Genomic DNA, 71416 nt, shown 5'->3' with positions numbered 1-71416 from the left:
TCTCACCCCCATTTGGTTCCCCACCTCTCATTCAACCCTTGCAAGCCATCCTGCTTCCTTCTCTTGCAGATTTCACCCATAGGACCTCTCTGCACATCACCAGCAGTGAGTACTCAACTGATTTCCCAGTTTCTCCAAGCAGAGAAATCACTGTCCACTCCCTATTCCCCTCTGGCCATCATCAGGAGGGAAGGAGCTGGGAGGGAGGAGACACGTTATCCCTTTTCCCCTATGCCCCATCTCTAGAGAGACTCCAAATTCAAACCCCATATGCAGTAAGCCTATTAATAGTCCCTCCTGCTGACATTTCTCCCATGCGAGTGCTTGTAGATGTCACTGACGTGGACTTCTCCTCAGCTCCTAGGGCCTCCACAGTGAACCTGGGACCATCTGGGAGTCCATCCTCCTTACCCAGTCCCTCAGGTGAGAACCAGAGAATGGCACCCTGATAGAGCATGTCTGATGAAGGCAAACATCTCTCCCATTTTCACTCTAATAAAGATGAAACATCACAGTATATCTTGTGATGAGTATTCGCCCAACAATGTATTGAGCACCTACCTTGTGGCAGTACTGGGCATAGAGCAGAGAACACAAAAGTGATAAAAAAAAAAAAAAAGACCTCTGACCTCAGAGAACTTATATTGTCATGGTGATGATGATGGCAGTGATAGTGATGATGGTGATGATGATGATGATGGTGGTGATGGGATTATGATGGTGCCTGTGTTGGAGCTGATGATGGTGTGGTGACAATAATCATAGTGATGATGACATTGAGATGACACTATTTATTACAAACCTCACAGATAATCTCTGACATTATTGAGTACTGATATTTACCCAATGCTATGCTCAGCATCAAACTAGTACTCCTAAATATGCTTTTTCTAGAAGAAGAAATACTACAATTATAGTCAATGAAGGCCTGGAAAAGTTTGATTATATCAATCATTTTAAATCCTGTTACATAAGATAAAAAATAAGTCAATTGTCAATTTATATATTTTGTAAACTTTTTAACAGTGTTTATTTTCCACCCCAACGATAGCGACTGAACCTCTTCTGATGCCATTCACCCTCAACTTCACCATCCTGAACCTGCAGTATGAGGAGGCCATGCATCACCCTGGCTCCTGGAAGTTCAACACCACGGAGAGGGTCCTGCAGGGACTGGTGAGGACCCTGCTCACCTAACTGTGTCCCTCCCAACTCATACATTCCTGCACCCCTCACTTAACTCAGAGCCACCAGAAAGAAGATCTCAGCCACCTTGTCTGCCCCGCCCATGGATCTAAGCCCTGCCCACCTCACATCTGCCCTGTCCCTATCTCCTCACTTCTCACCTCCCTCTACCTTCTCCACAGCTCGGGCCCTTGTTCAACAACACCAGTGTCAGCCCTCTGTACTCTGGATGCAGACTGACCTCGCTCAGGTGAGACCTTAGAAAAGCCACCCACGGCTACCCCAAGAGTTTCCAGGTCCAAGGACTTTGGTAGCTCTCCTTCATGCCCTCCCTGTGCATGGCCTCAGTAGAGGTGGAGTTCAGGAGGCACTGACTCCAGGACCAAGGTGTCTCCTGATCCTACCTCCTACCTCCTCAGCTGAGAGATTCTGCAGACACCATTAGCATGATTGACCTACCCTGGTCATCCTTCTGAATTCCCTTCTTCCCATCTCACTTTGAACAAGAAGAGCCTTTTTTTTTTTTTTTTTTTGAGACAGCTCTTCCTGTCCTACCCCCAGGAATCTCAGGACCCTTCCCTAAGCAATCTATTTATTGTCCTTCCTCTCATCTGCCCTCCCCAGGCCTGAGAAGGAAGGGGAAGCCACTGGAGTAGACGCCACCTGTACCCTCCGCCCTGACCCCACAGGCCATGGGCTGGACAGAGAGCAGCTGTACTGGGAGCTGAGCCAGCTGACCCATGGCATCACTGAGTTGGGTCCCTACACCCTGGACAAGGACAGTCTGTATGTCAATGGTGAGGAGCTATGGTGTGGTTCGAGACTCTTTCTCCTTGCTGGGCAGCCTCTGCTCTCTGGTCTGAGGTCACATTCCCTGACTGAGTTCATCTGCAGGATCTCTGCTCTGATCTGTGGGTGCTGAATGAGAGATCCCATCAGTTCCTGCTCCATGAAACTCCTTGCATTGTATCAGGATAGCCCTCACCCCTATTTTTCCCTCCAGGTCTCCCTTAATCCTTGCCCACTGTCCCCCCTCCCTCTTGCTGCAGGTTTCACCCATAGATCCTCTCTGCACATCACCAGCCGTGAGTACTCAACTGATTTCCCAGTGTTCCAAGCAGGGCAGTAGCTGACCACTCCCCTTTCCCCCTAATGTCCTTATTAGGAGGGAAGGAACTGGCACGGGGCAAAAGTTATTCCCTTGCCTTCTTCCCCTGCTTCAGGGAGAGTCCGAATTCAAACCCCATGTGCAAACCCTATTAATAGTCTCTCTTGCTGACACCTTTGCCCTTAGAGTGCTTGCTGATTTCACTGATGTGTGCTTCTCCTCAGCTCCTGGGACTTCCACAGTGAACCTGGGAACCTCCGGCACTCCAGCCTCCTTACCTGGTTCCTCAGGTGAGTACTGGTCAATGGCACCTCTGCTAGAGCATGCCTGATGAAGGCAAACATCTCTGCCATATGCACTCTAATAAAAATGAAATGTCATCATAAATTTAATGATGAGTAGTCAACCAACAATCTATTGAGCATCTACCCTGTGCCAGTACTTGGCATACGGCAGAGAACAGAAACCAGATAAAAACTGCTACCCTCGGAGAGCTTATATCATCATCGTGATGATGGTGGTGGTGGTGATGATGATGGTGATGATGATAATGACAGTCCTGGTTATGATGGTTATGACGATGTGAGGATGATGGTGATGGTTCTGGGGATTATGATGGTGATGATGGAGATTATGATCATGGTTTTGTTGGAACCGATGATGGTATTATGACAATAATCATAGTGATGGTGACGTTAATGTTGATCATGGCTTTTACAAACATGACAGATAATCTCTGACATTATTGACTACTGAAATGCACCAAGTGCTGTGCTCAGCTTCCAACTAGTATGATTTAATATGCTTTGAAAAAAATCTTCTATCACATGGGCAAGGGAGACATAGTAACCTTTTATTATCACACGCTTTAAATCTGTTGCATTTTTTTTTACAAGTGTCCGTTGCAAACTCTTCTATTTTCTCTGGTTTGAACATTGTGTTTATTTTTGCTGAGCCCAATATCGAGTGGATCTGCTGGATGGAGCAACTCTGTCTTACTCACTGTTACTTCTGCAGTGTCTAGCTTATGAATGGTAGATCTACAAGAAATACACAAAATCCTCCATTGAAGAAAGGAAGGAAAGGAAAGGCTTTCTTGGAATGTATGGAAACACCACTTTTCCTTCCCTGGTTGAAATCTACAATGATTCTGTCAGATTCTACCCAGGACAACCATATGTCACCTATGCCATTCCACCATCCATGACAGACATCACCCATTGATAATGGCATCTATTCTTTCTGATTCCAAAACAGCTCCAGAATCCTTCAACGTTACACCCTGTGTAGTCATGCACAATTCAGTTGAAGTTGTCACAGGATTATGGAACATAATGCGAGGGAATTAGGTCCCTGTTTCTTACTGGTTTTCCGAGGAAGGCATCTGCATGTTGGAAGGCTCAACTCAGCCTCTGCTGGGTCATGGCTGATACCACCAGTTTGATCTGAGCCTGCCCACACCTCCCCAGATGAATGACCAGAAAAATTCAACAGCTAGTCCCAGCTACAACACCCCACATTCATTTCCATCTGTTGACGTTCCATTTACTTTCCTTGTGCTACAGTTGCTCCTTGGTCAAAATCTCATCATGAAATGGAAAAGGCACTGGGTCTAGGACCCCTACGTCTTTCTATTCAGCCAGTGTCCCTGGTAATTTTCCTGTATTTGGACTGTGGGTGCCTCAGGGCCTGCAGGGGACTAGCCCCCATGGGTCTCTGGAAAAGGCCATGTGATATCAGGATTAAGAGCACAGGTGCTGGAATTCGATGACCTAGGAGATGGGTTTCAGCCAGAACCTGGCATGTGGTCAGCTCTCGACACGTAGAAACTGTCCATTGTTGAGAAAGAGTGGGATTCCAGAGACAGAACTGATGGAATTTGATACCAGTGGATGTTCACAGCCCAGAGGGACAGAAGGAAGCCTGGTTGGGTCCCTGCAACCCAGCAGTTGCAGGGGTTGCAGTGACCAATCCCCATCAGAAAGTAATTGGGTGATAATCTGAGCGAGGGGGTTAGTTACATTACTTCCATTCCTGCCCCTATGATCTGGTCTCCATGTAGCACCCAGAGGAATATTTTGAAAGAAAAAAAAAAAAAAACAACATCAGAGTACATGTCTCCCTTGGGTAAAATCTTTCTGCTGCTTCCCACCGTTGTCACAATAAAATCCATGTTCTTATCCATGAGCCACAAGTCCCCAAAGACTATCATTCCTTTCGGACCTCATCCTCTTCTACACATGGCACATTGCAACATGGACATTGTGCAGGCACAGCTCGCTGTTGCCAATCTCACGGGCTTTGCACTTTCTGCTTCTTTCCTTGGAGGTGCTTCCTCTGGCTGCGTGTATAGGCGGAGCCTCTTCCTCCTTCAAGTTTCAAGCAAATCCCAGGTTTTCACAGGGAACTTGTCTGAATCCTCTATCTAAGTCAGACCCTGTTTTCTTTCTTTTAAACAATCCTTCCATGGACTTACCACGCTTTTATTGTGCTTGTTTGTTTACATGCCTGTTGTCTGTTTCCACCCTGTCGGTGTGTAATTTCTTGTGGGCTTTATCAGCCATGTTCTATGTTATACTCCTTTCTGGGCCAGTCGTTTTTGTTTTTGTTTTTTTTTGTCCTCTGATACATTCTCCGCCCTTCCCGTATGCTGCTCTGTGGGCTGGACGTCTGACCCCTGAAAACTACATTTCCCAGGCTCCCTTGCTAACTGCCCCCCCCATTCCTGTTAGGTTCAGCCAATAGGAAGCATCTATGGGAGAGTGGTGGGCGGGGCTGGGGAAGAGCCAAGGTGCCTCTTCACCTCTTTCTGCTTCAGGTAGCATCTCCAGAAGGTGATGTGTCCCCTTTGTCCCTTCAGCCCAATGTGACGAGAGACTTTTTGATTTTGCCGATTTCTCTGTTACCCTTCCAGGTTTTGGAGTATTTGTTGGAATTTTTTTTTTTTTTTTTTTGGCATGAAAGTCCCTGTATTGAAAAAGTTGGCATGAAGTCTATTTTCCTACCTAAAATTATAGGTGGCAATGTCAGGAGGATGCCTCATGCACAGCTGGTGCTTGACAAATATTTGTTGAAGGAAGGAAGGAAATGAAATTGCAACCAGGGACCTGAGACATGAGTCTAGTCACATAATTAGGCCAGTACAGGGGAAGTCTTGGAGCCCCTGTAAGTGACTCCAAATCAGGGCTCCTGGGAGAAGAACCAATTCCAGAGCCAGGTGCAGTGGCTTGCACCTGTAATCCTAGCCACTCTGGAGGCTGAAGCAAGAGGATCGCTTAAGCCCAGGAATTTGAGACCAGCCTGGGCATCACAGCAAGACCTTATCTCAAAAAACAAAATCAGAAACAAAAAGTATAAAATGAACCAATTCTGGATATCGAGTAGAGTATGATTCTAATGGTGGTCCCTGCCTGTGTCGGATCAAGAACCAAATCAGGTGGAAACTTCTGGTGGACAGAATCAGAGCCCATATGTGGGGGGGAGGGGTGCTGGAGGGAGGGCTGGACAGGGCACTCTAGCAGGCTCAAGAAAGATGCCCTTTGTCTGCCTCTCCTGTTGCAGCCTCAAGCCCTACCTTGGTACCCTTCACCCTTAACTTCACCATCACAAACCTGCGGTACATGCCAGACATGAAGCACGCAGGGTCTGCAATATTCAACATGACCGAGCGGATCCTGCAGCGCACGGTGAGGGACCCGAGATGCCCCCCGCCCTCTCCTCCTCACTCCTGCAGAGCTCCTCAGCTCTCCAACTCACCTCCCTCTCCTTCCTCCCTAGCTCGGGCCTTTGTTCAAGAACACCAGTATCAGCCCACTGTATGCTGCCTGCAGACTGATTTCCCTCAGGTGAGACGCTGTAGGGGCCAAGGGCACTGGAAAGTCAACTTGCAAATAGCAGATTAATCCCAGAAAGGGCATGCAAATTTATTTAGCATGTATAAGGGGGAAGGAGCTTCAGGATGAAAAGCCACAGATACAGGGGAAATTGTCCATTTTTACGCTTAGGTTCAACAAAATGTGGACAGCCATGTAGAAACACGATTAGACAAAAAGTGTATGATCTAATGCTAATAGATAATACAGAAACCCAGCAAGGCCTGTCTGTCTAGATTCTTCTTGGCCTCTCTGAGCAATGTTCCTACCTTCTGGGTATGGGGCAGGTCACTTTCTGGAATCAGGAGGGGGTGGGTCTTATGGCCTACAGTCAAAGAAGGTAGGTTAGATAGTTTCTGAATGACCAGTTTTTACATAGGAAGGCAAAGGGGGAAGTTTGAGTCATATTTTTAAGGTTTATAGCTGGCTTTACAGAAAATGGGCTCTGGTTTCTATGACTTGCTTTGGAGAAGAGGGATTCTCGTTTCTGTGGCTAGCCTGGCGGGCGGGAGGGGGGACGGGATGGGACGGAGAGATAGGTGGATAGGAGGAAATTAGGGAAAATAGTTTGCATCTGAGGGCTTCGTTTTAGGGTATTTTGTGTTCTGAGCCCCAAACAATGCCCAGGAGTGAACGCACACACTCCCACCCCTCCCAGATTTGGTTCGTGAATCGCCCCTTCTCCCCACCTGCCTAGTAGTGTAGCAAGGTGGGCCCTCTTCCTTGTTCCTACCCTCAGACATTCCTCCCTGTTCCCCTTCTGGTCCTAACCCACATGGAAAACATCCCCCCAGGAGTGACTGACCTTACAATTTCCAACATCATTCTGTTGTAAGGAAACTTCAAAGCACAATACCAAGCAGCCTTTGCAGCATGTACATTTCTTCCCCTACACTTAAAGTGCTCAAAGGTGACATACCTAAGAGAGTTGCAAGCTGTGGTGGCTGCCCCCATTTTATTTTACTTCCCCTTGGGTCAACTTCAGTGCCATGTCACCTTGCTCATAATGGTCATTTATAAAGTCTTGGGTTTTTTGTTATTGTTGCTGTTGTTGTTTTTGTTTTTGTTTTTGTTTTTGTTTTTTTGGTCTCCTTTATTTTTTCCGCCCACCTTCCACAAAAACTGACTTCAGCTTTGTGGCTTTTCCAAACATTATCATTCTTGCAAGTCACTTTCATCATTAGTCCTATATATGTTCCCGTCTCTCCGTCTCCCTCCCCGACCCAGGCCGGAGAAGGATGGAGCAGCCACCAGAGTGGACACCATCTGCACGCACAGCTCTGAGCCCACAGGCCCTGGGCTGGGCAGAGAGCAGCTGTACTGGGAGCTGAGCCAGGGGACCCACGGCGTCACTCAGCTGGGCTCCTTCACCCTGGACAGGGACAGCCTCTATGTCAACGGTGAGGGGCAGCACCTCTCGAGAGATCAATCACAGGAGGGGATGCATGAATAGCAGAGGGGCAAACTGCAGATAACCTGATGTAGAAATTCTTCCCTGTGCTCCAGAAATATCGTCTTTGGGTCTTGTCTTCAGGGTCTGCACTTGGAGGGCACTCTTTAAATCTGACTTCAACAAATGGATCCATAGAAACCCAGTGGGTCCGAGATCCTTCCCACTCCCCATCCTTACAACCCCTCACCTTCTCTTTCTTCAGGTTACACTCACCAGGCCCTGACCTCTACCCCCGGTGGTGAGTAATTTGTCGCCTCGTACCACTTGCCTTAGGGGCCCATCACTGCTCTGCTCTTTCGCCACCTTCATTCCCCAGCTCAGAAAAGACAGGCCAGCACAGGCTCGAGGCCAACAGAAATAAGGGTCCTGGCCTTGAGGGCCCGAGATGGGCAGTCCTTGGCTGGGGAGACTCTACCTCTGCCCAGGTTTGCCTCACTTCATTTTCTTCTGCATCGCAGCAGCCTCAACCATGTCTTCCGGGACCTCCGTGTCACTCTCCGCAGGTAAGAGCTCCCTCTCTGTGGCTCCTCTCTAAAAAGTCCAGTGCCCTCAGCCAGTGGGGAGCTATTAACCCCGGGGAGCCATGGCTCCCCACTCATTCCGCCAACAAGCATTTATTAAGCACTTACTGTAGAAAAGGCCTGAACGAGAAAGGAGCTCTAGTCTTGGATGGGGTCCCAGCAGGAAAGACAGAGAAGTGTGGCTGTAGTGATAAGTACTGAATAATAATCAGGATTTTCCTGGGGTGAGTTTTGCAGGTGCATGGAGGGGTTCATGTCGCAGAGACTTAGGAAGGAAGGACAGGAACAGCATGGTCTGTGGTCATGCTCGGTGACTTGGGCAAGCTTTGGGTGGGACAAAGGCCACCTTCCCATTCCCGGCTTCTCGCTAGCCCAGGGAGGATTCCATACCACCCACCGGCCATGCTGGGGGGCCCCGATGAGCCGGTGTCTTGAGTCTCTGCTTTCTCCCCCGCTGGGGCCTCCTGAGGGCGTTCTGACCACTGGCCACTCAGTCCACCACAGGTGGTCACTGCTCGTGGGCCCAGGCAGACCACAGACTCTGGGACCACAATGCCTGGATTCAAGTTAGACTCTGCCATTTAGAGATTCGGTGACTGGGGAAAATGATTTGACTTCCCTTTGGCTACGATTTTACATCTTTAAAATGGGGATGACAAGATTACCTCCCTGTAAAGGTTTTGCCTCAGACATAAATGAGTTAAAATGTAAGTAAAGCACTCGCAACGAGGCCTGACATCTAAAAATGCAATATAGGTGTTTCTTCAAACAAATTATTTTAAAGATCAATAAGTGCATGGATCTCAAAGAAACAGTTGGGGGCGGGGAGACCTTACAGAAGAAGGATGTCTGGAATTTTAGCCACATGAAGGGTCAGATAAGTTTGCTTTCTGCTTCAGGATGTATTTACTTGGAGAGGGCAATGTCTCACACTAGCCTTAGTGCATCAGTTAGTGCTGAAGTCTGGGGTGTCCTCCCTGAGGAAGTTGCCCATCTGCAGGGAAACCTTCCCCAACGCCTGAAGACGCACAAGCAAGACGCCCCAGACTCGCGTTCACAGAGCGACAGGCTCACAGAACGTATCTTTTCCACTCCCCCTGCAGCCTCCAGCTCTCTCCTAATGACGTTCACCGTCAACTTCACCATCCTGAACCTGCAGTACGTGGAGGACATGCAGAACATGGGTTCCTGGAGGTTCAACACCACAGAGAGGGTCCTCCAGAACTTGGTGAGAGCCCCGCCCCACTCACCATGCCCAGCCCCATTTGCTGATGTAAACCCCGCCCACCTCACCTTTGCCACGCCCATGGGAGAAGACCCCCATCCACATGACCTCAGTCCCCAGAAATGCAAGCCTTGCCCACTGGTGCCAGCCACGCCCACCTTGCCCTGCCCCGCCCCATCTTCTGCGATAAGCCCCGCCCACCTCACCTTTACCACGCCCATGGAAGAAGACTCCATCCACATGACCTCAGTCCCCAGAGCCCTGCCCACTGGTGACAGCCACGCCCACCTTGCCCTGCTCCGCCCACTGGTATAAGCCCTGCCCACCTCACCTTTGCCACACCCATGGAAGAAGACCCCACCCACCCACCTCACCTCCATCCCCAAATGCAAGCCCCGCCCACTGATGCCAGCCACGCCCACCTGGCTTCTGTTCACTTCTACTTACCTTCCTCTCCCTCTGCCACAGCTCACGCCCTTGTTCAAGAACACCAGCATCAACCCTCTGTACTCTGGCTGCAGACTGACCTCACTCAGGTGAGACCTTAGAATATCTAATCAGGGCTGCCCCAGGTGCTCCAAGGCCCTGAGAATTTGGTTGGCTTCCTTCCTGCCCTCCCTGCATGTGTCCTCAGCAGGGGTGGAATTCAAGAGGCAGTGGCTCCAGGACCAAGGTGTCTCTTGAGTCCAACACCCTCCCCACCTCAAATGAGAGTTTCTGCAGAGCCTGTACGCAGGACTGGACCCCTGCCCTGGTGGTCCCTCAGATCTGAAATTCCTCCTTCTGTCCCGCCCTTTGCATAAGAAGGGCATTTCCTTTAGGTTTTATATTCTGTCCCCAGGTTTCTTCCAAGGCAAACTTGCCTCCTCCACTTGCTTTAATCCCCAGGCAAGCTCTTCCATCTGTCTCACCTGTGAAGATGCAGCTTTCACCCTTGCCATTTTTTAAAATTCTCATATCTTTGACTCTGCTCACAGTCCAAGGCTGGCTGGGAGTTGGCGCACTCAGAGAATCTAAGGGTTGCTTCTCACCTTTGTACCAGGCTTCTCATTTTCTATGGCCCCTTCCTGCTCTACCCCAGCCCTCCCGCCCCCGGGAACCTCAGGACCTGTCCCTAAGCAATGCATTTATCATCCTTCCTTTCACCTGCCTTCTCCTGGTGCCAGGAGAAATGGAGTGTCCCTTGTTCCTCAGCTGGGATGGAAGTGACCTTAAGCTAAGCTGCTCCTAGCTCTGGTTTCCTAGCAACTTGATAAAGGTGCAATGTCAGTTGTGTTGCCTGGAGATATTGTGTAGTGAAAATGACTCACATCTTTTCTGGGAGGACCATAATTAGACACCAATACCTAGCAAGAAGCTGTCACTTTGGGCTGCCTTAGGTGTGGTCATTTTGTTCACGGAGTGGCATTGTTAAAGAAATACTGTTTCCCCTATGGGACGTGGCACTCCTGAGCCAGGGGAAAGCTTAGACTTGTCTCTGGAGGTCTTATTTCCTTGTACACAGGCTGTCACTTGAGATGCCAAAGAGAAAGGCCTTGGACTGCCAAGGGGGCTCTTGCAAAAACAAAGAAATGCCCAGTGCTGTCCTGCTCCTATCCTTCTAAGTGAACCTGAAGCCCCACACAGCCTATTCAGGTCTTGCAAGTGCGAAAATTCTCAAATCAAAATGGAGTCACTCATGTTAAGAAAACCCCGGCAAATAGAGCCAAGGAAGACCATTGGGGGGCGGGGGATTCTCACGCTTGTATGCCCGCTAACAAAACTATCAGAAAAGACTGCAAAACCCACAACCTTGCCCAAAGCCTGTCACAACCTTATACAAAAAAAAAAAAAATACTTCCGAGAGGATATCTGCCCAGCAACTGCCTGTCCAACCTCAGACGGGCATCACCCTCGTTACTCATCTTTGTAGCCAAGGATGATTATGTCAAAACAATTACATAATCTTCTTCATTTCTTGTTCCATTAAAAACCTTTGTCTTCCTTTACCTCTCTGAATAGGTTCGTATCTCACTGTGGCACATGCGTTCCCCTTGCAATGTGCTCTCCCCATATAAACAGCTTTTCTTTTAGAGAGCCTCTCTCTGTTTGTTATTTAGGTTGACAAAAGTCTCACCATCTGATTTGGTCTAGGATGATCTAAAGAGAGCCGGCGCAGCCAGCTTATACTTTACTACACCCTAAGGCAAAACAAAAGGGAGATCTCACCTCATTGCAATTAGTCTGCAACCAGTAGGCAGTGATCCAATGCTGCGGTTGGTGAACAAGTTCTTGAGCCGGGGAAGGAGTGAGTGAAGGAAGTGGCGGGTCAAGGAGGAATGCAGAATGAAGCTCATACCTGCAGAGGGGTAGCTGATGGCCAGGATGCCTGTTGCAGGGAGGGGGAACATCAGGGGAAGAAAACAGAGCCATAGGTAGAGAGGGTGTGCAGAAAAGAAATAATCACCTGCAAGGGAGAGAGGGGAGAAGTGCACAGAGCAAGCTCCGGGGGCCTTAAGATTCGTGCTGGGACCCTGTGGCTTCATCCACAGCCAGCACGGAGCCCTGGAGTATAGCAAATGGCTAACTGGGGGAGAGTTCCATCGAGAGTGAGAAATGGCTACCATGGTGAGAATGAATTGCAAGGGACAAGAGACCCATGATGGGGACCTGGAATGAGGAGGCAGAAATGTAGCCAATTCCCTCCATGGCGAAAACGAGGTAGCTTCCCCATAATCATTGCGAAGCACCTTCTTTCTCTCTGTCTCCATCCCTCTGTCCCTCCCTCCGTAAGCATGAAAAACAGAGCAGCCCCCAGAGAATCTGAGTGTGGCTTCTCACCTCTCTACCAAGCCTCTCATTTCCTCTGGCACCTTCCTGTCCTGCACCCAGGAATCTCAGGACCCCTCCCTCGGGCAATCCATTTATTGTCATTCCCTTCACTCACTCTCCCCAGCTCAAAGGAGAATGGGACCGCCACTGAAGTGAATGCCATCTGCAGCCACCGCCCTGACTGGATAGGCCCTGGGCCAAACAGAGAGCGGCTGTACTGGGAGTTGCACCAGCTGACTGACGGTGTCACCAAGCTGGGCCCCTACACCCTGCACAGGGACAGTCTCTATGTCAATGGTGAGCGCGGCCACCTGTGCTTTGCTATGTCTTAGAGACTGCATCCTCCCCTTCCAAGCTTCCTTTATTACTTCTCTGCAAACATCACCTCCTCTCTCTTTCCCTCTCTATACAGGCTACACGCACCAGACTTCAGTAACCACTACGAACAGTGAGTATTCAATACCCTGCCCCGGAACCCCCCAGCCTCAATCCAGGGAAGGAAGCGACAGGCCCCTGCCCACATGTCCAACTGTCAGGGAGGGAAGGAGTCTGGCTCACAGGCTGGGAAGTCATTGCAGCGAGACCCAGCTGGGAAGCACCTCTGCCTGGTTGCCTAGACGCAGAGAAATACAACTAAATGTTGGTTAGGTGGCTGGATGAAAGAACATCAGTGAGCAACTCATAAACATAAGTTACAATAGTAGGCTGTCACCTTGAAGTTGTGCAGCTTCCAACGACTTCCCGCCTTCATCTAAAGCATGTGCAGATGAACATTGTTCACAGTTGGTGATGCTGGCATTAGACCCCGAGGTCCTGTAGGATTGCTATGGATGCCAGAGAGATGATGGCTGGTCTCAGGCGTGGGTCCCCAGATCTTATCTCCTCCTCTGTCCCTCCAAGGCCTGACTGAACATGGCCTCTCCTCTCCCTCGCCTGTTGCAGCCACAAATACACCTCTGATGAACATCACCCTCAACTTCACCATCACCAGCATGCGCTACAGGAAGGACATGCAGCCTCCGGGCTCTTCGGAATTCCAGAGCTTGGACAGGTCTCTGCAGTTTCTGGTGAGAGCCCCACCCATCTCGCTTTGCCCCGCCCACTAGCACCCACTCTGACTCTGCCTTCCCTACACTGATATGGCCCCGCCCCCTCATCCAGCCCCACCCACTGGTGGAGATCTGGCCCCTCCCTCTGACTATTTTCCATCTTACTTCTCCCTCTTCCACAGCTGGATGAGCTGTTCTGGAACACCAGTGTCCGCACACTGTACACTGGATGCAGACTCACCTTGCTCAGGTGCGACCTTACAACAGCCAGCCAGGGCGGCCCCAGGTGCTCCCAGGCCCAAAGGGTTCAGTGGACACCCACCCTGCCCTCCCTAAGGATGTCCTCAGCAGACGTGGAATTCAGGAGCCAGGTGTCTTCTCATCCCACTACCTTCCCACCAACAGTCCCCAGGCTCTGCAGAGCCCGTCAGCAGGACTGGGCCACTACCCTCCTCATCCCCCCCAGTCCCCTCCCTGCGGCCACTTTACAAATGAAGGCAATCGCTTTGGGTACTAAGTTCCATGTCAAGGTTTTCTCGCAAGACAATCACGCCTTTCCACTTGCCTTTATGCCCAAAGGAAGCTCCCTAAATGTCTTCCCCTGTCCTCATGCCATAAGGATACAGAGTTGTGTCTTCAAATTTAGTAAGAATTCTTGTATCCATGACTCTGCTCACAGTTCCAGCCATAGGACCCCATGAATCTCAGGACCCCTCCCTGGGCAATCCATTCATTGTCACTCCCCTCACCCGCCCTCCACAGACCTGAGAGGCACGGGTCAGCCACTGGAGTGGACACCATCTGCACCTTCCACTCTGACCCTGCACACCATGGGCTGAACAGAGAGTGGCTGTACTGGGAGATCAGTCAGCAGACACATGGCGTCACCCGGCTGGGCCCCGCCACCCTGGACCCGGACAGTCTCTATGTCAATGGTGAGAGGTTCCCATCCCTTCTTCTGCAGCTCAGCATGTACAACATACTCCCTGTTTACTGTTCTCTCTCTCTCTCCTCCCACCCTCTACTCAAACTTTCTCCCCCTACCTTCACAGGTTACACCCACAAGAGGAAGACCAAGCCCTCAGGCAGTGAGTATTCTGAGACTTCAGAAGTGTTGGCATCTCAGTAAGCTGCTTCCACCTGAGACCCATCCCTTAGGAATGGAAGAGGCCAGGAGCCCACTGCCTCCACTGCACACCCCACCCCACCTCTAGCCCTGAATGAACATGGACCTGTACCCCACAAAACACTTACATGGAGGCCCCTCCTCCCAGCATCTGCAAGATGATGGAGTCTCCAACCCAAGAACTTAGGGTGTTCTCTCTTGAGTCTGCACTGACCATGTGAACATGTATGGGGCAGGGCCATGTTGGGCTGTGGGTCTCCTCTTCCTCACTGCCTGGGCTCTGATGCAGAAGGTCACCCAGTTCACACGCCCATCTGGGCCTCCCATCACAGTACTTTGAGCAGGGCCTGGGGTCTGGGCGTGGACTCTGATCCCTGCCAGAAGGGGGCGCTGTCCTCCCTTCCGTCACTCTCAGGTGTGATGGTCCAGCCGCCAATGGACCATCTCTCCAGCCACCAGCTCCCAGTTTGTCAAGTTGGCTCTTGATGGAAGATCTCTCCCTTCCCCCTTCCCCTCCTTGTCTCTGCAGGTCCCACCCATCCAGCCTCCAACACGTCCACCCCTAGTGATTATTCCAGATCTCTCTATGTCTATGACCTCCTACCTCCCTTGCCCTGAGAAACAGGAGCCCCTCAAATGGCCATCCCTGACTCCTGTTACCCACCCATTGGATGGGAAGGGGCCAGTGGAATGTAGAGAAATGTCACCTGGCAGTGGATTGACAATTTGAGGAAAGGAGTTTGAGACCAACTTGGGCAACATAGCAAGACCCCATCTCTACAAAAAATAAAAACAAAATTAGCTAGGGGTTGTTGCACATGCCTGTAGTCCCAGCCACTTGAGAGGCTGAGGTGGGAGGATCCCTTGAGCCCAGGAGTTCCAGGCTACAGTGAGCTATGATCATCCCATGGCATTCCTGCCTGGACAGCACAGTGAGACCCCATTTCTCAAAAAAAAAAAAAAGAAATAAAAGAAAAAAGGAAAGAAAGAAGGAAGAAAGGGAGTTAGGAAATGAGGGAGGAAAGAAAGAAGGAAGGAAGGAAGGAAGGAAGGAAGGAAGGAAGGAAGGAAGGAAGGAAGGAAGGAAGGAAGGAAGGAAAAAGGATAAAAAAGAAAAGACAAGACCTCATTGGGGTGGCGGAAACATCTGCCCTCCCCCACACCCATGTCTGATGATAATGCCCTGACTCCAGGCTGAATGGGGCATACAGAACACACAAAGTTTTATTAGAGCCCCCACCACTGCTGGCCTTCCCTTACAGGAGTAACGCCCTTTGGCTTTCATTCCTAGCAGCTTTGTTCTCAGCAGCTCTGACCGCCACGCCCTCCAGCCAGGCCCACACATAGAAAGGTTCTTATTGATGCCAGATCATTCCCACAAAATAATCCGTACCCCATCACCGTCTCTCATTACCCACTCACCTTCTCCAAGGAACTCAGGACCCGAGTCCTGGGTCCCGCTCAGACCACACAGCAGCCCCTGGCCCTTGGTTCGGGCACCTCCTGGACATCCCTCCCGTCCCCTGGCCTCACCCTCCGAATCTGCTCCTTCCACCTCCCATCAAAGGCAGAGTCAGAGCACTGACCTTGACCTTTCCTCCAGCTCCCTCCCGCATCATCCCTCACACAACCTCGCCTGTTCTCCCCTCCGGATATTCCCCCAAGCCCCTCCTTTCTCGGCATCTGCATCACTCAACCTTCTTTGGGGTTGCCAGCATTTTTGCTAGGACCATTGCAGTAGCCTCTGCTCTGGCCTCCTAGTGCTCTCTGCACGGCAGCTTCTTGTCCCTCCCACTGTATCTATGTCCATTTCACTCCTGTCTTCTTCACAACCATTGGATGACTCCATCTGGTCCACAAGTCACATCCAAACCCCTGTGCTATTCTCCCTCCTCTGGACTCAAAGGATCTCTCCATTCTCACATCTCTGTCCCTACAGTGAAAGGCCATCTGATGCCTTGAGCGTGCCATGCTCTGTCCTCTTTCCAAGCCTTTTCCCAGGCTGTTCCTTCTGCCTGGACTGCCCTCCCCACTTGCTTAGCTCCTCTTCACCTAACTCTTCCTCATGCTTTTGGCCACACCTGAAATGATATTTCCTCGGTCACCGATTCGGTGCCTCTCCTGGACTTGCACATCCACACCCACCCCAGGCATCTCTCGAAGGTCACCTCCCTTCCAGAGCATCAGGACATATGCTCATTCCATCTTTGCACCCACAGAACTCAGCACACATTATGCGCTCCATAAATGCTCACTGAATGAATGAACAAAAGTTCCTGATGTCTTGGGAATTCCAGAATGTTTCCTGCCGGTGCCCCACGGTTAAGGCGACAGCAGCCCTGGTCATTATTGCTATGGCCCAGTCTGGACATCTCTGTCTCCCTCCCCCACTGCAGCCACTGGCCATACCCTGGTACCTTTCATTGTCAACTTCACCATCACCAACCTGAACTACACGGAGGACATGGGGCAGCCAGGTTCCTCCGTGTTCAACATCACCGAGAGGTCCCTACAGAACTGGGTGAGATGACCGCCACCAGCCCCACCTCCCCGCTGGCCACACGGCCCCTCAGCCCCTCCTCAGTCACCTCCGTCTGTCTTCCCACCAGCTCTCGTACTTGTTCCAAGAGACCAGTGAAGGCTACCTGTACGCCGGCAGCAGACTGGACTCGCTCAGGTGAGACAACACCCCCAGCCCAGGTGAGAGCCACTCCTCAGATCGGGTGTGTAAGGTTTTTCGGCGGTGGCGAAAAGAAAAGAGACACAGAAAGAGAAAGAGTAGGGGGGGCCAAACCACGTGGCTTTATTATACACTTGTGGACGAGGTTCTGGGGCCCCAAGAGCGGGGGCCCCGGAAGTCGCCGCAGTTTGAAGGGGCTGAGGCCTTTTATACCCTTTGGGCGGGGCTAGGGACTTGTGGCGGGAAGAGCTGGGATTCTCTATTGTGACCTTGGAAGGTCGTTGAGAAATAGGAGGGGCTGGAGGTATTGTGGAATCCAGGAGCGAATCCAGGTGGAGATCTGGGTGTGGTTCCTCTCAGTGGGGCCTGGCAGTTTGTCCTTGGCAGGTCAGGTCACTAAGCATTTTCTTTTTCCATCTAGGGAGGGGAGGGGGCCCCTGCCACCAGCCTTACAGGGTGGACCCTTGGGCGCCGGCCAGCAGGGCTCAGGGACCGCTCCCACCACAAGGGCTTCCCTCACCCGCCGCAAGAGACACCTTCATGCCTTCTTCACGTGCAGGTGGTGCAAACACTCAAGGCTTTAGACAGGAGATGTGTTTGGTTTACGGGATCCAGATGATATTTTTTTTTTTTTTTTGAGACAGAGTCTCGGTTTGTTGTCCAGGCTAGAGTGAGTGCCGTGGCGTCAGCCTAGCTCACAGCAACCTCAACTCCTGGGCTCAAGCGATCCTCCTGCCTCAGCCTCCCGAGTAGCTGGGACTACAGGCATACGCCACCATGCCCGGCTAATTTTTTATATATATATGTCAGTTGGCCAATTAATTTCTTTCTATTTATAGTAGAGACGGGGTCTCGCTCAGGCTGGTTTTGAACTCCTGACCTTGAGCAATCCGCCCGCCTCGGCCTGATATTTTTTATTACTATTATTTCAGCATATTACAGGGTACAAATATTTAGGTTACATATATTGCCTTTGCCCCATGCAAGTCAGAGCTACAAGCATGTCCATTCCCCAAATGGTGTGCATTGCACCCATTAGGTGTGAATATACCCCTCCCCTCCCCCTCCTCCCACCTGCCCGGCATGTGATGAATGTTACTACTACACGTGCATATGAGTGTTGATATATGGGTACCAATTTGATGGTGAGCACATGTGGTGCTTGTTCTTCCACTCTTGTGATACTTAGTAGACTGGGCTCCATCCAGGATGATGCAAGAGGTGCTGGATCACCGTTGTGTTTTGTGGCTGAGTACGACTCCGTGGTCTACACGCACCACATTTTATTGATCCACAGATAATACTGTTTTAAATGAGGGCTCTCCTCTTAGAAGAAGTGGGACAACCACACATGCTGTCTGCAAATTCTAATTAATATGTTTTCTGTCCCCAGTGTGAGGAGGTTGTCTTGGGTGACAGACGCCTGGCAGAGCCCCTTCAATATCCTTCAGCCTCCTCCCCCCAACTCTTGCTTCCCAGACCCGGAAGGTTCAGGACCCCTCCTCAGTGTCCCACGTCCCTGTGTCCTTCTTTCCCCAGGCTTGCAGATGGCGGGGCGGCCACCAGAGTGGACATGGTCTGCACCTTCCACTCGTACCCCAAGAGCCCTGGACTCTACAGAGAGTGGCTGTACTGGGAGTTCAGCCAGCTGACAAAGGGCATCTCCCACCTGGGCCCCTACACCCTGGACAGGGACAGCCTCTACATCAATGGTAAGGAACCGTGTTAGAGCCACGGGCTCTCTCCCAGTCAGAGTCTTGCATTTTCCCAAAGCTCTGAGCACAGTTCCCACTCTCTCAAGGGGGCTTTTTCCCATCTTGGGGTCTGGGTTCAGTCTTCATTGTGATGTATCAAAACCATCAAAGAGGCCGGGTGTGGTGGCTCATGCCTGTAATCCTAGCACTCTGGGAGGCCAAGGCAGGAGGATTGCTCAAGGTCAGGAGTTCGAAACCAGCCTGAGCAAGACCCCATCTCTACTAAAAATAGAAAGAAATTAATTGACCAACTAAAAATATATATAGAAAAAATTAGCCGGGCATGGTGGCACATGCCTGTAGTCCCAGCTACTCGGGAGGCTGAGGCAGGAGGATCGCTTGAGCCCAGGAGATTGAGGTTGCTGTGAGCTAGGCTGATGCCACGGCACTCACTCTAGCCTGGGCAACAAAGTGAGACTCTGTCTCAAAAAAAATCATCGAGGAAGCTGGGTGCGGTGGCTCACGCCTGTAATCCCAATGTTTGGGGAAGCTGAGGTGGGAGGATCACATGGGGCAGGAGTTCGAGACCAGCCCAGCCTGGGCAATGTAGCAAGACCCCCATCTCTACAAAAATTTTAAAACTTAGCCAGGCGTGGTGGTGCATGCCTGTAGTCCCATCTACTCGGGAGGCTCAGGTGGAAGGATTGCTTGAGCCCAGGAGTTCAAGTCTGCAGTGAGCTATAATCACACCACTGCACTCTAGCCTGAGCAACAGAGACCTTGTCTCTACAGATTAAAAAAAAAAGGCCATCAGAGGGACAATGACGGGGTCCAGCTACCTTCAGACTCGTTGCCTTCCCTGAGCATCTCTCCACTGCCCGTTCCCCTCTGGTTTTCCAAAAAGCAACCCCCAAATCCTCCCTTCCCACATTCCTTTTTTTTTTTTTTTTTTTGAGACAGAGTCTCGCTTTGTTGCCCAGGCTAGAGTGAGTGCCGTGGCGTCAGCCTAGCTCACAGCAACCTCAAACTCCTGGGCTCAAGCGATCCTCCTGCCTCAGCCTCCTGAGTAGCTGGGACTACAGGCATGCGCCCCCATGCCCGGCTAATTTTTTTTATGTATATATTAGTTGGCCAATTAATTTCTTTCTATTTATAGTAGAGACGGGGTCTTGCTCTTGCTCAGGCTGGTTTCGAACTCCTGACCTCGAGCAATCCGCCCGCCTCAGCCTCCCAGAGTGCTAGGATTACAGGCGTGAGCCACCGCGCCCGGCCCACATTCCTTTACATTCAACCCAACTCTCACTCTTCCCCTCTTCCTTTCTCTCCGCAGGTTACACCTATGCAGCCCCAATTAACACAAGTGAGTATTCCTGGCCCTGCTTTCCTGGGTCTCATTCACACTTTTGGATTGGGGACAAGCTGCTCTCCTCCTCTTTTCCTAAATTGAGAGGAACATCTGGAAGGATCCTCAACTCATCCTTTCTCTCTCTCTCTCTCTCTCTCTCTCTCTCTCTCTCTCTCTCTCTCTCTCTCTCTCTCTCTCTCTCTCTCTCTCTTCCTCTCTCTCTCTTCTCTCTCTCTCTCTCTCTCTCTCTCCTTCCTCTCTCTCTCTTCTCTCTCTCTCTCTCTCTCTCTCTCTCTCTCTCTCTCTCTTTTCTGGGTAGAGAGTCCCAGCTCAGAGTGAGGAGGGCTTAGACACAGATGTGTTCTCCCACCCCATTCTGACCCTCACGTGGTTGTTATTTTGATTCTCTTAAAAATCTTCCCTTGGGGGATGTCCCAACTCATTCCCTACCACATATATTCTCTGCTTAAATTCACACTACAACCATGTGCTTTAACTCTATTTTACAGATGAGGAAACTGAGGCTCAGGGAGGCTACCAAAGACACATAGCAAATCAATAATAGAGCCAGGAGTTCCTATGACTCCAAAACTCATGGCCCAACTCTTCATACGATCCATGCCTCAGTTCCTTTATCTCAAAAGACATGCTGGTTTGGGGGCGTACACCTATTATACTCAAGTTCAAGGGCAAATTCCCTTTGCATCTCCAGAAAACCTGTGTGTGGTAAAAAATCAAGAATTAGGGAATTGAATGTGTGTGGGAAGAAAGCAAGAGGGGTGGATGGAAGGAAGGAGGTTGCAGGGTAGTGTGGACAGAAAGATGCATAGAAGGGGAGATGAATGGGAAGAAAGAAGGGAAGAGGTGAGGGAGGAAGGACAGATGGATGGATGGATGGATGGATGGATGGATGGATGGATGGATGGATGGATGGAAAGATGGAAGGAGAGAAGACAGGAGGGATGGAAGGAGATAAGAGCCTCCCAAACCGCCCTTGCGTTGCTTTGGTGCCTCCTGATTCATGAATTGCTGTTTGTGCATGCAAGTTCTTAAATTCTTTGTCTTAAACATCAGCTCATATTTATACTAAAGCTCCACGCGTAGTAAGGTGGTCAGAAAGCAGTTCTTGTTTATTTTACATAATGAGCGTAAGCACATCATGTTTAATCTCTGCTGAGCGGTGCTTGCCCACTGGACAAAGATTAGCTTGTTTAAGCCTCGTAACAACCTTCGAGGCAGGAATCTTGACTGTGGACCATTTTCATGAGCCCATTTCATGGATGAGTAAGTGGAGGTGCAGAGAGGGCAGTCGTGGTTGCTAGGATTGTTGGCTCTTTTGAGCGATGCGTGGAAGGTTGGTGTGTACCTGGCTGTAAGAGCAGGAGGGGAGAGGGGACTGGGCGGGAAGAGAGAGAGGAGAGAGAATATGAACGACTATGTTTGAACGTCTGGGGCCCTCAACTCTGTATCAGCGTGGCAATATGAACTCTCTCCCACTGGGAAAGGACAAAACCACCGGTATTTTTTTATAGAGTCTTTCCTTCCAGCACCTGGGTGGAAATGGCTCATCGGGACCCACCCCACACAGACCATTAGGCACGCCCTTACTGGGGCTGTCTCCATCAACGAGTCGCCCCGCCCTCGGGTTCATGGGCGAGGCGGACAGGGGGCCTTGGAGGCCCCACCCCAGGTGCACGCTGCCCCCACCCCCCCGCGCCACCCCCAACGCACACACACACTCACCGTCCTCCCCACCGTCCTCCCCATCTCCGTCTCTCTCCCCGCCTCTGCGCAGCCGGGGACCTCAGCGAGGAGCCCTTCACGCTGAACTTCACCATCAACAACCTGCGCTACACGCCGGACATGGGGCGCCCTGGCTCCCCCAAGTTCAACATCACCGACGCCCTCATGCAGCACCTGGTGAGAGGCCTGTGTCCCCCTGCCCCGACCCTCCCCGTCCTAGGGCTGTTGCCGGCCTCTGACCAGCACTGGCTCCCTCTTCCTTCCGCAGCTCGGCCCTTTGCTCCAGCACAGCAGCCTCGGGGAGCTCTACGCCGGCTGCAGGTTGGCCGCGCTCAGGTGAGGACCCTCGCCTGCCTCCGCCCCGCCCCCGCCTCCGCCCCGCCCCCGCCCCGCCCCGCCCCCGCCTCCACTCCACCCCGCCCCCTGCCTCCACCCCGCCCCCTGCCTCCACTCCACCCCGCCCCCTGCCTCCGCCCCGACCCCGCCTCCACCCCGCCCCCTGCCTCCGCCCCGCCCCGCCCCCTGCCTCCGCCCCGACCCCTGCCTCCGCCCCGACCCCGCCTCCACCCCGCCCCGCCCCTGCCTCCACTCCACCCCGCCCCCTGCCTCCGCCCCGCCCCCGCCTCCGCCCCGCCCCCTGCCTCCGCCCCGCCCCCTGCCTCCGCCCCGACCCCGCCTCCACCCCGCCCCCTGCCTCCGCCCCGCCCCGCCCCCTGCCTCCGCCCCGCCCCCTGCCTCCGCCCCGACCCCGCCTCCACCCCGCCCCGCCCCTGCCTCCACTCCACCCCGCCCCCCGCCTCCGCCCCCGCCCCGCCCCCGGCTCTGCCCCGCCCCTGACTCCGCTCCACCCCGCCCTGCCCCTCCCTCCGCTCCACCCCGCCCCCTGCCTCCGCCCCGCCCCGCCCCTGCCTCCGCCCCGCCCCACCCCTGCCTCTGCCCCGCCCCCTGCCTCCGCCCCACCCCCTGCCTCCGCTCCGCCCCTGCCTCCGCCCCGCCCCCGCCCCTCCACCGCCCGCCCACCGCCCGCCCACCACCGAACAACTTGGAAGTTCTGACCACGGCTACCTCCGTGGGTTGGGGTGGGCTCCTTTCATTTTTTTCTTTTTGGTCTTTTCAAATCTTCCTTTTGTGACAGATTTTTTTTTTAGTGTGTACAATTCAATGTCTTTTAATATGTTCACAGTTGTGCGACCACCACTGCAATCAACATTAGGATGTTTTCGCTCCTCCAAAAAGAAACCCTATAGCTTTAGCTATCATACCCCCATGGCCTCACCCCTTAAGCAGCTATTAATCTACTTTCTGTCTCCATGCATTTGCCTATTCTGGCCATTCAATATGCATGGAATTATATATATGACCTGTTTGTTGTATCTGGCCTCTTTCATTTAGCATAATATTCTCAAGGGTTATCCATGTTCTAGCCTGGCATGCACCAATACTGCATGACTTTTTATGGCTGAATATTGTATTGTATGAAATCACATTGTATTTGTCCATTCATCAGTTGATGGGCATTTGGGTTGTTTACACCTTTTACCTATTATGAATTATGCTGCTATGAACATTTGTATGCAGAGTTTTTGGTGCACGTTTTCATTTCTCTTGGGTATATACCTTGACGTGTTTTCATTTCTCTTAGGTATATACCTGGAGTAGAATTGTTAGGTCAAATGGTACCTCTAACCTTCATAAAATGCTGGTGGCAATATAAAATAATGCATCCACTTTAGAAAAGAGTCTGGCAGTTCCTCAAAAAGTTAAATAGAGAGTTACCATTTGACAGTTCGATTTTTGACGAAGAAACATTGTATACATTTTTTTATTACAATAGATTTAGGGGACTACAAGTGTTTTTTGATATATGGATACATTTTATCATGCTGAAGTCAGAGCTTTCATTGTACCTGTCACTAGAATCGTGCACATTGCACCCCTATAAGTAGATATTTATCCTTCATCTCCCTCCCATCCTCCCCCCTTCTTGGTCTCCAATGTCCTTTACACCACTTTACAACTGTATATACCCTTCTATTAACTCTCACTTATAAGTGAGAACACATGATATTATTTTTTCCATTCCTGAGATACTTCACTTAGGATAATGGACTCCAGTTCCCTCCACATTGCTGCAAAAGACATTATTTCATTCCTTTTTATGGCTGAGTAATCCTCCATGGTATGTATGTATACCAACCTAAGTGCCCTTCAGCAGATGAGTGGATATATATGTACGCCACATTTTCATTATCCACTCATCTGTCGATAGGCATTTAGGTGGATTCTATATCTTTGCAGCCATCAATGTATCTGTATCCTTGCAGCTGCAATAAACATGCAGGTGCAGGTGTCTTTTTTCATCAAATGACTTTCTTTTTTCCTTTGGGTAGATACCCAGTAGTGGGATTGCTGGATGGAATGGTGGCCTTCCTGTTTGTTCTTTGAGGAATCTCCATACTATTTTCCATGGAGGTTGTGCCATTTTACCTTCCCACCAACAGTATATATGCATTCCCTTTTCACCACATCTGCACCAACATCTGTTGTAGTTTTGACTTTTTAATAATGGCCATTATCAAGGTGTATAATCGGGTATAATGCGGGAAGCTGCACATGCTTCAACAAGGCTATATCACAGGCTGTGGGGTGTGCAGTGACCACAGGCAGAGAGGTGCCAGGTGGCCTGCCTTCCCTAAAGGTACAACTCTTCCTCCTCAGATCTACGGAGACCAGCACCCAGACACAGTTGGACTTTCTCTGCGCCTACTGGCAGCCACCCGGCGCCCCAGTTCTGCTTGCCAAGTGGGTGTTCCATGAGCTGAGCCAGCAGACCCGTGGCATCACCCGGCTGGGCCCCTACTTTCTGGACAAAGACAGCCTCTATGTTAACGGTGAGCAGCCCTCAGTCCCACTCCAAGGCCCACCCCCTGTGGCCTACGATGGTGTTACTGGTTCTTTGGGGAAAGACTTAGGATTCGAATCCCAGCTCCAACACCCCCACACACAGCTACCCTGCAAGGTTGGTCTCTGCTTAATCCCATTTTACAGATGAAGAAACCGAGGCTTAGACAGCTTAAGCAATCTGCCGAAGTGGGTGTAGCTTGAGAGTGGTGGATGCAGAGCAGGAGTGGCTCTTGTCAGCGTTCAATGCCATGCTCCACTCTACCTGTGTAACTCACAAAAGCGTCTTTCCAGGGGAGACCTGGAGAAAGAAAAAACACCTGCCTCCTCCCTGCCTTCTTCATGAAGTGGGCGTCCCATATCACTTATACGAGGTACCTAGGTGTGGGTACCAGGACGTAGGGAGACACCCTGAGCCTTCATTACTCCCATTTTAGCAAAGGGGGAAACCAAGGCACAGAGAGCGGAAGGCACCTGCCAGTGCCTTGCACAGTATGTTTGTGGCTTGTCTAGGTCTTGATGTTCATTTTTGTTACTGGTTGTTTAAATGTATGGGGTACACATGCGATTTTGTTACATGCATATGTAGTGGTGAAGTCGGGGCTTTTGGGGTATCCATGACCCAAATAACATACATTGTCCCCCTTAAGTAATTTCTCATGCTCCATCCCATCATGCCCCCCCACCCTTCCAAGTCTCCATCGTGTATCATTCCACTCTCTCTACATCCATCCATACACATTATTTCAGTCCCGCTTATGAGTGAGAACATGCGATATTTGTCTTTCTGCATCTGACTTGCTCACTTAAGGCGTCGGTCTCCAGTTCCATCCATATTGCTGCAAAAGACATGACTTCGTTCTTTTTAATGGCTGAATCGTATTCCACTGTGTATGTGTAGCACATGTTCTTTATTCAATCCTACGCCAGTGGATTCCGTATATCTTCGCTGTTGTGAACAGTGCCACAATCAAACGAGTGCAGGTTGGGTCTTGATGTTCCGAGTTTACAACATCTTTGATGTGGCCACTTGCAGGAGCCTGTTTAGGGCTTTTCCCTCTTGCAAACCGCGCAGTTGACGTGTTTCGTTGTGTGTGTTCGTTCAGATTTACTAAGCATATACGCCAGGCCTTGTCCCTGGCTCCAGGGACGGAGCTAGGTTGCCTGTGCACCTTGCCCTAATGGAAACTCTGGTGGGCAGAGACTGTCTCTGTTCAGCACTGTGTCCCCCAAATGTAATCGGAGCCTCGCCCGTAGTAAGCCTGCAATACATATGCATTGGATGGAGGGAGAGATTGGAGGGAGGGTGGAAGGGGAGGTGGTGGGGTGGGACGAATGAATAGGTAGAGGGACAGATGTGTAAAGGTAAGAGCCTCTTGTTGGGAGCACGCCAGAGAGGTGGGTCAGGAAGAGTCAGTTTGAGTGAAACATCGGGAAATTCTTTTTAGTGGACACGACATTTAAGTCAGATCTTAGGAGATGCATAAATGCTCACTCGGTACACAGAGGTGAGCAGCCAGAGGCCCCACGTGGACAGAGGCAGAGAGTATCTGGGACTGTTGTGTCACCTCCCCTTACGTGCGACCTTTTTGTTTCCAGGTTATCACGAACATGGTCCGGATGAGCCTCCCACAAGTATGTGTCTTTTAATCCAGTGCCCATTTCAGCCTCCGTGGGTCTTGGAGCAAGCTCTTCTCCCCTCATTCATGAAGGGAGCTTGCCCCAGGCTCACGCCAGTCTCCTGAGTGCGGGCAGTGCCTCGGTGGGAGGGAGAATGCTGAGTCCTAGGGCTTTGGGGGCCTGCAGCTGTGGTGTTATTGGCTTTCTGAATTTTCCACACCCCTCTGGGTTGGAGGAAGAAGTTTGAACAAATATTCCCTACAGGGATGAGGGTTGAAGTCAGAGGATGACCTTGTAGCCCCGCTTCCTGATGACAAAGTCTCATTAGGACACCCCGGCAGGGGCCTTTGTGGTCAAGCTGCAAATTCTGATGGCTACTCAAGTAGTATTGGCTAAAGTTACCTATTCTCTTATCAGTGGTCCACTCATCTGTCTGTCCAGCCATCCCTCCCCTCAGGAAGCATCCACCCATCCATTCACCCACAAACCCACCCATCCATCCACCCATCCATCCACCCACCCATCCATCCATCCACCCACCCACCCATCCACCCACCCATCCATCCATCCACCCACCCACCCATCCACCCACCCATCCATCCATCCACCCACCCATCCACCCACCCACCCATCCACCCATCCACCCACCCATCCATCCACCCACCCATCCACCCACCCATCCATCCACCCACTCACCCACCCATCCATCCACACACCCACCTATCCATCCACCCATCCATCCACCTACACACACACCTATCCATCCACCTATTCACCCACCCACCTATCCATCCACCCACACATCCATCCACCCACCCACCCATCCATCCACCCACACATACACCCACCCACCCATCCATCCACCCACCTATCCATCCACTTATCCATCCACCTACACACACACCTATCCATCCACCCATTCACCCACCCACCCATCCATCCACCCACCCACCCATCCATCCACCCACACATCCACCCACCCACCCACCTATCCATCCACTTATCCATCCACTCATTCTCACAGCCATTCACCTTCTGTCACCATCCACCCATCCATCCAACCACCCATCCATCCATTCATCTACCCACCCATCCACTTATCCATCCATCTATTCATCTGTCCACCCATTCTTCTGCCCATTCACCATTTTTTCTTCCTCTGTCCTTCCTTCTGTCCAACTTCTCCTTATTGTTTTTATTCTTCTTGCCTTCTTTTCCTACCAGTTGTCCATTCTTCCTCCTGTCCATCCATCTCACCTTCCATTTTTCTGCCTGTCTATCCATTTCTGCCATCCTCTCTACTCAGCCTCTCTCTCTTCACCCCCCTCTCACCCTCTCGGGTAAATTTAACTCACAGGATTGCTCACCCCCTCCACTCACACAATCACTCTTTCCCTCACTCTCATTCATGGCCCATTTGTGAATGTTTGTCCTGGCTTGGACCTCTGTTCTATCCCAGGTGAGGGGGCTTCTGCCACTAGGTGGGAGCCTGTGTCCCTCTCTGATGACTTGCCTTTCCACAGCTCCTGAGCCAGCCACCACCGCCCCGCCTCCTCCAGTATCCACCACAGGTATCTGGGGTTCCTGTCCCTTCCCAAGAGAAGCCCCTCAGCCCCCCACCCCTACCAGCTAATCGTCATACAGGGGCCGGGAAGGAAGGGTGTGAAGATTATAGTGTCAGGGTGATCATCCTGGTCACAAAGATCAGACTAGGGTTCAATCAGGCACCTGCCCCATGGACCACCCGGCCTCTTAAGATAAACAGAGCCTCATAACACAGTGTGGGATGTTTTGGGGAGAGACGCCGGGCATAGTTTGGAGGGGGGAGGGCTTTCTGCACAAAGTTTCACCTAAACGGAGTCTTTAAGGATGACTGAGAGTGATCCAGGCAGATGGGGCATGAAGAGCATTCCTGGCAGAGGGGATTGATTCTGTGAGCAAAGGCTCAGGAGCCAGAAACAGCATACAGTGTATGGGGAGAATGGAGAGGAATTCGGTTTGCAGGAAGCATAAAGTTTAACCCAGAGTGGATGCATAAATGAAGCTGAACGGTTCTCTGGAGCCAGATCAGGAAGGACCTTGAATGCCGACTCAAGAAGATTGCACTTAACTTGGAAGGCCATAGGGAGCCATGGGTGGTCCTAGAGCAGGATGGGGCCACAGCTCTCCTGGAGCTCCACCTTGCTGGGCTCTCGAAGCATGAATAGGAGTTTTCCAGGCGAATAAGAGGATGGAAGAGCGTTCCTAGAAGTGGAACTGCGTAGCAGGGACACAGGCAGGAAAGCTCACCCCAGGAGAATTCCTATAAAATTCCAGTTTTCCTCCCCTTTTGGGGGGGTAACTTTCCATTTAGGAGCCCCTGTAGACCCAAGCATGTGACCTGATTTTGGCTACTTCTGGCAGTTAGCAGGGTGACCCTGGGATATCTTGGCTTTGTGCAAAAAATAAAAACAAAACAAAAAAAAGCTAAGGGTCCCCACCCTTTTTTCTTCTCTGCAGCTGCCGCTCATGTATCCCACAACGTATCGGTCTCAAGCGAGTACCAGCTTGTTTTCCGCATCGTCAACGGGAACCTCAACAATCCAGACCCCACCTCTCTGGAGTACACCGCCCTGCTGAGGGACATCCAGAACAAGGTGGGGCTTCTGCCCGCCCCTCTCCCCCCACCTGACTTATCTCTAGCAAGTGGTTGTTTCAACCCTCTTCACTTTACCTGTGTCTTGTGGATTTTCTCCACTTCCAAAGGTGGTACCGGGGCTGCCTTTCTCATTTCCCACGTGGGAAACTGAGGCTCAGAAAGGCGCATGGCGTGCCTACGGTCGCACAGTGAGTTAGGGACAGAACCAGGATTCGAACTCAGGCCTCCTTTGCCTCGGTGGCTTTGCCAGCCCCGCCCCCCCCCACCACCACCACCAAAGACCTCTTTCCCTCCCACTCACTCTCCCTCCTCTTCCTTCCAGGTCACCGCACTCTACGCACGCAGCCAGCTACAGGACATGTTCCGCACCTGCCTGATCACCAACCTAACGTAAGTTCAGAAGGTCGGACGTGTTGGCCAAGCCGGCAGCTTGGCCTCTGAGCGCCCATGGCACGTCCTTGAGCTGGAAGTCCCCAGCTTGGTGCCCACTAGTCCCCGTCGGCGAATTCTACCATCTGCTTCCGTAATAAACCTGCAGGGCAGGGCGTGGGGGTTCACCTAATGGGGCCACCGGTTTCCAGCATCCACCCCCTTCTTCCTTTTTCTCTGGACATTTGGGAGAGGCAACTTTTTGACGCAGAATTCAAAATATCAGCCCGATAATAATATGCAGCACCAGCCCGGCTCCCCCAGCCAGCATCTGCATGCACGGTCACCGCATCTGATGCTCACGGGGCAGCCCCCTGTGAGGTGGGGACGTCCCCCTTGCTCAGATGGGAAAACTGAGGCTCAGAGAACCGTCAACGTTGAGATCTGAACCCAAGAGGGCAGGGCAAAGGCACTAGGATATCTGTATTGGGGAAAAGGACACAAGGCTGACCTTGAATATTTCCAAACATTGGGGTTTGTTGTTTTTTTTTTCCCTGTCTTTAAGGTGCAGATAATTGTAATAATACCTTTCATCGGAGTGATAGTGTGGGAATGTGGGAATTACTTCTTAGGGGTCCAGATCTAGCAAGTGCTTAATAAATGTCCATTATTGTTACTGTCATTGCTTCTAGCTCCAATCCCTGGAAGCCTTCCCGCGTTGGTTGGGGTCTCTTCTCTAGACAGGGGGAGGAGGAGCTAGACAACCCCCCCACCCACGGCCTGTCTCCACGTCTCTGCCTCTTTGAAGACAGCAACTTGGGACACTGCTGGTGTTGAGGGCTGGCTGAATTCCCGTGGTTTCTGTCCTTAGGTTGGACCCCATGTGGGTCACTGTCAGAACATTGTTCTCTTCCAATCTGGACCCCAAACTGGTGAAGCAAATCTTTCAGGATGAGACCCGGAATGGCTCGTCCTACTGGCTGGGCGCCACCTACCAACTGGCGGACCTGCGTGTGACAGGTACACGGCGGGGTGGCTGGCGTCACAGCTGGAAGGGATGTGGTCATGTGATGAAGGACGGGGCTTCTGAATAGCAGGGGGGGGTTAAGTGGTGGCTCTAGAGGGAGAAACAGGGCTTTCTGGAGGTCCGTGTTGGTGACCCCTGGCGGCGGGCCATCCCACAGAGGCGGGAAGACAACAGGCAGCAGTTTGCACCCAGTGGAAAAATGGTGCTTTTGAGGTCTAAATTTTTCCAGCCCCAAATATAGGGAGATCCTGAGTTGCCTGCTTAGGCCCCTTAATAATCAGTAATGTGGCCGGACATGGTGGCTTAAGCCTATAATCTCAGCACTTTTGGAGGCCGAGGTGGGAGGATCGCTTGAGGCCAGGAGTTCAAGACCAGCCTGAGCAAGAGTGAGACCTTGTCTCTACCAAAAATAGAAAAATTAGCTGGGTGTGGTGGTGCGTACCTGTCATCCCAGCTACTTGGGAGGCTGAGGCAGGAGGATCACTTGAACCCAGGAGTTGGAGGCTGCAGTGAGCTATGATGACACCACTGCACTCTAGCTGGATCAACAGAGTGAGAGACTGTCTAAAAAAAGAAAAGAAAGTGAAATGAGTTCTGTTCATCCTCTGGGTGCTGCATGGAGAATGGGGTGGGAGGACAAGCCCAGAGGCGGGAAGACCCATTGGGAACCTACTCATCAATCAGAAGTTTCGGCAAAAGTGTGACAGATGTCCACCTGCACATGCTGAATGCACCCCAGAGATACACAGTCTCTTTTCCCTGCATCATAGCGAACTTTTATAACACTTGGTGGAAAGAGAACTGAACAGGTAGACAGGTGGATGGATACAAGCTGGACAGGTGGATGGAGGGTCTTCTGTAGCCCACCCTTAAAAATCCAGCTCAAGGCCAGGCGCGGTGGCTCACGCCTGTAATCCTAGAAATCTGGGAGGCTGAGGCGGGTGGATTGCTCAAAGTCAGGGGTTCAAAACCAGCCTGAGCAAGACCCTGTCTCTACTATAAATAGAAAGAAATTAATTGACCAACTAAAAATATATAGAGAAAAAATTAGCCGGGCATGGTGGCGCATGCCTGTAGTCCCAGCTACTCGGGAGGCTGAGGCAGGAGGATCGCTTGAGCCCAGGAGATTGAGGTTGCTGTGAGCTAGGCTGACACCATGGCCCTCACTCTAGCCTGAGCAACAAAGTGATACTCTGTCTCAAAAAAAAATTTTTTTCTTTTAAATCCAGCTCAGATCACACTGCCAGGAATAAGTAGTCTGACTGGAATGACCACTTTCTTAAAACACTCTTTTTTTAGGAATTCTTTTTTTTTTTTTAATTTCAGTATATCAAGGGGGTACAAATATTTTTGTTACATGCGTACCTTATATGATGCTTAAGTTAGGGATTTGGGTGTGCCTGTCACTAGAATAGTGTTCTTTGTACCTGAGAGGTAAGCTTTTTATCCCTCACACCCTGCCCCCTTCTTGGTTTCCAATGTCCTTTATGTACACACAGCTAGGTGCCTGTGTGTACCTACCATTTAGCTCCCACTTACAAGTGAGAACATGAAGCACCTGGTCTTCCATTTCTGAGATACTTCACTTAGGATGGTGGTCTCCAACTCCAGCTAAATTTCTGCAAACGACATTATTTCATTCCTTCTTATGACTAAGTAGTTCTCTGTTATATACACGTGTATACCTTTTCTTTAGCCACCTGTGAATGGATGGGCACTTAGGTTGATTCCACATCTCTGCAATTATAAATTATGCTGCGATAAACATTCAAGGGCTGGTATCTTTTCACTAACAAGACCTCTTTTCTTTAGAGTGGGTACCCAGCAGCAGGATTGCTGGGTCAAATGATAGGCCTACGTTTATTTCTTCGAGGAACCTCTACACTGTTTACAATAGAAAAACCCTCTCTTGATATGGGATTTTTACATACCTTTTCTTTTTTTTTTTTAATTCTAGAAATGGAGCTAAGCAGACCCACATCCCAGCACTTCCAGTTGAATTTCACCATCACCAACCTACCGTATTCCCAGGACATGGCCCAGCCAAGCACTACCAAACACCAGCGAAACAAAAGGAGTATTGAGAATGCGGTGAGACGGGGTGGTGTGTCCACTCTGTGCCCATGCACAGACTGACCTGTGGACACCGGGTAGCCAGAGCGTGACTTTTATAGCAACGCATGAAGACAGACTCTTATTGCCATTTGATAAATTAGGACACAGGCACAGAGAGGTTCAGGAGCCAGGCACAGCATCCTACAGCTAAGTCGTACCATGGAATGGGGTATCCTTTGGTACACACGCCTGGGCTAGTGTTTGTCATGGCAAGAAAAAAAAATAGATGAGGAAGTATGCTTAGTGGCTGCAAATTCCCTGATGCTACTGGGCGTCGGATGCTGACCCGAGAAATGTTGCCTTGTCTTTCAGCTCAGCCAGCTCTTCCAAAACAGCAACATCGGGAGTTACTTTGATAACTGTCAAGTATCAGCATTCAGGTGAGTTCCAACTTAGGACCTCAGGACCCTGGGGATTTCTGTTGTGCTTTAAATGAAAGTGTCCCCAAGCCATAGCTATGGACAAGAGCCCTAGGCATATAGAGCTATCACCTAAAATATATATATATAAACAAAAACAAAAAACCAAGGAGCCCACCAACTGGCTTAGAAACTCGAGGAAGCATCTGCAGGCTGGGTGTGGTGGCTCATGCCTGTAACCCTAGCACTCTGGGGGGCCCAGGAGGGAGGATCACTTGAGGTCAGGAGTTTGAGACCCACCGGAGCAAAAGCAAGACCCCGTCTCTACCAAAAATAGAAAAATTAGCCGGGCATGGTCATGCACACCTGTAGTCCCAGCTACTCGGGAGGCTGAGGCAGGAGGATCGCTTGAGCCCAGGAGTTCAAGGTTGTAGTAAGCTAGGTTGATGCCACTGCACTCCGGCCTGGGTATCAGAGTGAGACTGCATCTCAAAAAACAGGAAAAAGGAAAGGAAAAGAAAGGAGAGGAGAGGGAAAGGAGAGGGAGAGGAGAGGGAGAGGAGAGGGAGAGGAGGGGAGAGGAGGGGAGAGGAGGGGAGAGGAGAGGAGAGGAGAGGAGAGGAGAGGAGAGGAGAGGAGAGGAGAGGAGAGGAGAGGAGAGGAGAGGAGAGGAGAGGAGAGGAGAGGAGAGGAAGGAGTAGGGGGTGAACAGAATGACTTAGAATCCAGTGGTCTAATAAGGTGCTTTCCAATAAGGTAACCCACTAACCATGTAAAGCAATTTAAATTCTTTATGCAGCTATTGAGATGTAATTCACATACCACAAAATTCACCCTTCAAGTGCACAATTTAATGATATGTTCATAGGATGGTGCAACTATCCCCACCATCTAATTTTAAAATGTTTTAATCACCCCAAAAAGAAAGCCTATACCCGTTAGCATTCACTCCTCATTCTTCCCTCCCTTCCTCCAGCCCCCTGGCGACCACTCATCTACTTTCTGTCTCTGTGGCTTTGGCTGTGCTGGCCATTTCGTATGAATGGGGTACAGCATGTGGTCTTTTGCAACTGGCTGGTTTTACTTGGTGTAACATTTTCAAGGTCCATCTACGTTGTAGTGTTGCCATCCAACCAGCTTCGCTTGCCTGCTGTCCAGGAGGAAGCTGATGTGCTGAGACAGCAGGGGTTACAGCAGAGAGTTTATTCCACATACCGCTAAGCGGGGAGGTAGAAGTTTCTCCAATCTGCCTCCCCGAGCATTTGGAGACAGAGGTTTTTCAAGACAGTCAGGCACAGGTAATTGAGTCTGCTCATTGGCTTGGTTCAGGGTGGAACCAAGGCTTGTAGAAATCGTCTTCTTTGCTGGCCAGGTGCTTGGATGGGGCTCACAGGACCAGTTGAGTCAGTTCCTCGGTATGGGCCACTGGTCCAGGTGGGTCAGCTGTTCCACCGGAATTCGGGACCTGGAAGACATCTCAGAAACTGCCCCTGGGTTTCAAAGAGGTGATGCTATCTATGCAAAAAACTAAGCGTCCTTATGACCACCAGCTATGTGGCTCCGAGTGTGGCACTTATAGAGAGGCAATCAGGGGGACAGTGGCTAATAATTATCATTATTTTTAGCTAAGCCTGTGCCTTATTTTTAACTAGGCTCTTACCATAGTCATCACCTTGCACCCCGTTATTGATTTGTGTAAAAAGCAGTTTCAGTAGCATGTATCAGTACTTTATTTCTTTTTTAAGACTGAATAAGGGATATTCCATTGTGTGGCTCTACCCTGCTTTGTTGATTCATTCATCCATTGACGAACATTTGGGCTGTTTCCAGTTTTTGGCTATGATGAGGCAGGATGCTACGATCATTCCTGTACAAGTTTTTGTGTGAACTTATGTTTCCAATCATCTGGGTCCTATACCTAGGAGAATGGTATTGTGGGGTCATGTTTAACTCTATATTAACTTCTGGGGAACTACTGATCTGTTTTCCATAGATGCTGCACTATTTTATATTCCTACCAGCAATATATGAGGCTTTCAAATTCCCCGCATTCTCTCCAACTTGTCATTTTATTTTTAAATAACCATCCATCCGAGTATGTATAAAGTGATATCTCACTGTGGCTTTGATTTGCATTTCCATGATAACTAATGAAGTTAAACATCTTATCCTGTGTGTATTGGCTAGTTGGGTATTTTGGAGAAGTATCAAGTTCTTTGCTTTTTAAAACTGGGTTATTTGTCCTTTATTGTTGGGTTATGATGGTTCTTTATATATTCTGGATACTAGAAACTTATCAGATACATGATCTGAAAATCTTTTCCCATTTGGAGGGTTTTCTTTTTGCCTTCTTGACAGCATTCTTTGAAGCACAAGGGCTTTTAATTTTGATGAAATACAATTTATTTATTTTTTTCTTTTGGTTGCTTACACTTTTAGTGCCACATATAAGAAACCATTGCCTAATTCAAGGTCATGAAGATTTACACCTATGTTTTCTTCTAAGAGTTTTGTAATTTTACCTCATACATTTAGATCTTTGATATATGTGGAATTAATTTTCGTACGTGTTGTACAGTAATGGTCCAACTTCATTCTTTTATATGTGGCTATCTAATTTTCCTGGCACCTTTGTGAAAAAGACTATTCATTCTCTATTGTCCTGCCACCCTTGTTGAAAAACAGTTGTCTGTTAATTGTACTGGTTTGTTCATAGACTCTAAATTCTATCCCATCAATCTATATGTCTGTCCTTATGCCAGTAATACACTATTTTGATTACTATAGCTTCATAATGAATTTTGAAATTGGAAAGTAAAGTACTCTAGCTTTGTTCTTTCTCAGTATGAGTTTGGTTACTCATGGTCCCTTGCAATTCCATATGAATTTTAGGATCAGTTGTCAATTTCTTCAAAAGAGCCAGCTGGGATTTTCATAGAGATGTCATTGAATCCATAGGTCAATTTGGGGAGAGTTGTCATTTTAACAATATTAAATACCCAATCCATGAACATGGGATGCCTTTGCATTCATGCAGATCTTTTAAAATTTCTTTCAACACTGTTTTGTAGTTTTCAGTGTACAGGTCTTGCACTTATTTATTAAATTTATTCCTGAGTATTTGTAGTTTATTCTTTGATGCCATTGTAAATGAATTTTTTTCTTAATTTCATTTTTAGAATGTTAATTGATAGTGTATAGAATCACAATTGATTTTTGTGTTTTGGCTTTATATCCTACAATCATACTGAATTAATAGGTTTTAGTAATATGTATGTGTATTTCTTAGGATTTTTGAATATGTAATATCATGTCATCTACAAATGGAAATAGTTTTACATCTTCTTTTCTGATCTGGATGCCTTTATTTATTTATTTTTCTTACCTAATTTTCCCCATTGAAATCTCCAGTACAATATGGACAACATAGGGGTTGAAGGCAAACATCCTTGTCTTGTTCCTGGTCTTAGGGGGAAATTTTTCAGTCTTTCACCATTAAGTAGGATATTAGCTGTGGGTTTTTCATACATGTTATCATATTGAGAAAATTTCTTTCTAGTCCTCGTTTGTTGACTATGATGGGTTTTTTTTTTTAATCATGAAAGGTTGTTATATTTTGTCAAATGTTTTTTCTGTGTGTCTGTCAACATCATGTGGCTTTTTTCCTTTGTTCTGTTAATATGACATATTACATTGATCTTGTAATATCCAACCTTGCAACTAGAGGTGAGAGATTTAAGGCCTTCTCAAGTTTCTCCTGGTGATGTATTAATACATAACCCTGCACATTTGCTGCCTTCTAGATTCCAGAAATACATCAGAGCATTTCAAAGACCCCCCTGTGGACCATTTATTCCCCCAGATCTTCCTTTTAAGCTTTTGACTCACCTCTTGCCTAGCTGGTATCACGTCCTCAGCTAGCTGCAGTGTTAAACAGTTACTATTGATAGTTTTTTTTTTTAATTATTATTGTCTTTTATTTCATAATATTACAGGGGTACAAACGTTTTGATTGTCTTTGTACCATTTGAATCAAAGTTATAAGTGTGCCCATCACCCATATAATGTGCACTGTACCTGTCAGGTGTGAATTTACCCATCCCCTCCTCCCACCTGCTTGATTGCCAATGAATGTTATTTCCATATGTGCATGTAAGTGTTGGTCAATTAGTTCCCATTTAGTGTTGGTTACATGTGGTGTTTGTTTTTCCATTTTTGTGATACTTAGGATAATGGTCTCCAGTTCCTATTGATAGTTTTTGACAAGCACCTTGGGAATAGTTTTTCCTGACTGAGCAAGGCTCTGAGTCAAATCAAATGAAGACAAGCCCTGAGAATAGGGCTTTTGCAAGGAGCTTTCAGACAGATCAAATAATGACATTTCTCTGGGGATACATGTTTGGGGACCTCCAAACCCATTGTGGCTGCTTGGCAGCTGGTTTCACAGCTACCATGGTTCTGAAACTGCTTGTTTTCAAAATTACTGAGGATGTTGGGGAGAGCTCTATGGAAATGATGCGAGTTAAAATGCCGCAAGTCTTGTTTTCTCTACCGAGATCTAACACTTTTCTTAACTAAACACGCCTTGGATTGTTGCAAGCCTTTGGTTAATTTCCAGACTTCTGAAAAAAAGTTGATTTTGACCATTGTGGCCAGTGTTCTCATTGTTTATATGGATTTTCCAAAGCCCTCACTCCAACAATTAAGAAACGCTCTCCCCAGGGGCTGTTTATACATTAATTAAATGAAATAAAATTAGCAATTCAATTCCTCACCTGCACTGGTCACATTTTAAGTGCTTAATAACAACATGAGGCTACTAATGACTGTACTGGACAGTGCAGACACAGAATGTTTACATCATTGCAGAAAGTTCTCTTGTGCAGGGCCTAGCAGAGAGGAACCTAGAATCAGGGTAGAATTCCACATACCTCTGTTCATGCCTCGTCCCCTTCCAGGTCCGTCCCCCCCAGCAATCACACTGGAGTGGATTCCCTGTGTTACTTCTCACCATTGACTCGGAGGCTGAGCAGAGTTGCCATCTATGAAGAATTCCTACGGTTGACCCAGAATGGTACCCGGCTGCAGAACTTCACCTTGGACCGGAACAGCGTCCTTGTGGATGGTAAGGCTTCCTGGTCACTGGGGCAGGGGTGGAGGCTCCCACTTCCGCACCAGGAGCCTTCCCTGGGAATCTGGAGGCTTGGGGATGACTCCACATTTTAAGCTTTCAGACTAGGAAAAGGTGGCAAGGTTCTCTCCTAGGCTTTCTCCACCACTGAAGGAGAGGAAAAAAGAAACACCCAATGGGACATGAAAGGCATTTGCCCTGTCCTGTCTGGCGCTGTGACCTTAGGCTAATCACTTCTCCTCTCTAGACTTCGTCCTTGTCTCTGCATTGCAAGCCACTGGGTGATGTGGTCAGCAAGGGCTTCCAGTTCCAAGTTGTATGCAATCCACCCTCGGCAAACGTGGTGGGATAAACCTATCCTCCAACTGCGGAGGTGTCTCCAAGGTGGCTAAACCTTGCATATCCAAATGTATCCCTTCAAAGAACAGTTCTGTACGTTGCACCAGGCACCCAGGAACATAGGAGAGAGTGACCGTGTGCGTCTTTACCATTGTATCCCAAGAACCCCATATTCTTCCTGGCATATAATAAACACTCAAGACATATTTGTAGAAGGAATAACTAGATCTCATACAAGGTCCCTTTTAGGTCACGTGTGCATCACATAAGACGGGGAAACTTCCAAAAAAAAAATTGATTCTGACCATTTTGGCCAGTGTTCTCATTGTTTATGTGGATTTTCAAAAGTCTTTACTCCAACAGTTCAGAAACATTCTCCCCTGTGGCTGTTTGTAAATTAATTTAAATGAAATGAAATTAGCAGTTCAGTTCCTCACCCACAGTGGCCACGTGGGGCTCGTGTGCCGCTGTCCTTGGTTCTGAATTGTTGTCCAAGAGGGCACCGTGGATTCTCTGGAATCAACATGTCTTTCGCCTGTCTGTCACGTGTTTTTCATCGTCTTGTTTTATCCATTCTTTTTTCAAAGATGAAAACCACTGCTGACTCACGGGCTGTATAAAAACAGGCCATGAGCCCGATATGGCTGTAGTTTGCCAAACCTTGCTCTGAACTTGGCACCAGCCAATACAGCTTTCTGCAATGATAAAAGAAAAACGTTTATATCTGTGGTATCCAGCACAGTAGAGCCACATGTGGCTATTGAACACTTGAAATATGATTCATGTGACTGAGGTGCTGGAGTTTTGGTTTTATTTCATTTTAATTTAAAAAGCCACTTGCAGCTGCCGCCATATTGCACATATCTTTAAGGAGTTGGGGCTGCAGCAGTGGCTCACAGCCGTAATCCTAGCACCCTGGGAAGCCGAGGCTGGAGCATGGCTTGAGCTCAGGAGTTAGAGACCAGCCTGAGCAAGAGCGACACCCCGTCTCTACCAAAAATGGAAAAATTAGCCAGGCGCGGTGGGCATGCCTGTAGTCCCAGCTACTTTGGAGGCTGAGGTGGGAGGATCGCTTGAGCCCAGGAGTTGGAGGCTGCAGTGAGCTATGATGATGCCATGGCACTCTACCCAGGGCGACAGAGCAAGACTCTGTCTCACAAAAAAAAAAAAAGAAGAAGAAGAAAAAGAAATTGGCAAGAAAGAGTTGGTGAATGTAGAGGAACCTGCAACCTTTCCCACCATGCCCGATGGTTGCTACCCACCCCTATCCCCATGGAGGATGTGCTATACTTAGGAATAACCAGAATAGGCAGCTGTCAGTCATAAATTATGTGATGTGAATGTATCAATACTTCCTCCAGAGAGTGCTTCCTGGAGGAAATGGCATTGATGGTGAATCCTGCAAGATGAGACTAAGACAACAAAGTGATGCAGAAGGGTTTAAACGTGTTTCTCAGCAGAGGGAATAGAAAACTGTTGAGTGAGAATTTACAAATTTAGAGAGATCCCATGAGTCCCCGACTGTGATTACCCCATCTCTCCGCCACCCACCGCCATGAGATCCCAGCTTAGGTCCACCATGCCCAGAGGCACAAACAACAAACAAACTTATTACACCCTTAGAGTGTGATAATGGCCTTGTGCTCATGTAGCAAAGTGTTCTCTCTCTCTCTCTCTCTTTTTTTTTTTTTTTTTGGAGAGCTACAAATTGAAATATTCAGGATGAAATGTCCTTGATGTCTACTTGATTCTAAAAATGTCAGTGAAAATATCAGATGAATCAAGGGCAGCGAATGTCAACAATTCATACATCAGATGGAACATTGTTTTTCACTGGATGACATATAAATCATTCCACCAAAGTGATGGATGTTACTTACACTGTCCTCTCTGCTTTTCTGTAGGTTCGAAAAGTTGCATTTAAGAGTAAAATGCACTCACGAGCACTCTCCATTTCTTTTGGTTCTAGGGTATTCTCTCCAGGAAAATCACGTCTTGATGAAGAATACAGGTAAGCCTCAAAGAAGCCCCAGCCCAGGGGAGGGTGGAGGCCACCCCATACTTTGCCTTGTCAGAGGGCACCATGCACACAGGGTCTTAAATGATGATGAACATTGGCCAACACCATGCACACAGGGTCTTAAATGATGATGAACATTGGCCAACACATCCCTTCTTGAGGCACACTGAAGGGATAGGGGAGTCCCAGCCTGCTGGGGTTTCTGGACCATGAGGTGTTGAGCTGCTGAGCTTTGCTCCACAGGGCTGTGCCCATGCTCAGGCAACAACAGGTCCAAAAAGGAGCCCTGGGAGGTGGCCAGGAGGTGGCTCACCCTGGCTCTTATCTCCCCAGGCCTTCCCTTCTGGGCCATCATCGTCATCTCGCTGGCAGGATTCCTGGGATTAATAACATGCCTCTTCACCTGTTTCCTGGTGAGCAAGAAAAGGGTGCTTGTCTTCTTACCACTGGGTTCTAAGAGTTATTAATATATTATCCATATAAGTCCTCTGCTGGTTATATGTTTTGCATATTATTTTCTCCCAGTTTGTGTGCGGCTTACCTTTCTCTTTTAATTTTATTTTTAATGGACAAATAATAAATGTATCTATTCAGGGGGTACAATGTTGTCGTTAGATCTGTGACATTATGGGTTAAGTCGAGCTCATGAACATATCACTTCGCAGGTCTATGATTTATTCGTGGTGCAAACATTTGAAATCTGATCTGTTAGCAATTTTGAAACATGCATTCCATTATTATTATTAACCACAGTCCCCATGTGGTGCAATACATCTCACACACTTGACAGCATTAGTCATTGAAATGTACATGAAGCCACAACGAGATGGCGTTACACACAAGAATGGCTAAGATTTAAGGCTGACTATAACAAGTGTAGACGAAGATGTGGGGCAACTGCAACTCTCATAGAGTGCTAGTGGAAAGTAGCCTGGCCATTTCTTTGAAGATTACATACACCTGCCATATGACTCAGCCATCCCACTCCTGGTAATTTATCGAAGAGAAATAAAAGCATGTGTCCATACAAAGACTTATATACAAATGTTCATAACAGCTTTGTTTTCAATAGCCAAAACCTGAGAACAGTCCCAATGTCTGTCGACAGGTATATGTGAACAATAGAATACTATTCAGCAGTAAGAAGGAAGAAATTATTAATATGTGCAACAACATACATAAATTGCAAAAAATAATTATGCCAAGTGAAAGAAGCCAAGGAAAGAGTACATACCATACGATTCCATTTATTTAAACCTCTGGAAAATACAAGTGACAGTAGGGACAGAAATCAGACCCCTGGTTGCCTGGGAATGCAAATGTGTTTGCAAGTGTCAGGGGAAAAGGAATTATAAGGGAGCAGGAGGAAACTCTGGGGAATGATGAATGGGCATCCCTTATCCTGACTGTGGTGGTGGTGATTCAATTAAGTTATAATCGAAATGTGTTATATCATTCACGTTAAATGTGTGCTGCTTATTGTGTGTCAGTTACACCTCAGCTAAGCTGGAGGGGTGAGGGGAAGGCAGGGAGAGAGAGAGAAATGAAGGCATATCGGAGGGGGGAACGTAAAAAAAAAAAAACATCAAGAGTGAAAGGGGAGAGAGAAGACAAGAAAGGGGTGAGAAGAGGAGAGAAGGCGAGGAGAGGGATCGAGGGAGGTAAGAGGAGAGAGACGCAAGAAGTGTCAGGGCTCTAGCTCTGGCCACGTTCTCACCCCCGGGGCCAGCGCGGGCCGCCAGCAGTCCACTCTGAGCCCTTCTCTTTGCCCTCACAGGTGATCGCCTGCCTGCGAAGGAAGAAGGTGGGCGACTACGAGATCCAGGAACGCCACCTGGGCTACTACCTGGCCCTCCTAGACCTGAGGAAGCGGCAATGACTGCATCTTCCTTGGGTCCCTTTTCCCCAGCCAGGCCCCAGAAAAGCTTGGCTGGGGCAGAAATAAACCACATTGGTCAGACGCTGTCTCTGAGCCTTCCTTGACTTGGCCCCTGAGTGGTTCCCAGGGGACTAAGAGAAAAGTCCTCCTTCCTCCTTCATTAAGTCTAGAAGGCATCTATCAATTCTCTTTTCCTTTTTACACAGTAACAAATTTATTAAACCGATTCATACAACGAAATAATTTCTCGTTCACACAAAGGTTGAGGGACTCTCCAAGATAGCTCTCCTCCACATAGTGACCCATGGAACCAGGCTGCTTTTGTCCGGGGGTTCTGCCACTTATAATATTTAGCTTCTGTGGTTACCAAGGCCATGGAAGAAGCACCTGGAGTGTCATCGACTGGATCATAAATCCAGGAGTGACACAGATTACCCTCCTTGTAGCACATCGCTAAGACCAACTAAACAACGCCTGCCTAAATGCAAGGGGAGTATAAAGACCGGCTCCATAGCATCTCGTCCCTCAGAGACACCAGAATTGGTGACATTGGTATAGAAATTGCCACTGCTTAAAAGGGACATCCCACTCCCACTCTGTGTCAATTTTCCCTTCTTAGTCACGCTGCACCCATTAGGTGTGCATTTACTCATCCCCTCCACTCCCCCCCCTGCTCCCCGACACCAAGTGAATGTCACTACTATATGTGCACTCAATTGTTGGTCAGTTAAGTCAGCTAATGCCAATCTGATGGCGAGTACACGCGGTGCTTGTTTTTCCATTCTTCTGATACTTCACTTAGCAGAATGGGCTTCAGCTCCATCCAGGATAATACAAGAGGTGCTAGATCACCGTTGTTGTTTTTTTGTTTTTTTTTCTGGCTGAGTAGCACCCCATGGGACACCTATACCACATTTTATTAATCCACTTATGTATTGATGGGCACTTGGGTTGTTTCCACATCTTTGCAATTGTGAACTGTGCTGCTATAAACATTCGAGTGCAGGTGTCTTTTTTACAGGATGTCTTTTGTGCCTTTGGGTAGATGCCCAGTAACGGGATTGCTGGTGAACCTCTGTGGAAAGTAATATGGAGACACCTCAAAGAGCTACAAGTAGATTTTCTTTTGAACATAGAGATATAGATGAAAAGTGAGGAAGGAGAAAGAAATCCAAAGTGGAGAGGGCATTCTTAAGTGACTCCTTTTGTGGAGATGGCCATAAATCTGATGACAAGTATAAGCTGTTTTAAGCTGCCTTACTTACCTTTTGGTAGCCGCTGATTGTAATACTAAGGTCCCCACTTAATGGGAAGTACTGCGCATGCTTAATCAGTACCTTATGTAAATATGCGAAGACTTCCTTCCAAGTCCCAGGAGTGAGTGCCCGGTGGGCTCGTGTGTTCACTAGGCGTGGACGCCCTGTATAAATAACCTCTAATAAGCTCATCTGAGTAGCCACGCTGGACTTACCTGAGTCACTCTTTGGTCTCTGGCCACCATCCCAGTTTGGAGGGTGGTTTTTCTATACCATCCTGGAATTTTCCCAAAACAAGATGTTATCCTTTGAGGAGGACAAAGCCCTGAATAATTCCATGACTTTCATGCCTCCCTATTTACTTTAAAATGAGCAAAGCAAGCCAGAGGGGGGAAAAAAATACCACGTGACCTCACTTACAGGTGGAATCTTTACAAAGTCACATTCGTAGAAACAAAGTTTCTCTGAGACAAGACCCACCCACCTCCTCTTCCTCCTCCTCCTCCTCAGCCTACTCAACGTGAAGATGATGATGATGAAGACCTTTATCATGATCCACTTCCACTTAACGAATACTGAATATATTTCCTCTTGTTTATGATTTTAACAGCAGTTTCTTTTTTCCAGCTTACTTTATCATAAGAATACAGTTCTACATTTGCTATATTTGCTACATTTCTAATTCATGCATTGTGTCTTGCAGACCTCATTTACCCATTGTGCACAATGAATGCTATAGATCTTTGAATATTAAAAGTATTGTTTTTATTTTTTAAAAAATCCTGCCATTCTTCTGCGTGATTTGACTGTTCATTTGATTAACCCATTGATCTCTTGGGTGTTATAGCACCTGCAGCATATTCACTGATAGTGAAATGACCACCTGCTCCACTCTTATGAACTCACTCTCATACCCAAGTGGCCATGCCCCAAAATAACTAATTCAGAAAGCCTGTTCACCCACCACAAGTTTCTCATCATAAACACCCAGTGTGTAATACATATAACATACAAACTATGTGTTTGTCAACTGTTTATGTTATCAGTAAGACTTCCGTTAAACAGTAGGCTATTAGTAGTTCAGTTTTGGGGAAGTTAAAATTTATATGCAGATTTTCGACTGCATGAGGACTTGGTGCCCCAACCCTGGTGTTCAAGAGTCAACTGTGTGGCCGGGCGTGGTGGCTCACGCCTGTAACCCTAGCACTCTGGGAGGCCGAGGCAGGCAGATTGCTCAAGGTCAGGAGTTCAAAACCAGCCTGAGCAAGAGCAAGACCCCGTCTCTACTATAAATAGAAAGAAATTAATTGGCCAACTAATATATATAGAAAAAATTAGCCAGGCATGGTGGTGCATGCCTGTAGTCCCAGCTACTGGGGAGGCTGAGGCAGGAGGATCGCTTGAGCCCAGGAGTTTGAGGTTGCTGTGAGCTAGGCTGACGCCACGGCACTCACTCTAGCCTGGGCAACAAAGCGAGACTCTGTCTCAAAAAAAAAGAGTCAACTGTGTGCATGTATATACACACAAACATCATGTCATATGTCTTACGTATATACAATAAGTTTTTTAAAAGAAATAATGTAAAATAAAATACAAATAAGTAATGTAAATGGCAAATGAAGATGGAAGCATAACATCAAAAAGAAAAATCTCCATTCTGTACTCACCTGAAACCCCATCTCTCACCTCAAAAAGAAATTACTATCTATGTTCTCTTATGTCATGCAGAGGATTTTAATGAGGAGAAGTATTAGCATATTTTAAAGTTTCAAGAGCTCAAAGCAAAAAAAAAAATCACTATGGGCAGTGCAAAGAGATGTTCATGAAGGGTCGTGTTTCCTTTCGTCTTCACTATCTTCTCTTTTTTTCACAGTGTTTTTCAGGGCGCTCTTCTTGGTCTTGCATTTTCTCTGCCTCATTAGCAAGTCCGTCTGCAATCAATGCTATGGCCAGTCTCTCTCTCACCAACTCCACTTTCCTTTCCTGTTTCCTAATATCTTCCTCCGTGACCAGAAATTGTTTGCAGAGGATCTGTGAGCTACCCAGACCCGTTCCAGGAACAACCTCCGCCACATCTGAGGACCGGGCAAAGGTGGGCGTGGGACCGGGACACAGACCACCAGCAAGAGCCCCTGGCAGGGATGCACCTGTACAGCCAGGTGCGAGCTTTTGCAAGGATTTGGCAAGATCCAAAGTACTTAAAAGTTCTCCTGAGCTGCTATAGGCCTGGAGTCCTTGAAGTCTCCTCTGCCAGCAAACCTGTTGAGGCTTTTCCAGGCTCTCTTCCCATTGGTGGGACCTAACCTCATTGCCAAGATGGGACGTGATTTTAGTAACTGGCCTTTTGAATATGTAGCTGGACATCCTCAAAGGGTTGGAGATGCTTAAGCCAGGCTTTGGTTTGGATTGGCTCACACAGTCACGTTGCTTTCTCTGCAAACTCTTAGCCATCATCCTTCTTTTCCTCTTGTGCTACAAAAATAAAAATCACGAAATCATATCAAAATGATAAATGAAGCCTGCCTTCTCAGCTGACAATGATCTCAGCTGTTTTGGACTTCCGTCCCTCCTCTTTCCCTTGGGGACAAGTCTCACCTGCCCCCTGCAACATCCCCAAGCAGATTTGAGTCGAGGACAGGTAGCTCAAGGTCAAAACATTCCTCCGGCATCCTGCAAACCGCCTCCTTGTTTGAGTGTCATTCTAGTCTCTTTTTGTCCTTGTCACTCCTAAATGCACAAGGCCTGATACCCTCTCTGATAACACATATGGCATGTATTTTTCTAAATCTCAAGTCCTGCCATCCCAGTGTTATACTAACCTTTGCTACATTTCTAATTCATGCATTGTGTCTTGCAGACCTCATTTACCCATTGTGCACAATGAATGCTATAGATCTCTGAATATTAAAAATATTGTTTTTTGAAGAAGGGAGGGAGGGAGGAAGGAAAAAAAATATTGTTTTTATTTTTTAAAAAATCCTGCCATTCTGCTGCGTGATTTGACTGTTCATTTGATTAACCCATTGATCTCTTGGGTGTTATAGCACCTGCAGCATATTCACTGATAGTGAAATGACCACCTGCTCCACTCTTATGGACTCACTCTCATACCCAAGTGGCCATGCCCAAAAATAACTAATTCAGAAAGCCTGTTCACCCACCACAAGTTTCTCATCATAAACACCCAAACAATAGATACCTGTTCCTCAAGAACAAAAGTTATGCCAGACTACCATAGCCTCACCTTCCTCTCTCTCCTCCCGTTCCTGGTACTCTTAGATTCCATGGTCTGTGACCTCAATAATTCCCTTGGAATAAGCCAGAATTCCTTTCTGCTCATCATATATACCTCGTAAAACCAGGCATCCTCAAACTACGGCCCACGGGCCACATGCGGGTGTTTTTGCCCATTTGTTTTTTCACTTCAAAATAAGATATATGCAGTGTGCATGGGAATTTGTTCATAGTTTGTTTTTTTTTTTTAAACTATAGTCCGGCCCTCCAACGGTCTGAGGGACAGTGAACTGGCCTCCAGTTAAAAAAGTTTGAGGACCCCTGTTGTAAACCTTTAAACCTGGGAGATCCCCATTGATCCTCAACACCATAGCTACTATTAGTCTTATGCTAACCACTGAACAAAACACACAACATACTATTTTGGAACCACTATATATACACAAAAATAGACAGCATTAACTGGGGTAATGCCTGGAAATTTTACTTTCTTTTATGTGTTGACATATTAACTCTTTGATTTTCCCCAAAGCCTGTTTCAAATGTTCTTCGCTTTTCTTTTTTCCTCATATGTACTCAAGTTGCTTTCACTTGCCTGATACTGCAGAGAGAAATTGCTAACTACTGGGTTGAAATGTTGTGGGTCTAGTTGCCAAATCTGCAAATAGCCCTGATAAGCTTCCGCAGCTTCCAAATTTCTAATTTTATTCAAATTTTTTTCAAAATTTTCAAATTTTATTTTTATTCAAATTTTATTCAAATTATTCTAATCTATTCAAATTTCTAATTTTATTCAATGAGATGTCTGTTATCCTCCAATGGTGACCTACACCTCATCTCTTCTCCCTTCTTAGTGATCTTATGCCTTCAATATTCCCACTTAGCCCCTGTATTGTCAACTTCTCTTTTTCTACTGAATCTTTCTTTCAGCACTTAAATATATTCTAATTTCTCCTAACTACACAGAAACGCCTCACCTTACTTTCCTGGGGCCTCTGCTCAACCACCGATTTCTATTCCTTCCCCTTAGCTGCGTGCCACTGAGAAAAGATCATCTTCACCCTCTGTCTCTGTCTTCTCACCTCCAAGCAGCTCCTCAGATCACTCCAAACTTCTATCTGCCTTCAACATTCTACGGCTACTTTCCTCACTAAGGTAACAATGGCCCCTCTGTTATAAGATCCAAAAGGAATTTTCATTATTCATATGACATGATTTTTTTTTTTTTTTGAGACAGCGTCTCTCTGTCACCCAGGCTACAGTGCAGTGGTGTCATCATAGCTCACTGCAGCCTCCAACTCCCGGGCTCAAGCGATCCTCCTGCCTCAGCCTCCCTCGTAGCTAGGACTACAGGCACCACATGCATGACATCCCGGTCGTGCCAGCAAATGGAAGGAAATAATGAAGATTAGAACAGAGATAAATAAAACAGAGAAGAGGAAAAAAACATTATCTTTTGTGCTCAGGCCAACTCGAGAAGTGACATCTCATCCATAAGTTCTTGGTTGTATGTACACATATGTGCACATGCATGTGTGTAATCCCCCTGAAAATTATCTAAGCAGCCTGCAACCATGCCAAATGTGCAGGCCAATGAATCCTGAATGTTCTATCCCTTCTTCATCCCTCTAGCACCTTCTTTTTCTTTTTTCTCTGCACTCCGTTTGAGATGGAAGAGAGACGCTGGGCATGGTGGCTCACACCTGTAATCCTAGCACTCTGGGAAACTGAGGGGGGAGGATCGCTTGAGCTCAGGAAGTTCAAGACTACCATGAGCAAGAGTGAGGCCCCATCCCTAATTTTAAAAAGGAAAAAAAAAGATGGAAGAGAGAAATCTATATCTTTTATCATACACTCTGTCAGCTTAATCCCTGTGGTCAGTCCCGGGGTGGGGGTGGGGGGTGGAATGAGTGAGACTTCAGGGACGCCAGCCCCTTCCCACCACCAGGACCCATGGAGTGAGGCACACAAGCATTCTGAGACACTGATCCCTGGCCTGAGGTCACCGTTGGGATCAAGGGGTTCATGCCCACCACTGACAAGAGCATTGTTGAAATGCACCTCATATAGAAGCTGTGGGTGTCTGAGACCCACCACCCGAAACAGACCGTGTCCCTCTAAATATCAGTAATTCTAGCCTGCAAATCCTGGAAGTCAAAAGAGTAAAAAGCAGATAATCTTTCAGAGGGGGCTAATGCCCTGTTCTTTGATCTTCATCAGTAGCTTTTCTAGGAAAACTGAGAATTCTGTTTTAAGAGTGGACTTTATCCAACTGTGTGGCATGCCTGTCTATGACTGAGCTACTGCACTGGTTCTTACCTAGGAGTTTACCACAAGACAGCCTGTGTTCTGTGCAGGCTTTGCTGGTTGCAACAGTTGCATTGTGTATGCTTCTGGAACACTCAATGTATCAACACAACCATGCCCTCAGAAGAGGGTTAGGCAGTATGCAATTGTTTCCATGGGGTGTCTCCATCTTTAGCAATTCCTTCTGGGATTATTTAGTAACATTTGTCATTTCCGCAGGTGGCCTTGAACTGGAGGGAGGTGATAGTGGAACTGCTGGGTTTTGGGGTGGAATTTCAGCTTTGTTTGTCTTGTGTATGAGGACCTCTATATGTTCAAACTTTGTCACTTCCAGCTGTTTCAATTGAGTTTCTTCCCCTCTTTCTCTGTCATTAATCAAAACATGGAATGGAATAGTTTATGGCAATTATTTTATTTTCTGGTTAGGTAGAAGCTACTGGTTGTTTCCCCTATACCAGAGTTAGGGTGGCAGGAAGTGACTATTAAGGGACAAAAGGTCTTCTGATCTCAGGCACTCTGTGGGGAAACTGAGAACCTGCCTTGTCCACGAGGCTGGTGTGAGGTGCAGAGTGACAGAGTCTTTAGTCCATGTCACGAGGCTGGAGGCAAAACTTTGCACTGTACCTTCAGTTGTCCAGCCAGAGAAGTTTCAGGTCACCTTCATTCTGGGCAGAAAGGGTCCAGGCATCATATGATTGTTAAGCCCTGGGATTTTGTATTCCTAGACTTTGTGTGTTACAATGTGGGTACACAGTGTCAACCTCATTCTGTAACCAGCCTCTCATACCTAACAACATACCCTGAACATAATTCAATACAACTAAATGTACACTGACATTGTTTTAATGCCTCCAGATTCCAATACTTATATAGCCATTGTTACTACTCTCCTGTGACAATAAATAAAAGGTAGATGATGAATTCTTTTTAACAATCTTTGAACATTTCTCTGATGTAGGTCATTGTAAAATTGCTGGGTTGATAAATATGCACATGTATACAGTTTTTAGTGTATGTTGCCGAGTACCTGCTAAGAAATCGGCACTTTACAATGCCACTAGCAGAGGGTGAGATCATCCATTTCCTAAACTCTTGCCAAACTTAATATTCAATTCTTTTCATTACTTGAAAGGCATCCCTATAATGCCATTAATTTAATTCGTACTTCTTTGCTGATTAGAGAATCTCAATATTGTTGTCTATGGCAAAAAATGAAATATAAAAATCAGAATAAAAATGTAGCAAAGTAACAATTTATTATTTTTTAAATTTCACAATATTATGAGGATATAAATATTTTGTTAACAATATATATTTTTTAAATTCTGAAATAAATATTTATTCTAGGAAAGATGAGAATGTCCAGAAATGGACATGGGTATTTTTTCCTTACTATTTTTTCCTTTGGTTTTAGTTTCTTATTCACACCCTTTCTATGTTAAATTGAAAGCATAAATCATTTGAATACATCATTTCAGTCTAACATATAAAGCTATAATTCTCCTCTTGGGGAAATGTATGTGTCATGTTCAGATTTTTTCCTTATTCTAAATAATCATTAATGGAGTTTAGTGTTCCTCTTTGGTGCAAGGGCAACTTGCAAAAGATCCTACTTTTTTTTTTCCTCCACTTGATCCAAGGAAAGTCCCGCCTTCAACTCTCCCCCAGCCAGGAGCTGAGCTCCCACAGTCCCAGCCTCTGACCATATCTCAACTCCACCCCACAACTTACACCTGATTTATTCGCACCTATATCCCAGTCCCGGGAACTTTGCTTCTGCCTACTCAGCCCCGCCCTCCGGACCTGGACCCGCCCACAGCCCCGCCCCCGGAGCTGGTCTCCGTCCTCTCAGCCCCGCCCTCCGGACCTGGACCTGCCCACAGCCCCGCCCCCGGAGCTGGTCTCCGTCCTCTCAGCCCCGCCCTCCGAACCTGGAACCGCCCACAGCCCCGCCCCCGGAGCTGGCCTCTGTCCTCTCAGCCCCGCCCTCTGGGCCTGGACCTGCCCACCGCCCCGCCCCTGGAGCCGGTCTCTGCCCTCCATGCCCCGCCCTCTGGACCTGGTACCGCCCACCGCCCCGCTCCTGGAACTGGTCTCCGGCCATCGGCCCCGCCCTCCAGAGTTGGTACCGCCCACACTGGTCACCTCCCAGCGCCCTTCCTTGGCCTGATCCTGCCCTGAGGACCGACCCTGCCCCTGCATCTGACTCAGCCTAAGGCCCAACCTTGTTCTTACTAAGAAAACTAGACTACGTCGGCCGCCCCACTCCTCGCTCGCAGCCCCACATCGCCCTCCCTGCCGCCGCCAGCCCGAGACCGGAAGCGGACGTGCGGGGCGGTCCGCCCGACACCGGAAGCGGAAGCGCGGGGCGGTGCCGTGGGAGGAGCCGCACGTAGCGCGCCGGGGAGCGAGTCCCTTCGTCTCCGCGAGTCGGCGCATTTGGCCCAGCGGGAGGGGTCGGACTCGGTGAGCGTCGGGCGGGGGTTCGGGTCCGAGTCCAGGGAGGGGCGTGGGCCTCGGGGACCCCCAGCCGCGGGCCCTACTTCCCTCCCGGGGGCCGTTTTTCTTCCTCGGAGGCCTCGGGCTGCTCGCTCTGGTCAGCCCAAAGGTGCTGTTTTCTCCCCGGTCGCGACCCAGCGCCGCCGCCGCCGCTTCCTCCTCCTCCTCCTCCTCCGAGAGCCCGCATCGCCTTTACCCGGGGCGATTCTGTGCCCCAGGGCGACTCTTGGCCAAGTCTCGAGACCTTTTTGGTTGCTACCGATTGTGGGGGAGGGGAGATTGCTACTGTCAGTCTAGTGGGTGGAGGCCAGGGACGCTGCTTAGTGTTAAACATCCTGCATTACACAGGACAGTCCCCCACAACAAAGAATTATCAGTAGTGCCTAGGTTGGGACATCCTGCCCTAGGGCCTTAAAATCTATGAAGTTCGGAATAAACTATCCAAATTGTTTAAAATTAAGCTGAGTCACTTATAGGGCCTCTGAGTGAGAAGACAGAGCATCTAGAGTCACTATAAAATCTCTCTCCAGCGAAATGAGTTGAGCAAGCTGCTTTCTCCCATCTTAAATAGCAGGTAGCTGGATAGGAATCAGGTAAATTCAGTAAGTGAAATGAGTCAGTACAAAAAAAAAAAAAATGGATGAAATGTCCTTTTAGCCAACAACTGTATCCAACAACTGTACAAAGTATAAAAAGCCTCAAAAGCAATTTTTATGCCTTTTGTTTTTTTCAGCTGAGAAAAGCATCTCTCAAGCTCAGATTTGTGTTGAAACAAGCCTCAGAGTGCATCTGTCCTCACTGATCCGTGGGCTTCTGTGGGACTAGGTGAGTATCACATGGAACATGGAACAACAGCAGAGTTCCAGCAGGCTCCCATGTGTAGAACTGCTCCTGGGCTTGTCCTCTGCTCAGATTGTAACCACAAGGAGTCACTAAGAGTGAGGGTATCTTAAGAAAAATTATTTATGTTTGATGGCTTATATTAAGGGAAAGATAATACTAAGGTGTTTAAGGTGGAAATAAGGCAGTAAATACAGTTACATGCAAATAAATACATACAAAACACATATAAGCATAAATATGTGTAACTGTAGAAAATATAGATTTTCTTTTATGTCATCATACTAAAAATTTCAGGATCTTATGTAAAATATTTACGTGGTTATGTAGTATTACAAGTCTTTCCACTAACGACTAGCAGAACTCCTCAGCAACATTCCCCAGGCCTGTTTGATTTGAATTTTAAAGGCCTATATATAAATCCTCCATAAAACTTCAAAATATAGGAGCTCTCACAACAAAGATGACTTGAGCTTCCTTATATTAGTAACGGAAATTTAAAATTGAATTGACCAGCAACTAGATGTGTTTTGAGCAATTGGATTCTTTTTTCCTAATGAAATTTTAAATCACTTGGGAGAATATTAAGCAACAACTTAAAGATTGAAGGGTAGGGCACTGGTTTCCAAAAAGATTGTCTTCCGCATCTTGCCTCGTAATAGTAATCAACTATGTTGCTTAAAACTTTCCTGAAATAACAGTATGGTGATTTTTATTTCAGAGAACCACATTAAGTAATCTTATATTTAATTGTGGGATTTTGCTAATTGTGTATGTGTGTGTGCCTTTTTCATTCTAGCCTTCCTATAACATTTTCAAGGGAATATTTGCTTAGCATGCAATAGATATGCTTTGTGATGACTAATCACCCCCATTTATTCAGGACTAAGGAATTTGCTAGGACATACGACATTCAGGTTTTCTTTTGTTGTTTGTTTGTTTGTTTGTTTTTGGCGACAGAGTCTCACTCTGTTGCCTGGCTAGAGTGCTGTGGCATCAGCCTAGCTCACAGCAACCTCAAACTCCTGGGCTCAAGCAATCTTTCTGCCTCACCTTCGCAAGTAGCTGGGACTACAGGCATGCACCACCATGCTCGGCTAATTTTTTCTATATATTTTTAGTTGTCCAGCTAATTTCTTTCTATATTTAGTACAGACAGGGTCTCGCTCTTGCTCAGGCTGGTCTGGAACTCCTGAGCTCAAGCAATCTCTCTGCCTCAGCCTCCCAGAGTGCTAGGATTATAGGCGTGAGCCACCATGCCCAGCCCAGATGAAGACTTTTTAAGAGGCAAGATGGGAGGTGTTAGAAAGAAGTTTAGGAATCAGATGATTATTCTCTAGGCCTGGATAATAGTCGCAGAGCAGGAAAGAAGAGTTCTAGAAGTTTAAAAGTGGGAGAATGTGGTGACACTCTCATTTCATCCCTGCATTTTTCTGATGGCACAGAGCACTCCCGGTGCTCCCAGGTCCTGTCTGTGCAAACCTGCAGGTAGCCCCCTCAGCCAACCCTAAAGGATCCGCCTCCACATCCTAAAGGAAGTGAGGCCTGCGCATATCTGGGGCTGCTCCGTCTGCTGTGGTAGCCATTAGCCACGTGGAGCTAATTGAATTCAACCAATGAAAATTAAGCAATGAAAATTAACCAATGAAATCAGTTTTCGCAGTCATACTAGCCACATTTCAGGCGCTCAGTAGCCACATGTGGCTGCCCTATTGGAACAGAATTATGGCACATTTCTGTTGTCACTAAAAGTTCTATTGGGCAACTCTGGTATGGAACGGCCCATCTTCTGTGACCCTCTTCCAGCCCCACCATATATATCTAGGGCAGAGCAGGAGTCACTGGATCTGTAAACTGAACAGAGACCCTTCCTGCCCCAATAGGAGATTGCAGTTGCCAGGCAACCTTGCAGGGGCACGTGGGGCCTGCACATGGACCCGGCACCTTCTCTGCTTGCGTTCCTCTTAGGGGCCAGTGAGCTGGCTGGATCCCAACCTTCTTCTCACTCCTCAGCTCAGTGACTGCAGCTACTGTCTACCTAACTGCAGATTGGGTCCCTGGTGGGTGGAAAGGCATTATCCTGCACTTGTAGAGGGTAGGGAAGTTCCGCAGCTGTTGCCAGATTCCCACAGGCTTCAGGGAAGATTTGATACCAGAGGCAATATTAGTTTCCTGTTGCTACTGTAACAAATTATAACAAATTTAATGACTCAAAGCAACACAGGTTTATTCCCTTGCAGTTTTGGAGGTCAGAAGTCCTAAATGAGTCAGAGGGGTTGCATTCCTTCTAGAGGCTCTGGGAGAATTCATTTCCTGCCTTTTTCATCTTGTAGAGGCTCCTTGAATTCCTAGGCTGTGCCTCCTTCCTTCCTCCACCTTCAAAACCAGCAGGGCAGTGTCTTCACACATCTCTCTGCCTCTGTTCCCCACCTTCCCTCCCCGCACACACACCCCCATGCTTCCATCATCACGTCTCCTTCTCTGACTCTCACCCTCCCACCCTGTGATGACACGGGGCCAACCTGAACAGTCCAGGATAATCCCCCATCTCAAGATCCTTACTTTGGCTGAGTACGGTGGCTCACACATGTAACCCCAGCACTTTGGGAGGCTGAGGAGATAGGATCGCTTGAGGTCAGGAGTTCAAGACCAGCCTGAGCAAGAGTGAGACTCTGTCTCTACTAAAAATAGAAAAATTAGCCAGGCATGGTGGTACCTGCCTCTAGTGCCAGCTACTCCATAGGCTGAGGCAGGAGGATCGCTTGAGCCCAGGAGTTTGAGGCTGCAGTGAGCTATGATGACGCCACTGCACTCCAGCTTGGGCAACAGAGTAAGACCTTGTCTCAAAAAAAGAAAAAAAAAATCGTTATCTTCATCACATTTGCAATGTAAGGGAGCCTGTTCACGGCTTCTGGGGACTAGAACGTGGGTACCTGTTGGAGGTGGGGAGGGGGAAGTTATTAATCTGCCTACAACAGAGGCCCAGGAGTCAAAGACTCTGTGCAACTCTACCCAAACTCACTCTTCACATCCCAGGCCCCAGTCCTGGCCCCCACACACGACTTTCACTGCTTTTATCTTTTAGGTTCAGGAAGGGCAGACATAGATATCTCTAGAAGCTGATTTATGGAATTAAATTTTATTTTATAACTCAAGGGAAGGGAGGCCTTTGCTTGTTATAAAAAGGAAATATTATTACACTGCTTTGTACCTTGATTTTTTTTTTCATTTAATTTTTTTGGGGATGATAATCTCTATCAGTACCTAGAGATCTTTTCAGGGTTGGGGGGGTGTTATTTGGGCAGAGGGGTTCTGGCTACATGTTTCTTCATTAGGTAGATAGCCCATAGGTTTCCATGAGTCCCCACTGATGGTCATTTGTGCTGTTTTCAGTCCTTTGCTGTTTGACACAGTGAACACCCTCGCAGGTATCTTTTAGTATTTGTGTGCCTTTGACAGAGATTCCTGGAAGTGTGCTTGGTAGGGAAAGAGTAAATATTTTTGCAGCTTTGCTCGATGCCGGATCAGGCTCGGGTGGTGTGAGGAAGAGTCGGGTGGCGTGGGAGCGCTTGCAGGGAAAGGGCCGATGAGCGTGGGCAGCTCCTCCACACAGGAGGGCGACCTAGCCGAGCCAGAGCCTCAGAGCAGGGCCCTGCAGAGAAGGGAGGCAGTTCCTGGGTTGTGGCGGGAGGGAGGGAGGCGAGCAGGGCGCTGACTGCATCGTTGGCGGCAAGACAGGAAGGTGGATTCCTTCTCTTGACTGCTACTCTGAGAAGTCGGATGCAGGCTCATCTGCACAAGTGAGAGGATTCGCTGTCTGTTGCTGCCTGGCCCGGGATCCCAAACCTTAGAACAACAGTAATCAGTTTTCATCTCCACTGGTTTTTGTGGTTCAGGAACTCCGGAGTGGCCTGGCCAGAAGCTTCTGGCTTGGAATTTTCTGAAGGCTGCAGGAGGCTGTCAGCTGGACTGTGTCATCGGAAGGCTCGACTGGTGCCCCAGGCTCACTCCCATGGCTGGAAGGCCGGGGCTGGCTGTGGGCAGGAAGCCGCGGCTCCTCTGCACCTAGGCCCCCGAGCACGGCTGCGCTGATCTCGTCCCACCATGGCAACCAGCATCCCCTAGGGCAGCGTCCAGAAGACCAAGACGGCAGCTGCAGTGCCTTCTAGGCCCTGGCCTTGGAAATCACCCACTGTCCCCTCTGCCAGATCTGCCGGTCACACAGGTCAGCCCTAATTCCATGTGTGTCGGGGCTACATAGGGTGCAGACACCAGGAGGCTCAGACCCTTGGGGGCCATTTAGGAAACTGCGCAGCACAGAGAGGAAAGGTGAGGCTGTGTGAGATTTAAAGAGATGAGAGGAGTCTGAGGAAGTAGAAGCCACGCTGACCTGTAAGATCCTCCTGCGGGGCTGAGGGCTCTTTGCACAGTGGTGACCACGTTCTTCTAGAGCCTTACTGCCCGGGTGCCGGCTGCTCTGCCCAAATGTCGCCACGGAGCAGGCAGGTGGGTGGTTGGAGTCGTGCCCGGCTGGAGTTCTGCCGGGCCGGCGTGAGGCGTGGCGAGGGACGAGGGAGGCAGCCAAAGTGAGGGGCGGTGAGATCCGAGCTGGACGAGCAGGAAGCGAGGAGTGGGAGGGTGGAGGTCTCTGTGTGGTCCAGGGACACACGCGGTGAGAGAGACATGTGAGCAAGCCAGCGGAGCAGAGGAGGGAGGTTGGCTTCCGAGAGAGGGGAATTTCTGAACTGTTGTCCCAGGTGGTGGGACAGCGCCAGGCAATGACCAGGGCTGGGGCACCCTGGAAGCGTGTGGCCAAGGAGCTGAGGGTCTCCTGGGACCAGGAGGCCCTCTGACGTCATCCACAAGCAGGGGCCCTGGTGGTGGAAGGAAAATGGGAGTCAGGGGCCCGAGTCCCCAGGGATGAGGGAACGCAGCAGGGAACACGTTTGTGACCACAGCTGGGGTGGGAAGAACGTGGCGTGAGACGCACAAGCTGAGGTCCTCAGGGTGGAGCAGGGCTGCGCTGGTCGGGGTGCTGGGGACAGAGGAAGGCGAGTTTTGCCACAGGTGACCCCACATTCACCACCAGCTCAGCAAGATAAAGGCCCAGCGTGGAAGACGGGACTTGGGTTTGGAGGAGGACGTGTGGACAGGCTGAGGAAGGCGCGTCCTTCTCCATGCTAGGATGACGCGGGGTTCCCCATTTCTTCCAGAGCACGGTCCCGACGGCCCCGTGGAAACAAGGGAAGGAGCGTCCTGCTCCTCCACTGCCCTGCGTGTTGGTGTCGGGTCACAGGATGGCGGCCGTCCTCCTACCCCCCGCTGCTGGTGAGTCTTGGGGTCCCAGCAGCCCTCAGAGGCCAGGCCTGAGAGTTCCCCGACCCACAGCCTGGGACAGGGAGGGGTCTGGACAGAGCAGGCAGGACGGATGGAGCCTCGGGGGCCACAGGTCCGGCGTCTGACTGGCAGCTCTTGGGATTGAGGACTTAGGGGTTGGGGGTCTGTGGATTTGCCGCCTGCGTGGTGAGTGTGCGGGAGTCTTGAATTCTACCTGTCCTTCTTTCTGTAAAACGTGATAAAAACACGTGATGGTTTCCTCATTTCTCTGTGAAATGAGCATAATCTCTCATCTAGTGTAGTTCTTTTTATGGTGTGCATGAGAGAGGGCTGGGCCCTGGTTTCTTAATAAAGTTGGTGGGGGCCGTCTGTGGGGTGTAGACATGTGCTGGGGGTGTGCCCGTGTGGGTGTCTGTGGGGTGTAGGCATATGCTGGGGGGTGTGCCCGTGTGGGTGTCTGTGGGGTGTAGGCGTGTGCTGGGGGGTGTGCCCGTGTGGGTGTCTGTGGGGTGTAGACATGTGCTGGGGGTGTGCCCTTGTGAGTGTCTGGGGGGTGTAGACATGCTGGGGGGTGTGCCCGTGTGGGTGTCTGTGGGGTGTAGACATATGCTGGGGGGTGTGCCCGTGTGGGTGTCTGTGGAGTGTAGATATGCTGGAGGGTGTGCCCATGTGGGTGTCTGTGGGGCGTATGTGTGTGCTGGGGGGTGTGCCCATGTTGGTGTCTGTGGGGTGTAGACATGCTAGGGGGTGTGCCCGTGTGAGTGCCTATGGGGTGTAGACATGCTGGGGGGTGTGCCCGTGTGGGTGTCTGTGGGATGTAGACATGCTGGGGGTATGCTTGAGTGGGTGTCTGTGGGGTGTAGACATGCTGGGGGGTGTGCTCGTGTGAGTGCCTGTGAGGTGTAGGCGTGTGCTGGAGGGTGTGCCCGTGTGGGTGTCTGTGGGGTGTAGACATGCTGGAGTTGTGCCCGTGTGGGTGTCTGTGGGGTGTAGACATGCTGGGGGGTGTGCCCGTGTGAGTGTCTGTGGGGTGTAGACATGCTGGGGGGTGTGCCCATGTGGGTGTCTGTGGGGTGTAGGCATGCTGGGGGTTGTGCCCATGTGGGTATCTGTGCAGTGTAGGCGTGTGCTGGGGGGTGTGCCTGTATGAGTGTCTGTGGGGTGTAGACATGCTGGGGGTGTGCCCTCGTGGGTGTCTGTTGGGGGTAGACATGCTGGGGGGTGTGCCTGTTTGAGTGTTGGTGGAGTGTAGACATGCTTGCGGGTGTGCCCGTGTGGGTGTCTGTGGGGTGTAGACATGTGCTTGGGGAGTGTGCCCGTGTCGGTGTCTATGGGGTGTAGACATGTGGTCGGGGGAGTGCTCCTGTGGGTGTCTGTAGGGTATAGGCATGTGCTGGGGGTGTACTTGTATGGGTGTCTGGGGTGTAGACATGTGCTGGGGGGAGTGCTCCTGTGGGTGTCTGTAGGGTATAGGCATGTGCTGGGGGTGTACTTGTGTGGGTGTCTGGGGTGTAGACATGTGCTGGGGGGAGTGCTCCTGTGGGTGTTTGTAGGGTATAGGCATGTGCTGGGGGTGTACTTGTGTGGGTGTCTGGGGTGTAGACATGTGCTGGGAGGAGTGCTCCTGTGGGTGTCTGCATGTGTGTTGACGTGATCAGTCCCAGGCAGGTGGGAAGCCCCCAGATTTGCGAGTCTAGACACAGGGCAGGCCTGGATTCCTGTGACTCACTTCTTCCCCTCCAGCCCGATCTACCCTATACCCAGCCTCCCAGCAGAAAGGACGCCCAGAGGAGGACGGGCTGGTTAGTGAGTTCCTGACGAGCTGGTTACAGGTGAGTCGAATAGTCCTCTTTCTAAATCTTTGTGCCTTTGGCCAGAAGTTGAACTTGTTACCTTTCCATGGCCCTTGCTGAAAGGAGCCTCACAGGCAGCCCGGGTCCTCGGGCACCCAGGTCTTCAGGCATCCGACAGAGGGTGAGGGCTGCCCATAAAACGTCACCATATGTCAACTGTCACTGCAGTTTCAAAGCTCCCTGCAGGGTCCCTAAGCACATCACGTTTCCTGAGTGTTTTAAGGGAAAGCCAAGTAAAGACATGATGTGTTCTAAACTCCAGCAATTCTTAGTAACCGTTGGGAAGTCATGCATTCATTTACCAAGCGTTGCTCTGATTTCTGCGATGTCCCAGGCCCACGCTTATCTCTGGAGGTTGAGGGAAATAAGATTGCAGGAGCTCTTGGTCTGAGTGGAAAAAGACAGGCACTCTGTGGGGTTTTTTGTTGTTGTTTTCTTTTGTTTACAGATAGAGTTTTGCTCTGTTGCCCCGGCTACGGTGCCGTGGCATCAGCTTAGCTCACCGCAGCTTCTAACTCCTGGGCTTAAGCAATCCTCCCACCTGGGCCTCAGGCATGAGCCACCTCGCCTGGCCTCGGTACTCTGTTATCACTGCATAGAACCTGGGGAGTGGCCTAGGTAAACTGGAGACGGGGGAAGGCTGAGCCCAGGACCCAGTGAGAGTTACTCTCAGAACCCTGCCCCCATCCCTGGTTCTGTCACCCTGAGCCCTCTTCCTGTTCACGTTGGTGGGGGTGGTCCTGAGCTGAGCCATGGTGTTTACGATGGTCTAGGACTTGGTGACCTTCAAGGATGTGGCAGTGGAGTTCACCCAGGAGGAGTGGGCATTGCTGGACCCCTCTCAGAGGACACTGTACAGAGACGTGACGCTGGAGAACTGCCGGAACCTGGCCTCGCTTGGTAAGCCCGTCATTCCTGTGTCCGTTCTTGTGGGTTTTTTTTTTTTCTTTGAGACTGTCAAACTCCTGGGCTCAAGCAATCCTCCTGCCTCAGCCTCCTGAGCAGCTGGGACTACAGGTGTGCGCCATCATGCCCAGCTAATTTTTCTATTTGTAGTAGAGATGGGGTCTCGCTCTTGCTCAAGCTGGTCTTGAACTCCTGACCTCAAGCGATCCTCCCTCCTTGGCCTTCCAGAGTGGTTCATGAGCCCCTGTGCCTGATCCGTATTTCTTTATTGTATTAAAATTCATAGAACATAAAATTCACCATTTTAAAATGTATAATTTGGTGGCCTTTAATGTAGTCACTGTGTTATACAACCATCAACACTATCTAATCTCAGAACATTTTCATCACTCCTAAAAGAAACCCCCTCCCCATTAAGCAGTCAGTACTCATTAACTTCTCCACCCCATGCTGCCGGCTAGTACTAATCCACTTTCTGTCTTCATGGATTTGCCTGTTGAGAACATTTCATATAAATGGAATCGTAAAAATACATGACTTTTTGTGCCTGACGTCTTTCATGTAGCATAATGTTTGAAAGGTTTGGCTGTGTTAGAATTCCTCTTTATGACTGAAATAATATTCCATTGTATGGGCAGGCCAAATTTTCTTTATCCATTCATCAGTTGGTAGACATTTGGGTGGTTTCCACTTCTTGGCTATTATGAATACTGTTGTGACTATTTGTGTACAAGTTTTTATTTAAACCTCTGCTTTCATTTCTCTCGGGTGTATACCCAGGAGTGGAACGCTTGGTCTTCTCTTTCTGTGTTGAGGTCTTTGAGAAACTATGAAACGTTTCCACAGCAGCTGCACCATTTTACAGGAGGTACATGAGGGTTCCAGTATCCTCCACGTCTTTCTTTCTGATTGTAGCCATCCTAGTGTGTGTGAAGTGATAGCTCATTGTTTTGATTTGCATTTCCCTGATCACTAATGACATTGAGCATTTTTCATGTACTTGTTGGCTATTTGTGTTATCTTCTTTGGAAGATTTCCAAGTCTTTTGCCCATTTTTTAACTGGGTTGTTTGTCTTTTTGTTGTTAGGTTGTAAAAGTTCATTTTATATTTTGAGTATTAAGCCCTTATTCAAAACACAATTTGCAGATAATTTCTCTGTGGGTATCTTTCCTTTTTGTTGATTGTGTCCTTTGGGCACAAGAATCTTAATTTTTACAAAGTCCAATGTATCTAGGTTTTCTTTTTGCTTGTGCTTTTGGTGTCGTACCTAAGACACCACTGCCTAAGCCAAGGTCACAGAGATTTGCCCCTGTGTTTTCTTCTAAGAATTTTCCAAGAATGTTAGCTCTTACAATTAGGCATTTGATCCGTTTTGAGTTAATTTTGCATATGAGGAGAAAGGGTCAGCTTTGTTCTTTTGCATGTGTATGTTCAGTTGTCCCAGCACCCTTGTAGAAGAGACTGTTCATTCCCCATCAATGATCTTGGTACCCTTGTCAAAAATTATTTGACCATAGACACTAGAGATTATCTATTCTCAGTTCTATTCCATTGGTCTGTATGTCTGTCCTTATGCCAGTACATTATCTTGACAATTGCATTGTAGTAGTTTTTGATATCAGGAAATCAGGATATCAGGATATCAGTTTTTGATATCAGGAAACTTACTACTTTGTTCTTTTTAAAAAAAGAACTCTTTTTTTCTATTTGAGAACCTTTGCAATTCTGTGAATTTTCAGATCAGCTTATCCATTTCTGAAAAAAAAGCTATTGGAATTCCATTGGTGATTGCATTATCTCTGTAGACCCATTAGGGTAGTATTGTCTTAACTATGTTAAGTTTTCCAATACATATCCTTCTGTTACTCATTTTTAATTTTATTCCATTTTGGTTAGAGAAGATACTTTGTACTTCATTGTTTCTAAATTTGGTGAGACCTGTTTTGTGGCCTGACAAATAGTGTGTCCTGGAGAATGCAGATGAACATCTATTGTCTTGCTGAATGGAGGGTTCTTTAGATGTTGTTCGGTCTAGTTAGTTGATAGTATTTTTTAAGTTCTCTGTTTCCTTACTGATCTAATTAGTTGTTCTGTCCACTACTGAAAGTGGAGTATTAATGTCTCAAACTATTATTATAAAACTCTATTTTTCTCTTCAATTATGGCAGTTTTTAATTCATATGTTTTGGAGCCTTGTTGTTAGATACATGTACGTTTATAAATGTTATATTTTCTTGCTGAATTGATCCTTTATATAAAATGTTGGTCTGTGTCTTATAACAATTTTTGTTGTATGAAATATCTTTTGCTATCAACATATTTGTGTCTTTGGATTGTAAAGTGAGTCTCTTATAGACAGTATATGTAGCTGGTCCTTTACTTACAGTGGGGTTATGGCCCAGTAAACCCATTGTAAATTGAAAATACCTTAAGTAGAAAATGCATTTAATATACCCAACCTACCAAATATCATAGCTTAGACTACCTTAAACATGCTCAGAACACCTAACATTAGCCTACAGTTGTGCAAAATCATGTAACACAAAGCCTTTCTTATAATAAAGTGTTGCATATATCATGTAATTTATTAACTACTGTACTAAACATGAAAAACAAAATGGTTTTATGGGTACTTGAAGTGTGGTTTCTACTGAATGTGTGTGGCTTTTGCACCATCATAGAGTCAAAAAATTATAAGTTGAACCATTAAAAGTCTGTAATTCGGTTATTTTTAAAATCAGTTCAGCCAAAATCTACCTTTTAATTGAAGAATTTAATTCATTTTCATTTAATGTAATTACTGTTAAGGTGGGCTCTATTTCTGCCTATTTATTATTTGCTATCTACCTGTTTGCTATTTGTTTTCTATATGTCATGTCATTTTTTCATCTTAATTTTTCCATTATTGTTTCCTTTTGTGCTATATATTTTCTAGGGGACTATTTTGATTCCCTTCTCATTTCTTTGTATGTTTTTTAGTTATTTTCTTTGTGGTCACCCTAGGGATTTTAGTTAACATTTTAATTTATAAAAATCCAGTTTGATTTTAATATCAACTTAGTTTTAATAATATGCAAAAACATTGCTCCTATATAGGTGCATTCCCCCCCCTTTAGTTGTTTTGCCAAAAATTACATCTTTATGCATTGTGCGCCCATTAATGTAGATTTATAATTTATTGGTTTATGCATTTGTCTTTAAATTGTGTAGGGAAAAAAGAGGAGTTACAAACCAAAAATATATTGTCAGTGACTTTTATTTTTACCTCTGTATTTACCTTTATCAGTGTTCTTTATTTGTCTATATGGATGTGAGGTACTATGCATTATCCTTTTATTTCAGCTTGAATGTCTCCCTTTACCATTCTTTGCAGTGTAGATATTCTAGGGACAAACATTCAGCTTTTGTTTATGGGAATGGCTTCATTTCTAATTTATTTTTGAAGGACAGGTTTGCCAGACATAGAATTTTTGATTAACGTTTTTCTTTTAGTACTTTGACTATATCATCCCAAATGCCTGGTGGCTCCATTGTTTCTGATGAGAAATTGGCTGTAAATACATTGACTGCCACACACACACACACAAGAAAAAAAAAATTTTTCCCTGGGGCCACAGTGTTTTATTAAAATGAAATGATCCTTTCTAATTTGTTATTTTTTATTGTTTTCTGTGCCTGAATTATATACAACACAATCCACATTTTTAGAATTAAATTGTCAATTGTAACAATAAGAACATCAACAAGTAAGATTTTCCCAAACCAACTACATGTTTTTGCTTCACAAGGCCCTGGGGTTAAAAACTAGCCTGAGTTAAATACAACTCACATGGCAGTCAATGTGTTAGTCTTACTAAGTATCCTGTGTACACAATGAGTCACTTCCTATTGATGCTTTCAGGGTACTGTCTTTTTCTTTCAGTTTGATTAATATACATTTCATTTTGGATCTTTATCTCTTTGAGTTTATCCTACTTGGGTTTATTGAGCTTTTTGCATTTGTACCTTGTGGATTTCATCAGATTTTGGAAAGTTTTTAGCCATTATTTCTTCAAATATTCTTTCTGTTCCTTTGTCTTCTCTGCTTCAGGGACTCTCAGTGTGTATATTTTGGTGTGGTTGATAGTATCTCACAGGTCTCTTAGGCTTGGTTCTTTTTTTAATTATTATTGTTTTCTTTTCATTCTGCTTTTCAGACCAGATAATATAAATTGCCCTATCTTCCTGATCACTAATTCCTTCCTTTGACTGCTCAAATCTGCTGTTGAACCCCTCTTCTGAATTTTTCATTTCAGTTTATTGTGCTTTACAACACAAATTTCTATTTGGCTTCTTTTCATAATTTCTATTTCTTTATGATGTTTTCTGTTTGATGAGAATTTGTACTCACAGTTCTCTTTAGTTTTTTGTACATGGTTTCCTGTAGATGCTTTGAAGATATTTAAAATAGTTGATATATTTTATTTGTCTTGTAAATCTAATATTTGGGTGTCCTTGGGGATAGTTTCTACCAATTTCATTTTCGTTTTAATAGGCCATGCTTTTGTTTCTTTGACAGCCTTGTAATTTTGTTGAAAATTGGACATTTGGAATATACAATACAATTGGAATATTATAATACAGCACTTCTGGAATCAGATTTTCCCCTATCTCCAGGGTTTGTTGTTGCCTGTTGTAGTTGGTGTGTATGAATCTTCATTGATTTCTCAGATCTAATTTTGTAATGTCTGTAATTGTCATGTATGGCAACTGATATTTTTTTCCTATTAGCTTAATGGTCATGTGGTGATTTGTCAGATATTTCTTTGAAGGCCTGGAACCAAAAAAACAAAACAAAACAAAAAAACTTCCAGTCTCTTCAGATGGACTATGTGTGTACATAAGGGCATGCCTTCAGAATTCAGCCAGGAGTTTACAACTCTCCCTTGGCCTTCTCCTCCTCCTTGCACAGAGACTGGAGGTCAGCCAGAGGTGAAGGCTTGGTGCCTCTTCAGGTCTTTTCTGAGCACACACCCAGCCCCAGGATGTGCTTGGCAGTCTACATTCCTAGGAATATGAGAAAGCTTTTCAAAGCCAAACATCTTTTCCCCTATTTTTCCTTCCAGGCTTTTGGTTAATCTCTGCATCTGCTCTTTTCTCTGGCCTCAGGTAGTACTAATATAATACATTTGCCTTTAAATGTGTTGATCATATGTGTCCCGGGTAGCCAGCTCGTCCTCCCAAAATTTGGAGTCAGATAAATGAAGGCAAGCCATTCGAGCCGGACTTTCAGGGAGCCACCAGACAGGTCAGGAAAAACAACCACAGAACGAAGTCTGTTTTGCTCCCCCAGCCCCAGTGTTAGGAATGCAGGCTGCTGTCTTCCAGGTTGCAGCCAAAGCAAGGGAAAGAAAATGAAGCCAGAGTCAGTTAAAATGCCATGCAGCTTTCTTACCCAGATTTTGGGGGTTTCTTGATTAGACATTCTACTGATTGCTGTTAACTTGTGGTAAATTTTCAGGGTTCCCATTAATTTGATTCTGAAAGTTTTTGCCAGTTTATTCACTGTTTTTTCAGAAGGGATGGCCTTTTGAAATTCTCTACACCATGTTCACTGACGTCATTTCTCATAAGTCTTTCTTAAGCACCTCTGTGTTCCTAGGTCTGTGCTGAGGTTTGTGAGTACAGAGATGAATGAGACAGACACATTCCCCACCCTCATGGAGCTGTCTGTCTGATGCCCTCTTTGTGAATTAAAGATCTGTTTCTTGCCCTGACTTTATATTCTCCATGGTTAAAAGTTTTAGGGCTTCTGAAGTGTATGCTTGAACTTAGACATGGGCTTCTGGGACTATGTATAACCTATCACCCTGAACATTGAGTGAGGATGCTTGCATTTCTGTTCCTCCTGAGAGTTACTATCTTTACTGGGATTTAGGTATAATTCTAATGTCTAAAGGTGTATTGCACCTAAAGTCACATTTGGCCGTCTTCAGAAGTGTTGGCTGCAGTTTCGTGGAGTTGCTTGTCCCTGACACTGATCTATATATATCATATGTATTTTCTCTATTAATAGGGTGTCATGTTGACAAACCCAATCTGATATCCCAGTTGGAACAAGAAGACAAGGTGATGACAGAGGAGAGAGGAATTCTTTCAGGCACTTGTCCAGGTGAGCTCCAGGTAGTTGTAAGTTCTTGTCAAGAATACCTCTGGCCAGTGACTCAGGAATTGGGAGTATTGCATTAGTTAGTGTCAATCAGGGAATTTTGTAGAATTCCCTTTGTTCTGACAAAGGTGGACAAGAACTTTGGTATAAACTTCCTCATGTGCTTTTTTCTTTCTCTTAACTCTCTGTTCACCATCTCCTGTTTGACTTTGGCCTCACAGGACAAACAGAAGACACAGTTCTTTTCCTTTTTAAATTTCAGTCCAATTTCTTCCCACTGTGCATTCCTAATAGCTCCTTCTTTTATCAATCTCTGAGTAATCTCAATTTTTCTAGAATCCTTTTTTAAATTAATACCTAAAAATTTTCATAACCAAATCCTGTCCATTGCAAACCTCAAAACGCTAATCCCTTGGAGTCTGCTTTCATTCACACATGCAGTTTAATGTTTCTTTTCTCCATCAACCTTAATTTCTTTGCAATTTCTTTCAGATGTGGGGATTGTACTTAAAGCCAAATGGCTACCTCCCAAGAAGCATGTTTTTAGAAAAGAACAGTCTAAAGGTGTAAAAACGGTAAGACTGACGTGTGTGATTCCTGGTTTTCCACAGTAAGACAATGCCATAAATTTAGAAAGGGCACAAAATAGCCAGCAGAGTCATTAAAAGAAAGTGCCATTTATACTCCAGAAAGTTGTGTCTCCGGAGAGGCATTAAAACTTGGGAATTTAGAGAAAGGTATGTTTGTTCTAAACTTCTTTCTTCACTGAGAGTTTCCACAGGTAACTGTTTCCCTAAATGTGACTCAGGTATTGACTATTTGAAACATAAATTGGTCCTAAACTTATCATGAAATGTATTTTGTGAATATGATAAGGATTTTTGGCAAAGCATCTGTCTTTTTTAACTTCCTATCTAAGAGCTCAAACTGGGCAGAAACCATATGTAACCACTGAAAGTAGCCATAATTTCAATTATAATAATAGAGTTCCTGGGAGAGAAAATTCCTATCGCAGCATTCAGTATTAATAATATTATGAACTATAGTTATCATTCTTCTCTTAACCAACAGGAAAGAAGTCACCGTGGAGTGAAACTCAATGAATGTAATCAGTGTTTTAAAGTCTTCAGCACAAAATCTAACCTTACTCAGCACAAGAGAATTCACACTGGAGAAAAACCCTATGACTGTAATCAATGTGGAAAGTCTTTCAGCAGTAGATCTTACCTCACTATTCATAAAAGAATCCACAATGGGGAGAAACCCTATGAATGCAATCACTGTGGGAAAGCATTTAGTGATCCCTCATCTCTTAGACTGCACGTGAGAATTCACACCGGAGAAAAACCCTATGAATGTAACCAGTGTTTTCACGTCTTCCGCACCAGTTGTAACCTCAAAAGCCACAAGAGAATTCATACGGGGGAGAATCACCATGAATGTAATCAGTGTGGAAAGGCTTTCAGCACAAGGTCCTCCCTTACTGGGCACAATAGCATTCATACAGGGGAGAAGCCTTATGAGTGTCATGATTGTGGGAAAACCTTCAGGAAGAGCTCATACCTGACACAGCATGTGAGAACTCATACTGGAGAAAAACCCTACGAATGTAACGAGTGTGGGAAATCCTTCAGCAGTAGCTTTTCTCTTACTGTGCATAAGAGAATACATACCGGAGAAAAACCCTATGAATGCAATGACTGTGGGAAAGCATTTAATAATCTGTCAGCTGTTAAGAAACACGTGAGAACTCACACTGGAGAAAAACCCTATGAATGTAATCAATGTGGAAAATCTTTCACTAGTAACTCTTACCTTTCTGTGCACAAGAGAATACATAATAGGTGGATATGAATTTCTGTGGGAAAGTGCTCACTGATCGCTCATCTCTAAGACAACTTGAGAGCATTCACACTGGATGTATAAGTTATCAGTCACAGCATAACAAATTAACCTCCCCAAAATGTTGTGGCTTCAAACAACAAATACTTATTATCTCACAATTTCTGTAGGTCAGGAATCCAGGAATGGCCTAGCTGTGTAGTCATGCCTCAAGATCTCTCATGAGGTTGCAGTGGAGATGTTGGCCAGAGCTGCGGTCACCTGAAGTCTTTACTGTTAAAGGCTCCACTTCCAGGATGGCCCATTCACATGCCCAGAAAGTTAATGTTGGTTGTTTCAGGAGACCTGCAGTTCTTCACCATTTAGGTGTCTCCACAGGGCTCAGTATCTGATTTGGCAGCAAGTTCCCCCCAAAAGCAAGTGACCCAAGAGAGGGCCAATACAGAAGCCACGATGTCGTCTATGAACCAGCCTCAGAAGGACATATTTTCACATCTTTCCTTCTGGGCGCACACACCAATCCCAATAAAGTGTGGGAGAAGACTACACAAGGTGTGAATGCCATGAGACAGATGACTGGGAAACTTGCCATGAAAACAGAGAATAAAAGCCTCCAGCACACCTTCGTCCTTTTACTCTAATCAATGTGAAATAGCATTCAGTAACTCACCTGTTAATTCAGTCTGGAGAGAGAACTTAATGAGTACAATCTGCGTGGTAAAGCTTTCAGCTCACGCTCCTACCCTAATGTGCCCAAAAGATTATATACTATAAAGACCTGAAGGATGGAACAGCTATAGGAAAGCCCTGATATCTCCAGGGATTCAGATGAGAGTTCACATGGAGAGAGAAACCTTCTATGAAGGTCTTCAGCATACAGAAGCTTCAGGGACACTCATCTTTATGACTCACACAGGAAATCACCCAGCAGACAAACACATATAAAAAAAACATGGAAAACTCTACAGCAAAAGTATTCACATTACGGAGTAAGAGATAGTGAGGTCTTCTGGCTGCAGCAAATATGGGAAAGCACTGAATGTTCTCTCAGTTTTTAAGAGAGACAAATAATTCTGGAAAGAAAGTCCCATTGAATGTCATCGGTATTGGAAACTTTCCATTTTTCCACGTTATTATTAGGAAACTTGTGGGAACTCACACCGCAAACAAACTCGCAAATGTAAAGAATGAGAGAAAGTTTTCAATGATGCCTCTGTGTTAGGAAAAATATGAAAATCCTCACTGGATGCAAAACCTTTGAGTGTATTATCAATTTTGGAAAAATGTTCAGTGATTCTCTCTTGTATGGAGGAAACCCTAGAAATGCACTCAGTGTTAGGACGCTTCAGCCCACCTCTTTTCTGAGTGGCCACAAGGTAATTTATACTGAGAACAAAAAGTGTAAATGTTGAGAGTGTGGGGTTAGTGTTATCTGTGTCTCATTGGTAGGTTGGGCCACTGGGTCATTAATTTTTAGTCTTTTTGTTTTAATATAAACATTCATGTCTATAGCTAGTCCCTAAAATAAACCATAACTTACATTCATTCCATAATTTTAATGTAACATATTTATTATAATTTACTCTTTAAATACATCAATACAGGCCAGGTGCAGTGGCTCACGCCTGTAATCTTAACACTATGGGAGGCCAAGGCGGGAGGATTATTTGAGCTCAGGAGGTCAAGACCAGCCTGAGCAGGACAGAGACCCATCTCTACTAAAAATAGGAAAAAAAAATTTAAATAAAAATCAGTACATTGTATATTCAAAATGTTATTTCTGAATAGTTCCTGGGTGATTTAGTCTCTCATAATAGAAATTAGATAGTATTTATGATATAATTTTTTCTAATTTAATGGTATTTTTGTCAGAGTATCTGAGCTTTATGATATTGATTTTTTCTCTCTATCCTAGTGTGGCAAATGCCGTTAGCTTCTTTCTCAGTGTCCATTCTTCCCATTTTGTTCAGGTTGTCTGTGAGCAGTACTGAAAATACTCAATCTGCCAGGCTCTCCTGAAGCCCAGACAGGCTTTGTCCCACTCTACTGGCCATGAGAAGTAGGTAGAAGCCATGCGGGTGTGGTGAGGGAAACACCATGTGGTTTCTTCTCACTTTCCATGTATTCATTTTACCCATTCTTTCCGTTGGCCTCTAGAGTTTGAAGAGCTATTTTTTTACCATGATGACAAAAACCACAATGCAGCGGAAAAAAAAAAATCGCAATGATCTAGACTCCCCAAAGCCTCTGACTGCCTACATCAACTCCGAATTGTTTATTCTTAGACTTCTGCTCACATGATTAAAAGAAACCCCCAACTGGTTGAAGCCAAAGCAATTTGTTGTTTTTGAGGTGATCATCTGTTAATCCCCAGCTGAATGCGGTCCCCTAGCTGGTAGACCTCTCAATTAGTCAGATTTTATCCATGTTTTAGGTTTCTTTGAAAACAGTGTATATTCTGTGGTATTTGAATATAGGGTATATGCACATGAATGCAGCCTACTTGTATTTTCAAATATGATACATATACTTAGATTTTTTTTTCTCTTGACCTTATTTAGTGGTAGAGGTGTAGTAAAGTCTTTCATTATGATTATGGATTGACATTCTTTTTGCAATTCTGTCATTTTTATTTATATATTTTGATGTAATGTTACTAGGTGTTTACAGGATTAGGTATTTTCTTGTGAATTGTTCCTTTTTACATAGAACCCATATATTCACATCACAAAATATTATAATGCATTAATAATAAATGGTCAGACATTTATATGTCATTGCCAATAGACCAGGGACTCTTCTAAATGCCATGTGAGTATTCACTAATTAAGTACTTACTAAAAGCATAGGTTATTTACTATTATTCTCTCCAGTTTACAGATGAGAAAACTGGTATAATAAGTTACTTCCCTGAGTTCTCTGGCCCATAAATGGTAGAGCCCAGATTTGAACCCAGTCAGTCCATGCGCTTAACCACAAGCCT

General features: G+C 47.2%; 2 protein-coding genes across 3 annotated transcripts; one reads left to right on the top strand and one right to left on the bottom strand.

Annotated features, from left to right (window-relative positions):
• Positions 1–45193: 45193 nt before the first annotated feature.
• On the bottom strand, positions 45194–47809 carry MBD3L1 (methyl-CpG binding domain protein 3 like 1). 2 transcript variants are annotated; one of them, XM_012790833.3, is made up of 2 exons: positions 47678–47809; positions 45194–45938 (listed from the first exon to the last, which is right to left on the bottom strand). In XM_012790833.3, the coding sequence occupies exon 2, from the start codon at positions 45918–45920 to the stop codon at positions 45318–45320; it is 603 nt and encodes a 200-aa protein (XP_012646287.2). In that variant the 5' UTR covers positions 45921–45938; positions 47678–47809; the 3' UTR covers positions 45194–45317. The 2 variants fall into 2 exon arrangements, with proteins under 2 accessions (XP_012646287.2, XP_012646289.2); XM_012790835.3 differs by having other exon boundaries at positions 47783–47809.
• Positions 47810–51376: 3567 nt separating this feature from the next.
• Positions 51377–69986, top strand: ZNF558 (zinc finger protein 558). Its single transcript, XM_075998280.1, has 9 exons — positions 51377–51473; positions 52240–52331; positions 56243–56571; positions 57560–57674; positions 59427–59515; positions 60310–60436; positions 66499–66594; positions 67084–67166; positions 67663–69986. The coding sequence occupies exons 4-9, from the start codon at positions 57644–57646 to the stop codon at positions 68443–68445; spliced, it is 1209 nt and encodes a 402-aa protein (XP_075854395.1). The 5' UTR covers positions 51377–51473; positions 52240–52331; positions 56243–56571; positions 57560–57643; the 3' UTR covers positions 68446–69986.
• Positions 69987–71416: the final 1430 nt, after the last annotated feature.

The sequence above is a fragment of the Microcebus murinus genome, chromosome 27 (assembly GCF_040939455.1).
Source record: "Microcebus murinus isolate Inina chromosome 27, M.murinus_Inina_mat1.0, whole genome shotgun sequence".
NCBI classification, from domain to species: Eukaryota; Metazoa; Chordata; class Mammalia; order Primates; family Cheirogaleidae; genus Microcebus; species Microcebus murinus.
This window is presented reverse-complemented; position numbering and strand designations above follow the sequence as displayed.

Excerpts from the sequence above, each read along its gene's own strand:
- ZNF558 (XM_075998280.1), top strand. The coding sequence starts at position 57,644 with ATGGCGGCCGTCCTCCTACCCCCCGCTGCTG. Across the intron at positions 59,516-60,309 it reads TCCTGACGAGCTGGTTACAG|GACTTGGTGACCTTCAAGGA; the intron begins GTGAGTCGAATA and ends ACGATGGTCTAG. Across the intron at positions 67,167-67,662 it reads AGTCTAAAGGTGTAAAAACG|GAAAGAAGTCACCGTGGAGT; the intron begins GTAAGACTGACG and ends CTTAACCAACAG.
- MBD3L1 (XM_012790833.3), bottom strand. The coding sequence starts at position 45,920 with ATGATGGCTAAGAGTTTGCAGAGAAAGCAACGTGACTGTGTGAGCCAA.